Genomic DNA, 72,089 nt, shown 5'->3' on the forward strand with positions numbered 1-72,089 from the left:
TTTGAAGACGAGCAATTAAATTTTTAAAGAAAATTTTTCCAAAAAATGAATTTCAATCGAATAAAATATTTTATTTTATCAGATTATAGTATTTATAATGGATTTTATATATTTTTTGTAATATTACAGAGACTGACAAAAAATTGACAATACGATCAATTATGATCCAGGGGTGCTCGACGCGGGAGAGCATTGAAATTAAGTTTCATGTTTTTCAAGATATTATTTCTTACAGACTGGTTTCTCTACTCAGATCAAAAAGCTTTTTATTAGCTAACTGGGCCTAGCTGAGGGCAAGCATTCAAAAAGGTTTAATGAATTCTGACAAACTGTTTAAGGCTGAGAATATTCATTTTTCGAGTTCTTCCAAAAGACTATAACACTCAATTTTGAACGCTAAACAAAATCGTTAAACAAAACAGTATATATTTTTTTTAATTTTTAGTAGGACTAATAAAAAAATATTAGATTAAAGTGTGCCATTCGATTGTCGCTCTAGGATGACGCTTATATTCATGCACTATATTCACAAAAATGAAATGTAATGTGAAACTTGATAAGTAAGGGAACGTAATAAAAGCAAGTAATTGAATGAAAAAATTTGAAGACGAGCAATTAAATTTTTAAGGAAAATTTTTCCAAAAAATGAATTTCAATCGAATAAAATATTTTATTTTATCAGATTATAGTATTTATGATGGATTGTATACATTTTTTGTAATATTACAGAGACTGACAAAAAATTGACAATACGATCAATTATGATCCATGGGTGCTCGACGCGGGAGAGCATTGAAATTAAGTTTCTTGTTTTTCAAGATATAATTTCTTACAGACCGGTTTCTCTACTCAGATCAAAAAGCTTTTTATTAGCTAACTGGGCCTAACTGAGGGCAAGCATTCAAAAATGTTTAATGAATTCTGACAAACTGTTGTAGACTGAGAATATTCGTTTTCCGAGTTCTTCCAAAAGACTATAACACTCAATTTTGAACGCTTAACAAAATCGTTAAAAAAAACAAAAAATATTTTTTTAAATTTTTAGTAGGACTAATAAAAAAATATTAGATTAAAGTGTGCCCTTCGATTGTCGCTCTAGGATGACGCTTATATTCATGCACTATATTCACAAAAATGAAATGTAATGTGAAACTTAATAAGTAAGGGAACGTAATAAAAGCAAGTAATTGAATGAAAAAATTTGAAGAGGAGCAATTAAATTTTTAAGGAAAATTTTTCCAAAAAATGAATTTCAATCGAATAAAATATTTTATTTTATCAGATTATAGTATTTATAATGGATTGTATATATTTTTTGTAATATTACAGAGACTGACAAAAAATTGACAATACGATCAATTATGATCCATGAGTGCTCGACGCGGGAGAGCATTGAAATTAAGTTTCATGTTTTTCAAGATATAATTTCTTACAGACCGGTTTCTCTACTCAGATCAAAAAGCTTTTTATTAGCTAACTGGGCCTAACTGAAGACAAGCATTCAAAAAGGTTTAATGAATTCTGACAAAATGTTGTAGGCTGAGAATATTCATTTTCCGAGTTCTTCCAAAAGACTATAACACTCAATTTTGAACGCTAAACAAAATCGTTAAACAAAACAAAATTTATTTTTTTAATTTTTAGTAGGACTAATAAAAAATATTAGATTAAAGTGTGCAATTCGATTGTCGCTCTAGGATGACGCTTATAAAACCGTCATTGATTTAAAAAGCAGAAATACTTTCAATTATCCATACACGTTAAACTGCTTTTTTTTCCACAAAAGCAAACTAAGCGTACTGAGAAAATATCCGATTAAAAAACTGCAAGAAATAACGTTCAGTTTTTTTTATTTGTGTCTTAAGCTTAAAAAATATCACAATTGGAACTTAGAATAAAAAAATGTACAATTCATTTTCGAACAAACGCAAATTATTGTTCTCTGAAAGTGGCTGCAAGAAACTACAGCCAAAAAATTGTTTTCTTCTAAACTAAACGTTTTTCAAGATATTATTTCTTACAGACCGGTTTCTCTACTCAGATCAAAAAACTTTTTTTTAGTTAACTGGGCCTAACTGAGGACAAGCTTTCAAAAAGGTTTAATGAATTCTGACAAACTGTTGTAGGCTGAGAATATTCATTTTCCGAGTTCTTCCAAAAGACTATAACACTCAATTTTGAACGCTAAACAAAATCGTTAAACAAAACAAAATATATATTTTTTTTACTTTTTAGTAGAACTAATAAAAAAAGTGATTAAAGTGTGCAACTCGATTGTCGCTCTATGATGACGCTTATAAAACCGCCATTGATTTAAAAAGCAGAAATACTTTCAATTATCCATACACGTTAAACTGCTTTTTTTCCACAAAAGCAAACTAAGCGTACTGAGCGTCACAATTTTATCTTTTGAAAAAATCTTCATCAAAAACCGTTCAGAAAAAAATATCAGATTAACAAACTGCAAGAAAAAACTGCATGAAGTATAGTTTGGTCTCAGAACAAAACGAAAAAAAAACAGAACTTGAGATAACATACTGAGAAAACTCGGATAATTTTTTCATGATGTTCAGTTTTTTTTATTTGTGTCTTAAGCTTAAAAAATATCACAATTATAACTTAGAATAAAAAAATGTACAATTCATTTTCGAACAAACGCAAATTATTGTTCTCTGAAAGTGGCTGCAAAAAACTACAGCCAAAAATTGTTTTCTTCTCAACTAAACGTAATCTGACGTCATTATAAAAAAACATTTTCAAGCTATCTTACTTTTTGAATAACTTTTGAAAACAAACTTTTGAAAAAAACAGTATAATGGAAGTCAAATGCTTGACAAAAAGTACTATGGTTCACTTTGCATGCATGCAGGCTCTTACAAGCATTATTTCATATTTTTTCAAAACCAAGTAATAAACACCCATTAGTCACAATTACATTAGAAGTTTCATTAAAACTGCAAAATGAGATCATTTCATGATGTTTTAGTTTGTTGTATCTTATCAAAAATATCTCTCAAAAATATCTCTGAACAATTCAATTGTTTTTTTTTCCATTTGTAAGCTTTGATTAATTCCTCACCAACCGAAAAGTTGGTACTGATAGAAATCTAGAATTTCACTGAAAAAATAAAAGGAAAACTGGTTATAATATCTTTTGGATTTTTGAGCAAAACTATGATGTACGTTGCTTTTTTTTAGCGGATACTCGCTATAGAAAACACAAAATACAGAAACTCATATGTGGTAGCAAACCAACAAATGATTCATTGATACATAACTTAATAATTTATAAAGTTTGTCACAGAGTGACCTCATAAATTGAGATAAGAACTTGGACTCCAAACTCAGTTATAATGAAATTCTTATCTTCTTGTTTCAGCCAGTAGGGGATTTAGGGGTGGCAGAAGGGCAGATGTCATCCTTAGGGCTACGCAAAGGTACCCCTTTGGGTACTATTTCAAAGCATCCTTTTTTTACTAACTGGCACTAAAACATTTCTAGAGGCGCAATCAGCGCCAAGATAACTTAATCTTAAATGAGCTTCGAAACAAACGCAGTTTCCTAGTCAAAACATTTCCAAAGGTGCCTAAAAACGTTTTTTGACTGTTTCATGTATTTGTGTATGCAACTCAGAAACTTGTAAAAAAAAAACAGGTTCGTTGTGGCTAAAAACAGGTTCGTTTTTTGGTAAAAAAAAACAGGTTCGTTGTGGCTCAGAAGAACTCAGAAAACAAATTTGTTCAACTTACAAAAAAGTTGTCGAATTTTCAATTTTTCTTTTGAAAATCAGATAGCGCATGCCTCCCCCTTGCCCCCTCGAGAAATGTTCAATTGTGCTCCTGATATATCCACTGGAATTTGTATTTAGACACTGACTATTTTAATATTGCAGTTCAAGTTGAAAGGATTGGAGTCTCAATAGCAGATGGATTAAGAATTTTTAAGTGATAAATAACTTCAAGAAGCATAGTCTGGCTTCAGAAAAAAACTAAGAAAATCAGAATTTTAGATAACAAATTGAAAAAACTCGGATTGTTCTTTTCATGATATCACAACTAGAGCTTAGAATAATTATTTTGAACAAATGTGACTGCAATGAACCACAGAAAAGAAAGTGTTTCCTCAAAAAATGGATGCCTCAGTTAAACCTAATATAATATGATGTTATGTTAAAAACTTTCAATTTTGGTCGATTATTTTTTTTTGACTTTATGACCTGTTGCATCAACGAAGATGAAAAAAAAAACTGATTTAAAAGCTTCGTTTGTTTTCAAAATTTGTAAGCAAGGACAACTGTAGTCGGAATTCGGAACCAAGTTTAATGCTTCAAGGAAACCAGCTACTCTGGTATCACTTAGAACTTGATTTTGCATTCAGTTTTGCAAACAATATCATGAGACACAATACTGGCTACGGCATCGCCTTGAAAAGCGCTATATTCTGTGTTCCTGATTAACATACAAGATTTAACTAGAATAAGGTAATAATTTTTTTTTATTAAGTTTTGGTTAAATTACAAAAAGCTTAAATTTTGGATTTAGGATTTCTTTTTTGCGGTTGTTAATTCTTTAAGTTTTCAGAGCTATTTTACTTTTTGGATAATTGCAACAAATTTTCTTGAAAAATAAACAGTACAACAAAACTCAAATGTTTGATAATAGCAGTATGGTTCACTTCGCATGCAAGTAGGCTCTTACAAGTGATGTCTGTTGTTCATTGTTATTGTTATTGTTATAATGAGATCATATCTGATTTTCTGATGCAATGCCCGGATGATAAAAAATGGTAGTCATACAATTCTCATACATGGCCCATCTTTACAATTGCTTGAAAGTTTTGAATAGCTTTCTCCCAATTCATTAAGGCAAAGCATTAAGCGTTATGTCATATATGAAAATTCTATGACAAATTTTCTTTCTTAAGCTTTCAAAATCAAATAACAAATATCCATTGGGCACAACTACATTTTTAATTTTGTAAAAATTTGAATTATGAGATCAATACAAGATGTTGTAGTTTTGTGGTATCTCAATTAAAACTGATGATATATGGCAATCGCTGAAAATGTTATACGAATAAATCACTTGATTTCTTACAATCAGGCGCAAAAAAAATCAGCTACTTTTTTTCGAATTGAAAGTTTTGAGTAATTTTTCAATAACCAAAAACTTTAGCACTGATGAAAACTTTTTTCATTAATTTCACTATAAAAATAAAACGTTTGAGTGGAACTATGATATACAAGTAAGCAAGTAAGTATCTATATAAAACAAAAACGGACAAGGTCACATGTGACATCACACAACTAAATTTCAAAAAGTTGGTTCTGAGTGTCCTGGAAAAACTGAGATAAAAATTCTTGTTTCAGCTAGTAGGGGGCTTAGGGGTGTTAGGTGTACTTCCGTAAGACTACACGAAGGACCCATTTCGGTACTATTTTAAAGCATATTTTTGTGCTAACTGGCATTAGAACGTCCATTTTGACCGTTTTTGTAACTTTGCATGCGGCGCAAAAATTGTGGTCAAATTATGTTCTTTTTCTGGCTAAGAAAAACTCAGAAACTTAAATTGGTCAACCTAAAAAAGGTCAATAAAATATTCAATACGCCGCTACGCCCCTTACCCCCCGGAGAAATTTTAAATTTTGCTCGTGATATATTATCAATATTATACTTTGAAGTATACAGTTCAAAATTTCAAAATTTATGATTTCGATTCAATTTATTCACAAAATCATAGCAGAACTTCGCACAACTTCTGATGCAAAACAAACATAGCATGACAAACATGCAGATTGAAATTGAGATGTCTTGAAAAAAATTGACTGAAAAAGATGATAAAAAATGAAACGAATTGTTATCAATGCCGACAATAGTTTGGGCAGAGAAACCAATTCAGCCAAAAAATAATGTTTCAATATTTCTCCAAAAAAAGCAAAAAAAAACTTTAAGGCCGAATAATAAAAAACTAAGAATCATAATAAAAAACGAAATTATACAATATGGGAGCTAATAAATTTGAAATCAACAAAAACACTGAGGCGAAGCTCAGCTTAATACATTTTGCGGTACAAAATTGAAGTCAAATCGATAAAAACTGAAATTGAAAAAAAATTTATAAAATTTTTTGTAAAAATTCATAACAAATGCAAGAAAACAGCCCAAAAGACCGGAACAAAGTTACCTGCGCCATTAACAATTTTACAAAAAGCTTTCGGATTGCTACAATGAATGGGGGAACTAACCTGGCAAACATAAGCAGACAGACGAAAATTCAAAATTGCCAAAAACGTTCAATTTATAAAACTTCCAAAAACTTTCAATTTCCAAAATATAAAATTGCCGAAATTTTCAGTTTACATAAAAATTTTCTAAGTTTTTTGGTCCCAAATGCATTTAAGCCTTCGCGCTTTGTCGTCTCAAGCATGGGTGTTACAATAACTTGAAATAAAATTTAACTTCAAAAAAATCCGGCTACCGAAATTAGGTCGACAAAAAGAAACAGATGGACGATAGCCCAAAAAGGCGCAAAAATACTAATTTGCTTTAAAAACAAAAACAAGCTCCAACCAGATTCGAACCAAAAACCTTTGCCGTTTCCAGCTGACGCTTTGCGCCTCAGTCAAATTGAATTTGAATTTATAATAATAAAACAGGTAGAGTAATTAAACAAGGAATCGAGTCCAGTAAACAAAGATATTTACGGGAAATAGACTAATACCGATTGCAATACCCTGATTTATCACAAGGGTTAGAAAGTATAAAATATAACAGTTATTTAGAAAGCAATTATGCCCATGATAAATCTGTTGGCTGACAAAAGTGCAAATTTAGGAAAATGATTCGATCAGAAAGTTGAGAAAAGTATTCAATTTGTTGGAGAAATTTTGTACAAGAATAAGTCACTGTTCCGATTGATAGCGCTTGCTAACCGCAAGCACCGTAATTGCATACCTATTAATTTTGTGCACCTTGTTCATGGGAGCAAAAAAAACTTAAAAAATTTTCATTTTTTTTATTGTTATTAAAAAAAACTAAATTCAAGTTCCACATATGATTTTGTGATTCTTTCAGCTCCACCAATGGGGATTCAGAAAATTGGAAAAAAGTTGAACCTTTGAAAAGAGTCCATGCTACGGGAACCAAACCAACAAAAAACAGACAGACGATAAACCAAAGAAGCAAAAATTCTAGTTTCAATAAAAGTCCTTTATTGTCTCAAGCAAATTTGAACTTAATCTGAAGCAAGATGAAACATCGGCAAAATCTTGCGATGAAAATTATTTACGGGGAAAAGTATTCAATTAAAAATAAAAATCTTTGCAAAGTTTATTGACTTTTATTAGGATATACTAATAAGCTGTGAAGTGATGCTTTAATGAATTTTTTTCAATTTTTTGCGAATAAAAAAAGCAAAATCATGCCCAAACTGTTCTTTTTTGTTGTTCAGCAATCGGATATGCTGGTTCCAGTTATACGTGGAAGTTCATCAGATCTTTGCTGTCTACTTATAAAATAAGTACAGAAAATGTTTTTAAACCAGTCACGTCACAGAACGTTACTAAAGAGAAAACTAAAACTTAAATGACCATTAAAATCTGGCTTACAAGGGTTAGTCACTTTTAAAAAGCAACTTACAATTTTTTTTGTATGTTCCGCATATATGTTCAAGTATCAAAGATTAGGACAAAAAACTGAACTTTCAGAAAATTCCAGCCCGTCTAAGCATAGTCCAAATTTCATATTTCCCAACATTCAAAAATGAGTTATTTTGTTGTAAGTTCATAGATCTTCTGCGAGTCGCAGAAACAACAATTAATTGTATGATGTTCTTTGCGACTCATGGCCGTTTCTTTGCGTCCAAAATTTTCACGTGGTAACACTATTGCAGCTGAAATTGGTCAGGCTGTGGTAGACCTGCAGCTAGAGGTTAAGTGAAAGCTCGTCTCACAAACTATCATTTTCATGGCAGTGGAGCGAATACACGATCTGACGCGTTCAAAGCCAACGCCTTACCACCATGCTAAGTGCTGACGTTTCTTTAAAGGTACAGCTTAATAAAAATAAACGTATTAATAGATACTTTTTATTATAAATTGTGATACAAAACGATTGTTGAAATTGATTAAGAAATATGCAAAAATAGCTGAAGAGACTATTGCGTATGTATTGAAACAGTAGATGATTTCATGAGTTTGAAATAATATAGTTTGGTTTTTCGCCGGCTTGTTGAAATGTCACTTTAATGGCACATGTATTAACCTATAGCGTTGGTCCACGTTTCAATACATAACGTTTCCAAGTCTTCTGGCAGGAGTTTTACATCGCCTTCGACATTCTTTCTTCTGGTGACGAAGTTCTGCAGCCTCTCAGTGTCTAGTCTGCTCAGGGGGTTCCCAGGGTCCAAGTGGGAGTTGTAGTCGCCCCTGGATTGCACCCAGGTGTGGTTCTTGCACAGTTCCAGGGGCAGTCGTTTGTTGGAGGGTGCTCGCAGCAGATTCTGGATGAAGTCTTGCGCCTCGAAAGAGATGTTAGAGAAATGTTCCTGGGAAATCGAAAAAAGATAAGAAAACTTATCGTACAAAGGAAAGGAACAACATAAGAGCTGCTCGGCGTTTTACGAAGAAACGCTGCTGCGACCCTGCTTAAGCCTTGTACATACATTTTTCGGCTATTTTTTGGTTTGGGTCATGTTGCCTCAACCTCAAGCATTGATCCGACCATGGTGAGCCTCGATCTTTTGACCTTTCGATATATAACCACTTCACCACCGCTCACTTAATATTTGATGGATCTCTGTTACTCGCCCTCTTATCGCACTCAATAGTTCCTAGGAAATAATTGCAACCTCTAAGAAGAACTTAATCAATGGTTAAGCATATGTGATTATTGCTCCTAGTAACGAATCTCCCATTTTGATATGGGGAGGCAATAATTCAAGAGATCCATAAAAATGACTCGATTTGAAAGTTTAAAAAAACCATCTTACTAACCCGCTCTACTGTTATTTGGAAATTGACAGTGAGTATGAGCTGTTTTTTCTAAGGTGGTGTGGTAGCAGAATCTATCAACTTTGACAGCATAGTTTAAGTACTCTCGTAATTTGGATACTCATCCAAATTTTTCAAACCAGAAAGATTTCATGTATACTCAGCCAAAAAATAGACGAAATAAAACTATTATTTAAACGTTTGCAAGAACATTCTTTATTTTTTTGCAAAAGTTTGAATAATAGTTTTATTTCATCTATTTTTGGCTGAGTTTATATGAAATCTTTCTGGGTTGAAAAATTTGGTCGAGTATTCAAACTGACAATTAAGCTGATTTGTTAAAATTTAGCGAAAGAATTTTAAATCCCCCCTTAAATCATTATTGTTGCCGTTTCAGACTTTAGAGACCCATTTAATTTTTTTTCTTCATTTTTTTGTGAAATATATCAAGGATTTTGTGGCTCGAAATCTTGTCGCGATCATTCCGTGAGAGCGAAATACAGCTCAACTTGTATCATTTGGACATGCGTCAGGAATCTGGAGGGTCCGGTGCAAACATCCGATATGTCAAACATCCGAACTTATTTAATAATTATGTAATTTTATGACGTTAGAATTTCAAAAACAAGCCGTAGTTCAATTATTCGATTCCAATTTAGCCGACTCTCAATTTAAGGTCCGGTGGCGATAACCGGCTCTAATTTTCATATAGAGTCCTACCCTCTGTTGGCAAGCTCGCAACATGCAGGCGCGACCGCGGCGATCCGCCTTCAATCGACCACTATAGCATCTGTTGAACGAAAGGTATAAATCGGATCTTTGCCCTACTTTTTGAAAAATGTCGGGTGTTTGCCCTAGTGAAGCTGTTTTTCGGATGTTTGCATCACTTTTTGGTTTTTCGGATGTTTGACACATCGGATAGTTGCGCGGCATCCGATCTGGACCCGTGCTTGAATAGTGAGATGTTGACTTGCCTTGCTGAAGGTGACATCGGCAGTGACGATGTTGAGAGCCGTCTGGTGTGAGTCATCCTGGTCTAAGAAGGGGGAGAGGCCACTGAGGAGGACATAGCCCACACAGCCCAGACACCACACATCACTCGCACAAGACACCACTACAGGGGGGGCAAAGAGAAAAGAAGAATAAGAAGAGACAGTGAGAGTATTGCATGATGAAAATATGAGAAACTGGTTTACTTTCTCCAGTTCTGATGACATGCTCAGTTCTTTTAACATTTCTCGACCATCGATAATCCTTGCATAAAACGGTCAATCTCGTAGTCGAATTGTTATGAAAAGTTCTGATACTTGCATGAACTAATGAAACTTATTTGCGTTTTACATTATACATAACCATGTAAAATAAATGTCTGCTGTGAGGCTGACTTAGATCAACCGCACGATCACCCCCCCCCCCCCCCCCCACCCCCGAACCCCACTAAGTGATTTACCGTAGAACGTCCTCACCAAGCATGTTTTAATTCTGAAAAAAAAAAGAATTTCAAAGAAACGCGCAAAATATTTTTATTTTGAAACTTTTCTTTCAATTTGCTTTTATTAACAAAATGCCGGCTAGCATTTTCGATGTATGTAAGTCAACCCTGGTACTAAACAAATATCACTTTGAGTTTGCAATTGCTAATTTATTTTATGCACTTATCCCATATTAGAAACCAAAAAATACAAGACTGCTCGTATCAGGGCGAAGCCCTGAATGTTCCGACTGCCTTTTAAGGTTTATGGAGCAGCAGTAATAACATAAAAAATTTAAATGAAATAAAATAAAATGAAACTTTTTTTTCTAAAATTTGAAGTTTTTAATGAAAATCATCCCCCCACACGCCATTTAAAGTACAAAAAGATAGATTACGTTCCTTGTAACAAATCAATTATGGCAAATAAACTTCGTTCAACCAATTTGGAACGATTTATAAGACGGATTAAATCTCCGCTTAAGCGTTAATAACGCGAGTTATATCGCGCGTTAATTGTCCCAAATTGGTCAAAATGGCCAAAATGGCAATCTTTTAACCCTCATAACTTTACAAAAAATGACCACAGGTGAAATATTTTTTCAAATTTAAGCTCAGGACAACAATACCTTTTGAATGATATAAAAAAATTCCGTCAAAAATTGCTAGTTAAAAAGTCGAAATTTGTCTGAAGAAAAAAAAACCCACCCGAGCACAAATATTCCGTTACTTTCGTATCGAAAGTCGGAACAACTAGATGCAAATTATTTAGTACAAAACTGATCCAAAATAGCCATGTTTTTTGCAGTAATTGAAGCATAAGATATGAGCAAAATAAAAATCTCAAGCACCGTTTTGCAATTTTGCATTTAACAATCGATATGCTCCAATTTTTATAGACACAGGAACTTTCAGATTTGCAAAAAATAATCACAGAAGAAGGAACTGTTCTTTAGGTCTTGAAATTTTTTGAAGATCATGAATATTTGCCAACTTATAGTTTTGCCGACTTGACGTTTTGCCAACATCAGAATTTTTCTGAAACGCAATGATTGGATTGCAGAATATCTTCCTATATATCGCAATTTTTGATTAATTGCTTTCAAGACTTCTATGCAGTTTATTATTTAGAACTGATATAGTTTATTGAATCAATTTTTAAGTGTACTGTAACTATTGTAGTCTAAAATTTTTATAAAACAAAAAAATCAGGTGGCCAAAAAATCTATTTCAATTGATTTTAAATGGACTACAATTAATTCTAAATTCGATAAAAACAACAGATTATAATCAATTTTTTTTCATTTTGTTCTCTAGGTACAATATGGGAATCTACTACATTGATAACATTTTAGGCCACAAAAAGCCATTATAAATTATTTCTTTTCCTTTTATTAGATGCGAGTTACTCTGGACCAAATTAAAATCCCCCGAAACAGTTTGAGGGAAGGCAGATAATTTGGTATTAAGTTGGAACTTTCAGCCAATCAGAATTGAAAAGGTCTTAGCAATTTTAATCTGAATTAAATTCTGTGGTGGAATATCTTAACTTGGGTCTAAGTAGAAGTTTTCAGACAATCTAAATCGAGTGTTCTACATGATTAGTTTAGCAACACAAATCCAATTTAGACATGGGATTGAAAAAACCCAATTGATCTATATAAAGAGGCATACAAAACTGCTCGTATCGGAAAAAAGCTTTCCGACTGCCCTTTAACTGGTCTCGAAAAGTTTTTGGTGAATTAAATATCGGCGAAACTACGAATTTTAGGCTGAGTCGTGTATGGAATTAATAATACCAATTAGCTTGTTACCTCAATTCAATTTGGAACAATTTTGTAGTGTGTGTTAAGTCACCACGTGTAAAAAATAAAACTTGCAGTTTCGAACGCTTCATGTGCCTGAAAAAATAGTGAAGAATTTTGATCAAAAATTCTCAAAATTTGATGAGAAATTCCTCAGTCAAACATTATCTTGTAGCTTGTACTGTTTGTAATTTATTGTGACGTACGAACCCGTCTCCTTTCTCCTTATACATTATGTCATTCAATTTTTTTTTTACATATCCTAAATTTTTGATACTATCAAATAAGTATTTGAGATTCTTTTCCACTTTTCTAATTTAGAATAAAATGAAAATTGGCATAAGATGCAAACTACCAATTATGATCAGGTTTGTATTTCTTACTCTACATCGTAACCCATCGTAACATAGCATTCACTGATAACAAGACTGCTCCTATCATGGTAAAGCTTCTAATGTTCCGGCTGCATTTTAATTTCTCTTATTAGTTTAAATTAAAACAAATTATGAAATTTTCGAAAAAAAAGAAAAAATTTTAAATGAAACTTGTTTGAGTTTTTTTGGAAATAATCATTCCACGCGCTTTGAATAGTACAAAATTATATAATTTGCATATAGCAAAGCATTAATTAGACCAAAGCGCATGCCTCAATCCATTTGGAACGATTTCTAAGACGGATTAAATCTCCGCTTACATGGTAATAGCACGAAATTTATCGCGCAATAATTGACGCAAACTGACCATATTGGCAGTCTTTAAACCCCCTTATTTTAAAAAAAAAATAACTAAAGGTGCAATAGTTTTTCAAATTGGAGCTCAGTACAACAAAAATCAGTGTCAAAAATTGCTAGTCAACAAGTCGAAATTTGTCAGGAGAAAAAAACATCCCGAGCACAAATGTTCCGTCATTTTCTTTCCTCTAAACAGCCAGAGCAATAACACACCGCAACTATAAATTAGAAATATTGAAAAGTGGGTTTTGTGGGTTTCGATCCTGTTTTGAACCTGCCTTTTTTGCAGAGTATCTCGGGTGGTTTGAACTCGAAGTTGCCATAGACTGGTGCCACGTAGTACCCATCATAGATGCTCACAGACTCCCCAAAGTCACAGATCACAAGACTGAAACAGAACAGAACCAATGACTAACCTCATTTTAGATCTTGCTAAGAAGTTCTTTCCACATGTAACGCCTCCTTCCTGGTAAAAAAAAACTTTCTACCCTTGAAAAGATCTAATTTAGCGCTTAAGTCATACATTTTAAGTGTTGTATGAAGACCTTACCTGATGCCCCAAATTGTAATAGGGACAAGTAGTGAATAAGATTTCTATTTTTCGGGGGCTATTATCTTAGCAAAATTACCGAATAGCAGAAAATTACCAACAAAAAAACCATAATTTTTTCAAAACTCTCATTCCATTTGTTGTGAAAATTTTTTGACTGACTGAATACTGCTTAGTTGAATACTCATTTTGATTGATTTTTGCAAATTTCTGTTCTGCGAACCTTCTGCCTTTAGGAATGCCCCAAACTTTAATTTAGAAACCCGTATGAAGGTAAGTTCTTCTGGATGAAGTTAAGCACCGTCGTCCCAATTACTCGCATTGGATATTATATAAAAAAAACCATTTACTCGTCCCGTCGTCCCAATTACTCGCATTGGATATTATAAAAAAAAACAAATCAAACGTATTATGTTTGTTAAACATCAGATTGGAAACTAGTAAGAAAATTGGATCTGACATTACTCACTGTTGGCCCAATTTTTCATTTTGTCAGATACGCTTTCCTCAATTCTGCTTTTTAAACTAAGCTAGAAACTATTTGAAGTTGTCACGCGGAAGAAGAGGTTGAGTTTTTAATCAATGGGGGAGCAGGTTTCAGTTGGTACAAATTTCCGCTAAAGCCCAAAAAACTAGCTAAACTGATCGTTTGCGATAATTTTCACTCAAAATTATGGGGATCTATCAGTTTTCTCGTTTTTCGTTTTTCGTTTTTTTTTAAAATCAACTTCATGAGAGGAAAAATTTCAAAGAAAAAAGCTAATTTCTTTAGGCAGGCTTATTTGGGTGTAATAACACTCACCGAGTCTCTTGTGAAATGATTATATTTTCAGGCTTCAAGTCCAGGTGAATGATACCCGCCCCGTGAATGAACAAAAGACCCGCAATCAACTGCTGCATGAAGTTACACACCACAGCTTCGGTGTATTTGTCCCCCACAGAATTAATTATATAGGGTATTAGCTGATAGTTTGAGTAAGTAGGCATTACTAAAATATAATTTGTGTCATTTTCAAACGCCTGCAATAGTTTGCAGGTGTATGGACATCGTTGCAATAACTGCATCACTTGACATTCCATTTCTGCAGCGTTTCGGCTCAAAAGATGTTTCGGTATAAATTTTGCCGTGAAATAATTTCGACTTGTCTTGTGCTGAACTGATCTGACCTTTGAAAACCGTCCTCGTGCTATTTCGGCCTCAATGTTGTAGAAAATGTCAAAATGGTCGATGAACTTGAGTGAACTTTGACCCGGCGATGAAGGTTGAATGAAACTTGCCGGAGGACTTTTGGATGAAATTGGCGATGATAAAACGGGTTGGGTTTGGTTGACTAAGTCGTTTATACTGGTTGATAGGGTAGAAACTAGGCTCCACTTTTTGTCTTCTTTCGGGCTCAGTTTTTTCTTCCTTGCACCCGGGGTATTCATAGGAATAGTGTAGGGGTCAGACTCGGGTCCGATTGAAAATAAGCCCATCGAGTTGTGTGAAATGATTCGGAAAATGCAAGTCGCACCCGGCCGAAGTTTGGTGACTTCGAGTTCGGTTTTGCGGATGTTTGCTTCGCCTGCAAAATCGAACTCGCCAGTGTCTTTGTTGAATATTTCGACAGTGTAGCGAGTTATCGGATGAGCTCCCCTAAACACAGTAGCGTGAAAAGTTTTTGAAGCTTTTAGTCGTTTTTTTACTTTTCTTTTAGTCTGATCTTTAGCCTTCTCAGTTACAAGGAAAAAAAATTGCGTTCGGATTCGAATTTTTTTTCTACAACTTGAAAATTTTCATCTGCTAATTAAATTGCTCTTGAAAAAAATGGCGGGGGATTTTTGTCAAAATTAAATTCATAACCGAAAATTTCATCCATCCAGCTATGAAAAACTTCATCATTCATAGTGCTGATATATGCAGCCTCATTTTGGGTTTTTATTTTCTAATATATGTTACGAATATTCGTGCTCGGTTTGACTTTGATATATATATTTTTTAATTTCGCTTTTAAACCAGCGCCTTTTGACAAAATTTTGTACCGTCTCATTTTGAGCTAAAATTATAGAATGTATTTATGCAATTTGAAGAATTAAAACTTTTTGGAGGTTACAAATTGCCCATTTTTGATTATGAACGCGAGGTTAAATTTTTTCTAAGGCGCAAGCGGTCAATATTGTTTTCTTATTTTTTTTATCCGTCAAAAATTCGTGCAGTTTCAGTTCATGCCGTCAATAAATTTTAAAGTTCATGTTAAACGGCTATCGTTGACCATAGTTTCATTAATTTCAATCTCAAAACAAAATTTTCCTTGATTTAGACGAAATGCTGCCCTGTGACTTAATTTTCCAAAAGATGGGAACCTTAATTTCCCAATGGTCTTTTGTGTTGTATTTTGCACAGGTTGATTGAAGAATCATGAGTTTTGTCAAACAAAATTTGCATATTCAATTTAGTCAATTAATGAGCAAACTTTTATTATGTAGAAATTTCGTCTAGGTTGAACGGAGTTTTAATTTCCCAAATGCAACCTTAACTTTTCTTTCGCAATTTTTTAATCTCAAAAGTAAATATCTTTTAAAATGTCAACATTTTAAAATGTCCTGAGTTTTATTGAAATTATCTTCAATTTATTATCATTTTGGGCCTTGGGAGATAAAAACAAATTTTGCCTTATTTAATCTCTTTTTTGGCATCTTCAAATCTATTTAAATCCTTTTGGTATTTGCCATTTATGGGTTGACTATACCAGTTTTGTCATAATAATTTTGAGGAATTGATACATTAGGTGAACGTTCGATGCCAATTATTTGAAGGAAAAAAGTATTACAAATTTTGTTTCTTCTGCTTTCTTATCCAATCATTACCAGTCGACTTAGAATCAATCTATCCTAGCACAAACGGCAATCATTTGAGAAACTTTCATTCAAATAGAATTTAAAAACAGCGACTGTCATTTTATCAAAGATTTTGCAGAAAGAATAATGGACGTTATAAATTTGGTAATTTGGTTTTTGTGCTTTTGAAATGAAGGCTCATTTTAGTTTCTTTTTTCAATGGAGCCTTAAAATTTTTACATCTGCTCAAAAGTAAAAAAAAGAGTCAAATTTGGTCAGATTAAAAAGAGCTTATAAATTAGTCAATTTTGTCAATTTGCTATATTGAATCGGCGCTAAACTTTTGAACTTGACAAATAAATGCGACTCAGAAACTGTTCCAAAACGAATAAAAACAAGACTACTCGTATCAGGGCGAAGCCCTGAATGTTCCGACTGCCTTTTAAGGTCTATGGAGCAGTAATAACTTTACAAAAATAAATGTAATAAAACAAAATGAAAAGAAAAATTAGAATTTTTTTGTGAAAATCATCTCCCCACGCGCCATAAAAAGTACAAAGGGATAGATTTCGCTCCTTGTAACAAATCAATTATGGCAAATAAGCTTCTTTAAACCAATTTAGAACGATTTCTAAGACGGATTAACTCTCCGCTAACGCGTTAATAGCGCGAAAATCATCGCGCGTTAATTGTCCCAAATTGGCCAAAATGTCAATCTTCAAACCACCATAACTTTACGAAAAACGATCACAGCTAAAATATCTTTTCAAATTTGAGCTCAAAACAACAATACGTTTCGAATGATATAAAAAAATTTCGTCAAAAATGGCTAGTTAAAAAGTCAAACTTGTCCGAAGAAAAAAAAACCCACCCCGAGCACAAATATTTCGTTACTTTCGTATCGAAAGTCGGAACAACAAGCTAAATGATCCATTTGTTTCGTTACTAGACGCACAAATGGTCATTTTTTAAATCCGAGTTGCGTGTGAGAAGAGATTGTCAAAAATAAAAATATAACCAAACCTTCGAAAATTGCTACTTTCAGATGGCATAGAAAACCATTTCTCCAATATTGTTGAATGGATAAGTCGAAATTGGCCTGAGGCAAAAAAAAACTACCCAGAGCAACTAAAAATCGTTATTTTTTCCAGAAGTTTATGAACTGAACTTTTTTGTGCCATTTCACGGCTGATCATCCATTTAGCAGGGGAGAGAATATTCTCAGGACTGTTCCCCCATTATGCAGGGCTGTTCACAAGTGAACATGAGTATTTTTCTACAGACGTGGTCGTACCTGGATCTTACATGATCAGACCTGAGTGAAACATGTTCATGCCTGTCGCAGACATGATAACGACTGATGGAAAACTTGACAAATTCATATTTGTTTATACATTACTTCGTATCTTGACTAATTGGTCTTTGTTGTTAAAAATTCACTTTTTCAGATTTTGTTTGAAATGAGCTTATCCAAATTTACCTCCTCGAGTCAAATATCTTCAAATGAAGAAAATTATGTCGCATCTACATCCCAAAAAGGAGGACGTCAGGTTAGTTTCAGGGGGTCAACGAGGATAGTCGAAAAAACTAAGAATCCCCGGTTTGAACTATAAAGCATTGAATTGAAGCAATTCGTCACAAAATTTTTTGGCCAATAATCCTTCAATTTTCGCGAACCAGTAGCCGCAATAATTGCGAATAAATTAAAAAGATTTGATTGGTTGATACTGATGATCTCATTGAATAAATTAATAACAAATGTGAGACTACTTTTTAACGCATGATTTTTGCAAAAATTGATTGGAACATAAAAATCTTTAAATTTTCGCAAACCAGTAGCCACAATAATTGCGAACAAATTAAAAAGATTTGATTGGTTGATACTATTAATCTCATTGAATAAATTAACAACAAATATGCGACTACTTTTCAACGCATGATTTTTGTCTAATTTTATTTGTTAAGCATTTATTTAAAGTGATGAAGTTTTGACTAACAATTAGTTTTATGTTGACAGGAAACAGAGAAAACTATCCACACGCCCCGCTACCAACGACTCCCTGCTGGCAATTAAAGAAAGATGCATCTAACCACTACAGTAAATTTTCAACAAAAAACTTCACCGATGTCAGAAAAAATCTGAAAAAAAAACTAAAAATTTGAAGTAAAGTGTCACATTATCAAGCTGAGTTTATGATGTTGTTACAATTTAACCATTTCTTTAATTATCTTATAATACTGAAGATACCGATTTGAGCATATTCGGTTCAGACATGGTCATGTATCCTGCAGATGTGAGCATGTTTAGTTCAGGTATGATAATGTATCCTGCAGGTGTGAGCATGTTTACTTCAGGTATGATCATGTATCCTGCAGGTGTGAGCATGTTTAGTTCAGGTATGATCATGTATTCTGCAGGTGTGAGCATGCTCAGTTCAGGCATGATCATGCATGCTGCAGGTGTGAGCATATCTTCAGTTAGCACACCTGATGCAGGTCTGATGCAGGTATGTGCATGCCGAATATAGACATGCTGCACATCTGTTACAGACATGAATTTTGCATGATTTTACAATGATCAGATATGATTATGGCCAAAAAGTTCGGTACGGGAAGAGATTGTCAAAAATAAAAATATAACCAAACCTTCGAAAACTGCTCCTTTCAGATGGCATAGAAAATCATTTCTCCAATATTGTTGAATGGATAAGTCGAAATTGGCCTGAGGCAAAAAAAAACTACCCAGAGCAACTAAAAATCGTTATTTTTTCCAGAAGTTTAATTAGCAAATTTTTTAGACATCTGTCAACAACTACAATGCGGAGAGAGAAAATGACCAATCTTGGAAGCTACTTTACCCGAAAACAGCCCACACTGTTTTCATGCTGGAAATTTTCAATGTGATTTTGTCTAATCTGGGCTGCATCGGGAACGTTTTTGTGATGGTTATCATATCAAAATGGAAAAATATCTCATCTGGTGCTGCGTTCATGTTCAGTTTAGCTCTCTGCGATTTTCAGAGCTCGTTCTTTGATGGAATCATCGACCAGCTTCTGCCTCTTGCAGGATTTAGGGATCTCTTTAACTATATGCCCCCTTTTGAAAGAGAGGGGAGATTCGTTAGGTTTAAAATTACCATCTGCTTAATCGTTGATATATTTCTTAATAGGGGGATACTCGTTACTAGATATCCGAGGGGGGATATAGCTAAAGAGATTCGGATTTAGTTTGAAACTGGTAAATGGGACAATGTGCGCCGCTTACACTTTCGTATCAAACCTTACAAGTGTTGTGTCATTTTTCATGACCGCCTTGTTCAGTCTCGACAAATGTTTGGCCACTGTGTTTCCTTTCAAATATCGAGAAATCGGAAAACCCAAAAGTTGCTTCATTGCCACGATAACTGTGTATGTTTTCATCGCTCTGGTAAATATTCCTGTTCTGCTGGTATTTGATTTGGATGAAGAAAAAAGCCAATGCCGAGTATCGAATTTTCGAATCATCAGTCAATCTTTCTTCGAAATTCAAATGCCGATCACGATCATTGTTGTATCATTAATGCCAATATTTATAGTACTATTATGCACGCTTGCTACAGCAGTCAAACTCCATATTGAGCAGCGCAAAAGAGCCACTCGCGGGCATAGCGGCCCGGAAAACAGTTCACCGAGAGACCGACTTGACGCCGAGATAACAAAACAAACGATGGCTGTTTGTATTGTGTTCTGTGTTTTGAGCATCACGACTTTAGTTATGTTTAAAATCAACTTCGATTCCGAGATAAATTCCGCCAATGATGAAGCTATATTCAACCTACGCGACAGAATCAATTCAATCTTTTTGTCAATGGTTTATGCGAGCAATTTTTATTTATATCTAATATTTGGTAAGAAATTCAGAGCGGATTTCAAACTTCTATTCATGAAATGCGAAAACCAATAACGTCGACAGCGAGCGAAAAAATAAGAGACCAAATTAAGACATAAGAAAAATGCAAAATGCAGTCACTATTTCAGACGTGGATTGAAGATAGCGTTGTGAAATGAGATCTCGAACGTTATATAAAATCCTAATTAGTTTATAGCAAAATCATCCATAAAAATATCAATAAATGTTGCAATCTCGTTTTTGGTTGAGCTGACAATAGTCAAGTTTTGTTTTTTACATCAATTTCTTGCTCTAACTACTGGTTTTATAAGGCACAAAGTTTCAAACTTTCCAAAAGATTCTCAAAAATAGCATTTTTGTTAGCACCAGGGGCGGATTTAGGGGGGGAGGGGGGCGGGGGGGATTTCGGACGCTCGGTGAACTGTTTTCCGGGCCGCTATGCCCGCGAGTGGCTCTTTTGCGCTGCTTTGATACTTTTTCAGAAACCCATTTTTGGCCGACCGACCCTAAAATTTTTCTTTCCAAAGGCGCCTTGGGCGCCAATATATACTAACTTTGAGGGGGAGCGCGCGCCAAAAAAAGCGCGATTTTTTTGTCAAAGTTTTTCAAAAAGTGCCCAAAAACGGCTTTTTTTACTGTTTTTTCAAAAATTTGCCTGCGGCACAGAAAATTTTGCCAAAATAGGGGCGAAACAGTGCTTTGGGAGAACTCGAAAAATCAATTTGGTCGACCTAAAAAAAAAAGGTCGTCAAAATTTTCGTTTTTTTTTTTGAAAATCCGCCCCCCCCTCAAGAAAATCCTAGATCCGCCCCTGGTTAGCACTATTACAAAAAGTTAGCCTGCAGCTCAGAAATCTTCGGTGCGATTGGGTCTTTATCAGGGGCGAATCTAGGACTTTCTCGGGGGGGGGATTTTTTTTGGTCGACCAAATTGATTTTCCGATCTCTCCCAAAGCACTACAAAAACCCTGAAAAATGGATATCAAAATGGGATATCTCAAAATAGTACAAAGGGGGACCCTTTGGGTCGGCAGGGGGTCGAATCCCTGAAAAAAAACGTCCAAATCAGCCGTGAAAAAAAAACGGACAAAAGTTGAGAGTCGACAAAAAAAGACCGAGTTTTTGAAAAATGATAAACTTACGAAAAGTTTGCCAACCTGAAGTTGGGTTGTTTCCAGGAGACGATGACGGACGCCTTCGTTTTCAACCTCACTTCCGCCTTGCCAGGAGGTCCTGGGTAGTTCCGGTCCACATGGCCATAATGACCCCCCAAACTTGGGTCCCGGCTGCGGGTCAAAGTATTCCATTGGGGCTTTTTCTCAACCTAGAAAAAATGCATAGTTAAGAATTAAATAATTAGATCTGATATACAATTTCAATTATCAAAATTCAAAACCAGGAAGTTTAAGTTAGCAATCAAAGAAATTAAGAGGCTAAACTGTGCACTGGATAGGCGCACACTTTTGTGTCTGTATGTTCCTGGATTCCAGAGACAAATCTTTAAACCTGTTCCAAAATGTAAGTGAATTTCGTAAATTTTGTCGGCATTTCTTTTTTGGATTCCGCAATAAGCAAATATAGCTAGTGGTTCTAGATTCCGCAACTGTGAGTGGATTCCGCAAAATGTAAGTGGAATCCAAAAAATGTAACGGGAATCCGCAAAACTTGTAAGCGGAATCCGCAAACTGTAAGTGGATTCCGCAATTTCGTTTATTGAAACTTTCCTAGTAAATTTTACCGATTCCCGATAATTTTTTTAAAAAAAAGATTTCAGAAATCGTCCTTTTTGATAACGAGACGTGAACAATAAACGATAATGAGATCCCTGTAAATCTCAAGAGAACTAAAATAAAATATTAAAAGTAGTCACGCAAAAATAGTGGCTCAAAACTCTCCTTGAAACCAAAACGAAATCAAGCTCAACTTGACTGCCTCAAATGATTAATTCAAAAGGGTATCGGATAGAAGCTGATAACCAAACGTGCAAAAAAACTCCTGAAAAAATTTGCAGTTTTTAATTTTTATGGACATTTAAATTTGCGTTTTACCCTTTTGCTAAATTCACAGATCATTTAAAATATTTAATGTTGTCTAGAATACATGGTCAAAATTTTGGATAGCCTTTTGAAAATCTGCCAATCCGCCCTCGAGAAAATCTTAGATCCGCCCCTTCATACATCTAAGAAGCTCATAGGTTCCTATTTTTATGATTTCTCTGTGTTTTTTATACTTCTAAAACATTGTATTCTAGATAAAAATTAATTTTGTTGTATGATCTGTAAGTCGAGCAAAAGGATACAACGCTAATTCAAAAGCCCATATTTTTTCAAACTGAGAAAAATGTTTGGTTAGTTTTTGCAAGTTTGGCTATGAATTTTTATCCGACAGCTTTCTGAGTTAGGACCGAGTTGGTTAACTCATAGAGTAATTTCGGATAGGGTACACCGTCTGCTCGTCACGCTATCTTATTTTCGGCCGGATAGATTCGTGCAACTTCTTAGTCTAATACCGATCCTAATCTTACTCTTATACTATCTAGTCTCAGGTTGTTTAACTAGTCTCTGCTAGGCTCAATAGATCTAGGGTATACTGGTTTATTGCGGTTGCTGAAGTGCTCGGGAGAGTCCAACTAATTTCTAAGTTAAATTCAAATCTCTCTGGTGCTGAAATTACAAGTAACTTCAGCACTTACAAATAAGTGGGTTGTTAGTTAGATGGATCATGATTGGTTAATATTAAATACTTTACATTGGTAAAATATCTAAATTATCCAATCATAAAATGTAGTTTAGATCAGGTTCCACCCATCCGGGTTTTACAGAGTTTTTTAGAATAGTTCTTCTGCAATTCGAAGGATGGATGATGGACGTTGGTGTTTGGCGAACATCTTATTTCTTCTGTTTCCTTTTTGTTAAAGAAGTTCCAGGAAGCTGGAGTTAGAGACATAAGACGTTGTGTCTTCTAGTGACAACGACTAAGTCTTCGCAACAAACTCAAATCTGATTTCAGAATGGTTGGCTATGTCAGGTTTTTCTGTTCTGCGTGGAGAACTTCTTTTGTGTCTGATCTAGTTTGGGAATGGCGTGGAGATTGTGCGTGGAGGGGATGCCTGGTTACTCGGATCTGTACGTATACTTGAACATCGAGGTGGTCATTGGTCTAGTTCAATGAAGTCCTTTTCTGCGAAGTCAAGTCGTACTCTAAATCCTTTGAGTTGTGATTGTGAGTGGCATATCGATTGTGGTTGGTCATTCTCTCTCGAGTGTAGTGGGGTCGTTTTGTCTTTAGATGTTCGTCCTTGGTGTTGTATTCTGATCTATGTATTGCATAATGTAATTTACATTTTATAAAACATTTATTAGTTTAATATTTTTTAATTATGATTTTAGTTAGTTGTTTTCACAAAAGCTTTTTGTTTTAGTTCGGTTATTTTGAAGAGTTACTCACACTTGAGTAGCTCTTATTAAAAATAGAGGTGTGGTCACAAAGCGTGGATGTAGCACGGTGGGTTAGGCCGGCTATAGAGCATGCTCAGGACGTCCTTCCTGGTGGGTTAGGCCAGGAGTGGGAGTATGATTTCATGCGGTTTTTGTGAGGGGTCCTGTTATGTGACAACGTTTTATGTTGGGTTTGTTGTGGTTTTTCTTATGTCTTGTTGGTTATGTCCTTTTTCCAAAAAGCAAATTGTTTGTGGTATGGGTTTGTCTTTCGACTTTTTTGTGTTTTATTATTTCTTTCTTAGACTTTATAATAGTCTTCAAAAGAATAAATTATCCAGTTTTAAACTGGGTTAATCCGGTTTGGGTACCGTTGGTTTCCTTTTCTTAGTCATGCTGTTATTCTATGATTTGTGGTATTTAGTAAGCTGCGTTGGTTAGTTTTGTTTAGTATATGATTCCTTTCCAACCGGGTTAAAGGAAAGTTTGAAACATGTTATTATATGTTAGAGTTGTTGAGTGTGAAAACTTGAAACTGAAATTCATTATTTTAAACAATTCTTCGTGGGCGAGCTGTGCGAGTGTGGATAGAATTTCTGTGCGAATAAATGAGAATATCAAAAGGTTAGTACTGCATTTGTATTTTATTAATTTACTGCATAGAATTTGGAAATTTACTGCTAGTTATGGGGGAATTTTAAGTTACAAATTTTCATCATAATTAGATTTACTGCTTGTGGGGAAAATTTTAGAAATGAATTTATTGCATTGGTATTAAATTTATAAATTTATAAGTGTAAGAGATTAATAGAATTTTTGAAATCTGTTTGATGAAATTTGCGATCTTTATTTGTTTTTTGTGGTTTTTGTAGGTGATCGTCGGATGAAGGCTAAAAATCTAAGGAAAACATGGATAAAGTATGGTGAGTTTTTTAATATTTCAATTAGTTAGTTATATTCATTTAATTCATACTTACCTGTTAGTCGTCGGGGAAAAAACCGTGGGGGAAGATGTCGTGAATTAGTTCTGAAGTTGTTAGTAGTTTAGCTAAGATGCGGATGATATTTTTAGTTTGAAGCAGTGGCCAAAGCAATTGAAGTGCCTTAATAGTGGTTAGTTCTTCAGTGCCAACTGCAAACTCATAAGGTGTGTTTTGGATTAGATTATATAATTTGTGATTGAATTTAGTGTTGTGGATGAATTCTAAAATTGGGATTTCTATGGGTTGTACAAACTCGTGCGGGATAAGGAAGGGTCGGGATTCTTCGGCGTTGAAGGTCTTGGTGATGGGACAGAAGATGTACATTTGGGTTATGGGGTCATAATTACGAAGAATACCATGAAGGTTAGTATCTTTAATGCAATATGTGAAATTTAGGAAAAATGGTGAAGTGTATTTGGAATTAATGAATTGAAAACGATGGTGTGGTTGTCTAGAGGGTGTGTGTAGGTCAAAGTGATTTTGGATGAAGCGATAATAACTATATGTGTGGGTTTGTTTAGTGCGCAACATAATATCGTGTGAGCAGTGTAAATCTCTTTCGTGTGGTGCAAGGAAATGAAAGGTTAGTGAAAATATTTGGAAGCGTTCTTTGAAACTTTCGTATGCTTGTGTGTCTATTAGTGCTTCTGAAATAATGTGATCAAACTTTCGGTCGAAGATGTTTAGTGTAAATATATATGGTGTCTTGATGAAAAATTTCTCAGTAATTTGTGGATTAGCGAAGCGATCGTCGTCTAAGAATTGATCTTGGTTAGCTCTGATGATGTTGTGATCATAGTATTCGAGTGTATATTCGTTAGCTCTAGGTGCAGTGTGTGTTTTTAGTGATTTTTTATATCCAACGTAAGTAAATTGTCTAGCGGTTAGTGGTGTAGTGAGTCGATATAGCATGTCCGTATTTCGCTCTATATCGATGTGAGTGTTAGATAAAGGTAAGCAAAGAGGGTTAGTAAAATGATAATATGAGGTCCAAGAGAGAGTGGGCATTAAAACGTATTCATCTACAAAGTTGCGTGTTTCGTTAGTGTCGTGGGGGGTGTTTAAGGTGTATTGTGGGAATGAGGGTAAGGTGATGGCTAAAAATTCTTTTGTGTTAGTATGCTTGGGGTGGTTGATGTATTCACGGGCTGTTCCTGGTTTTGTTGGGAAAGGATGGTTGGGGAACTTTCTTTTAAAAGTGCGGTAAGCTCTATTAGTGTTGAGTGAAGATTCAGTTGATGTGGATGATGGTGCTAATGATTCAGTATAATTTGAAGAGGGTGTAGGGGTAGGGGGGTTGGATGAATTTATAGTGGAGGAGATTTGGTTTATGGTTGGGGTATGGAGGTGGTAGGGTTGTTGTTGAAGGGTAATAAAATTATCTAGCTCTGGGGAGATTCGGGGGGTGGCTGGAGAATGAGATGATTGGTCAGAATGGTATGAGGAGTAGGTTGGGGTAACTTGGGAAGCATAAGAGGGTGTGGGAGTGATTGGTTCAGGGTTATTGGATAATATGGGTTGAAAAGGGGGTTGAGAAAAATTTGGAGAGTTATGAAAATTATTGGATGGGGATGGTTCTGAGTCGGCAAATTCATCGGGGGTTTCAATATTCGGATTATTGAGTTGTGAGATGGAATATAAAACTGAGATGTGTGAATTAGTGTCGGAATTCATGCCTGATGTTACATTACTAGATGGAAAATCGGGTGGCGGAAAAGCAAAAAGTGGTATTATTGGGATTGGAGAGGTAAGATTGGTTGGATGGGAATTTGATCGGTGTAGTGATCCAAGTTGGCGGCTCATCGTGGGCTAAAAAAATGATTATTTTGAGACTGAAAAGCGGTGGTATGGGGTTGTTCAATAATTTGTTCATAAGTATTATCATCTTGTGACTGGTGTGTCATTATATGTTGGATGGGACTTTGTGATGTGGTGAGTCGAAAATTTGGATTATGTGTGATGGCTAAATTTCGAAAATTTCGTGGGACTAGGGATAGTGGATGGTTATTTGGTAGGGGTGGTAATTGTGGTGCCGTTGGCGTTATGTCTACATTGTTATGTTCTTCGTCGTATGTATTTTGTCGTGTTGCTATTTTTGTGTTATATTCTTTTATTTGTGCGTCTAAAAGAATTTTGTTTATAGATGTAGAAAAGATTCCAAAAAATCCTGCAAAGAGTATGCGTGCTACACTTGCTTGTCGATTGACTTGTGTGTGTATAGCACATGTGTTGTAGATTCCTTTTAAAAGTGAGAAAAGAAATCCAATAAAGTTAAACATTGCGTATAAAATAGTCAATTTTTCTAAGATGTAGTAGGGCCATCCTAGAAAATCGAGGATCTCATTTTTGAGTGTAACAAAGCTAAAAATGTTAATTGGTGATATATCTTGGGGACGGTATTTTTCACCGTTTAGATATATATAATCTTTAATGTCTTTAAAATATCCGCTATAGTCTTGCGTGTAGATATCGGCAAATCCTGCGGTTTCTGCAAGTTTGCGTAAATTTTGGTCTATTGATTGTCTTTGTATAGTGTCCATTTGTGTTAATAATTCTTGGAATTGTTGTGTTCTAATGTGATGTTGAATATCTGATTTGGAATAGATTCCTATTGATTGTAAGTCTATATTTGGGTTTCGAGCAATAGCGCGAATGCTTTCTGGTGAAAATTTTTTGAGTGATTGCATTAATGTGGGATATGGAGTGAGAAGATAATATTTATTTTCATCAGGGTTTAGTTGTACTACATTGTGGCTGTTTTCTGATCCACATGGGACTGCGGTATCCCAGAAATAGGTTCTTCGTGAAAGTGTATCCACGAAATGTACATTATTCTTATAAAAGATAGGGATTCTTTTATAACATCGTTTATCTTCAAAAACGTATAGTGGTGATACTTTTTTAGTACAAGTATAAAACCATAAGATGTTTCCTTCATAGTCTAAAAAATTTGATCTATTTCCAGATAATAAGTATCCTGCATAGGGTATTTTTAATACTGCTAGTGCAAGTGATTGTAATATTTGTGTTCGTTCTAATTCGCATAGTTGGTGTAGTGTTTCTAATTCGGAGAGTGACATTTCTTGAAAAATTCGGCTAATTGTATAATCTAGTTTCATATCTAAATGAATATCATAGTGGATATTACCGAAATATGTAGTATTCATTAGTGATAATTCTTGTAAGCGTGTGCTTCTGGTGTCATGGGGTTTTAGATGTCCACCAGGTTGTCCGTTGCTTTTTTCAAAATTAACTGGTATATAGGATGTTCCTTCGTTTAGAGGATGACCTGTGGCATATGGGTCGGTTTTTACTTTTCCAGTGGTCATGTCGAATCCTTTTTCGTATTCAACTAATATTTCAGAGTATTGTGTTCTGTGAAGTGGATTCCTGTATTTACATGCAAGTTCTGTTTCTTGATATATTTGAAAACGTGTCAATTTATTTTCTATATTGTCTATGTTTCTAAAATTAGAACTTAGTTTTCGTGATGGATGGACTTGTTCATATGGAATTGATTGTATAAAATATTTTTCGTGAAATTTTATCATACGAGCGTGTATTTTTGCTACTTGAAATGTTGTACATGTATCTTCGGGGAACCAAACAATTGTTGCTTGTGTTCTCGTTGTAGGGTCGCAATAACCTTGATCATTTTTACAAGGTAATCGGATTCCTTGATAGATCATTGTATTATCTGATAAATCTCGTGTTAGTTGTATTTTTTCGAGTTGTATTTTCCAATCAAAAAACATTATTTCTTGGTATCCTTTATTTTTTGTGTCTGCTTTGCAGTTTGATGGGTCATTTATACCAATGTGTGGTATCCAATGTTTATCGTGTAGGTCATAGGTTAATCGTCCGTGTGCGCCTTTATACGGGTATTTTTCGTCTAGTTTTATATGTCCTTGGTGTCTTTCAAGTTGTGATTGATGTACAGAGTCTGAAAAAACTTGAAAATTAACTAATTTTCTTTGGGAGTTTTTATTTTGTGTGATGTTTAGTCTAAGTAATTCATTTTTACAATCGTCGGGATTGAGATGTAAAAGACGTTCTATATTACTTTGATAGAATGATTCATGGTCAAGTCGGTTTTTGTTTCCGTTCGAGACTTGTGAACAATGTACCTTCTTTTCGGAAAATGTTGCTGTGAATTTATAACCTGTAACTGTTGTTGCTCGGGCTTTTGAATAGAGTGTTGCTATTACATCTGTGGTTTCTATAGCTTGTGGTTCTGTTTCACATTGTGATACTTGATTTATTGCATATTTATGTAGTGTTTTTTGTTCATTTTCTTCACAATCGTAATGTGTTACTAATAAATCTTGTGGTCCTGTACGAGGGGAAGGGTTTATGTTTTGATTTGAGATTACTAGAAAAAGGAGTTGGAGAAAAATTAATAATTTTAGAATATACATGTGTATGATAATCCTGAGTATGGATTATAAAATGTAATGTAGCCAATTGTGTTTTTGGTATATCTGTCGTATTTGTATATTACTTCAGTAGTTATAAACGGTGGTGGTAGTGATTGAGCTGTTATGTTAGGTGGATTTAATGGGTAGGGATGTTGGGTAATATTATTTAACTTAACTGTGATTTCAAACTTTAATTGTAAACTGTTTTGTTGGAGTATTTGAATATTGTGATCACGGATATCGTTGTGAATATCTTGGCGATATTGTAATCTATTAAGTGCCCAGTTATGAAGGCGGTTACTTTCTTGATGTTGTCCAAATAATGGTGGAGGTGCTGTAAATGTATTCCAATCTAGTCTTAAAGGAATATTTATTGATGATTGTTCTCGATATCTGGCGTCGAGATTATTTGGAAAATTTAAGTTAAAAGGTGGTGGTGAAATCTGGCTTATTGATGGTGTTGATGGTAGTGATAATGTTTCTGGTAGTGATGAGGATGTTGTTGTATCCGTAGAAATATCTATGGGGTCATTGACTAAATTTGGTTCACCTTGTGTAAATGAATGTGTAGTCCAATATGGAAATCGTGATGTTTGGTTTGTGGGGTTGAAAGGATTTTCACGTATTTGCTCAGATGTTGGTGTTGAACCTAAGTAATCTGATGGTAGGCTTGAGGTGCTACGTTGTGAAAGAAGCGTAGGGGTTTCTGGTAATATACCAATGGGGTTTTCTGGAGTGTTTTGTGATGGGGATTGAGGTATATCAAAGTGAACTCGGGGAGTTTGAAAATTTCTGTTTCGTCGAGGATGTATAATTTGTCTATTTATTTCGACTGTATTTTGGTTTTGACTAGAATTTCTTATTCTACTTAGTTCTTGTGGTAGTGTTGGGTATAGGTTATATGTTGGTTCGCTTAAAGGTGCTTGTCGTTGAACTGGTTCTAGTGGTTCTGATAAACGAGCATGTCGTTCTTCAAAAGTGTATGGATTGTCTTGAAAAGAAATTCGTGTAGATGTTTGAGGATTTTGAGTAATTGAAGGTGGTGTTTGGTTATCTTGGGATGATGTCGGTGAAGACTGACTTTGTGACTGTTGGGTAGCAATTTTTGATAGTTTTTTGAATTATTACTTTAGTGAGAAATTTTGTGTTTATTATAATATTCTTCCAAAAAAAGAATTAGAAGGATTGTTGCTAGGGCAAATGTGAGGATTGCTTTCTTTATACATTTACATATTGTCAAAATGAGGGATGATAAAAATGCTATGAAAATTACAAACAATAAAAAAATATCAGTTCTACTGAAAATTGTTCGTATCATTTAGACAAGTTATATGAATCGTACCTGTGGATGTAATCAAGGGTTTTGGAAAGTTGGAGGAATAGTTCGAGTATAGTGTAGAAAATTAAAAAAATGTTACAAAAAATGATTAGGATTATTAGAAAAGATTCAAGTATATCAAAAAGAAATATTATAAAGGTTTCAAGTATTGTAAAAAAATGTTTAAGATTTATGAGTATTTGAGTAACTGATTGAGAGAAGAGCATTTAAGAAATGATCTCTTGGTCGAATATTTTTTGCTGTTTGAGGCGATTTTCAAGTGTGGTCGGATTATTTATTAGTTTTTTGACAAGTGGGTTGAGTTTTGTAAAAAATTGTTGGGGGCAATTTTCATGATGATCGGGAGGTCGTCTTTTTCTTTATTTTTGTTTGTCAAATGATCCGGGGTATGGTGAGATTTTTATACTTTAGGCTAATTAAAATGTTCATTTTGTTACTTTAGGCTAAGTTAACAAATTTGTTTTGGGGGTATTCGTGGTCTGAGTTGGGGAAATATTGTTGATCTTTGGGTTATTAGATAAGGGAGGGGTATGGTATTATGGTGATATTTATTTTAGTAGTCAAGTTGGAGTGGTTTGCTTATTTTTGACCTGGAGGTCGTAAAGTTATAGTTATAGATGTGCCTGGAGTTCTATATGATTCGTCTAATTGGTCTTAGTTTGAATTAGAGAAAGTGACGGATTGGATGAATCCTATTGGTCTATTTTGAACTAGAATTATTGCGTACTTTTCAGCATGTTATTTTGAAAAATGTAAATGAAAAATGTTTCGGAGGTTTCAAGATTGTGAAGTATAATGTTAAAATTACTTTTGAAATTCCACTTTCTTTAAAATTTTAGATTGGGGGATGAATATTTTATAGTTTTTACGTGGTTGATTTCGGAGTCTTGTTGTTTTTCGATTTTCTGATTTGTCGATTTGTTCTTGGGGTATTATTTGTTCGGTCATTTTTCTATTTTTTCTTTGTTTTGGGGATTCTTTATGGTTTTGTGTATTGTTTTTGGTGGCGGTTGGTTTTGTGTTTTGATTTTCGGTGGGGTTATCATTTTGTTCTGTGTTTTTCAGATGTGGTTCATTTTGAATGATTTTTAATCCTGTGAAAGAATATAATTGAGTTAATTCGCGGAGTGCGTATTCTTTTGGGTAATAAGGTAATAGGTTGTTTCGATGTTGAACGATTTCTTTTTTGTTTGAGTCGGTAATTTTATATGTGACATCAGTGGGTTTTGCAATTATTTGGTATGGTCCTTTTCGAAGGGGTTGTAATTTTTTAGAAATTCCTTTTTGTGTATTAAAATTAGGTATTAAAACAAATGTTCCAATTTTTAATTCGGAGGCTGGTGTAAAACGTGAATTGATTTGTTCATTAATGTTTTGTCTTTGTAATAACTTTTTTGTTATTTTTTGATAAATTTCATTGTGTTTTTTATCTCTATTTAGAATCCATTCGGTGTGTGTACCGGAGGCTAGTTTAAGAATTTGTGGGTGATGAAAATGATCTTCATCGTGTGTATGTAAAGGTAGGTTATAACAAATTGAGTCTTTATTTGGTTGACAATAACCTTGTGCGTTTTTATGAGAATTTGCTGTAAACATTATTGGTTTGCGTGGCTTTTGGTTAAAAACCATTTCGTATGGTGACATTCCTAAAGTTGTCGTAATTTGTGAATTATACGCTAAGGGAAATAATTTTACATCTGCTGACCATTCGGTATATTTTGTATCATTTCCGTTGATGATACATCTAAGATATTCTTGTAATGAACGGTTCATACCTTCGACTAAGCCGTTTGTCCAAGGTGCATGAGATGTACGTGGTTTGTGTTTAATGTTATATAAATGACATAGTGTGATAATTTCATTATTTATGAATTCTGTACCGTTGTCTGTAACTAAAATTTCTGGTAGTCCGAATTTTGCTATCCAGTGTTCATAGAGTGTTGTGTAAGCGTAATAAGCGTTACAATGTGGTACTGGGTTAAGTGCTACATAATGTGTAAATGCGTCAACAATTACCATAATGTAGGAGTTTCCTTCGGATGAGGGTGAAATTGGTCCTTTAGTATCAAATGAGATACGATGATTAAAGTACAAACTTTGTCCTTTAAAATCTTGTTTTTGTGCTATTTGTTTTTGATTTGGGTAAGGTTTATTTAGTTGACATACTATACAGTCATTGCATAGTACTTTTATCCAAATTGGTGCATTTGGGAAATAAAAGTTTTGTATAAAATTTGAATATGTTTTCTCTGATCCAGAGTGTCCTTTAATATTTTGTGTATGTGAAATATTAAAAGCTATAAGAATCATACTTAAAGGGAGACATGGAACTGTAGATTCATTCAGGTTATACTCTAAAAGGTCTGTATTTTCGTTAATTGTTGTGTTGTTAAATTTGCGAAAGTATCGGAGGAGTGTTTTGTTTCCTAGAATGGTTGAATCTGCCTTGACAGGTTTAGTTTTATATTTGTGCCATGATTTTAGTTGTCTAATTATCGGGTCAAGATTTTGATATTGTTTCAGTGTTGAAATTGTAATTGTTTCTGTTGGAGGGAGAAAAATGTTTTCAATTTCGAATTTAGATAAGGGTATTGTATCAAGTGGGTCGTGAAGGTCAAAAACTTGATTTATTGTGTATTTTGAATCATTTTTTTGTGGTCCTGATAAATTTATTTTATCAGTTAAATCTTCTTTTTCAATTAGTGGAAAATGGTCTTTCTTAGGCAGGTGTTGTTTTGTTCGTTTTTGTTGGGTGTTATTTTTTATCCATTGAGAATATGGGATTGGTTTGAAAGTTGATGTTCCAAGTAGATCAACTTCATAATGATTATTTTGACAATCTAAATAAAGTGGGAAATGTTGTAAATTATTTATTTGTGATTGTTCAATATCAGTTTTTACTGCATATTTGCATTCCAATCGGGGTGATGTTTCATTTTCTGCAAGGTAGAATTTTATGTTTTTGGGTATTTCAACTGTTGTTTTTCGTGTAAGTAATTCAGGTGGTGTATTTCGACTTAAGGTGTCTGGTAATGCAAGATTTTTTCCTGCAGTCCAAACTATATGTAAGTTTGGAAATTTCATTAGAATTAGTTGAAATCTGTAAACTCGGTGGTTTGGGTTAGATTTTTGTGTAAAGAGAAAGATGATTGGTTTATGGTCTGTGAATAGAACTGTTGGATGTTTTGATCCAAGTATCAGAAATTCATATTCTGTCAGTGTATATATTATGGCTGTACATTCTCTCATTAGAGTTGAGAGTCGTAGCTCTGCTTGAGTGAATAATCGAGAATTTGCTGATATGAGGTTCATTTTATTTGTACCATTATGTGATTGTAATAGTGCTGCACCGATGCCAAAGTTCGAAGCATCGCACATTGCATAAAATGGTTGATTTGAATCTGGAATTGTGTTTGAAATTTGTTCAGTTAAAAGTTTCTTTATTTCTTCAAATCGTGTTTGATGTTCTGTGTTCCATTCAAAATTATTTTGTTGTCTAAGGATGTTATAAAGTGGTCGTAGATATAATTGCATTTTATAAACATATTTACTTAAAAAGTTTAACATTCCAAGAAATTCTTGGATTTTCTTTTTATTTGTTGGTGGTTGAAGTTTTTGAATAGCGTCAATGCGTGATTTCAATGGAGTGATTGTTTTTCTTTCTATATTATGTCCTAAGAATTTAACTCTTGTCAAAAAGAAGTGTGATTTATCGGGGGCGGCCTTCAGATTTTCGTTCTGAAGTATTTGGTGATATTTTTCTAAAACATTGAACATCTCGTCTTTTGTTTGTGATTGCATAAAAACATCGTCTAAATAGGTGATTGCGTTTTTCTTGAGTATTAGTGGTCTAAAAATTTTGCTCATAAAAGCTGAAAATGCTGCTGGTCCTATGGATATTCCATAGAATAAGCGGTTGAATTCATATTGTTGGTTTTCGATAACAAATTGTGTTAAACGTCGTGATTGTTCATCTAGTGGCATTTGATTGTATGCACTATTCATATCGGCGGTTGTAAAGTATTTGCCGTTTATTTTTGTTAAAATAACTTGTATTGGTTCAATGGGCCAATTACATTTTGATTCATCTATAAGTGAATTGAGGTATCTAGCATCGAGAACGATTTTCAATGATTCTCCTTTAGCTAGAATGATAACAGGGTTGATAAATGTGTTGCCTTTTGGTTGTTCTTCTTTGTTTACTGGTGATATAATGTTGTATTGTTCTAAAATGTCGAGTAATCTGTTCACTTTATCATGTAAGTGAATTGGTACTTTAATTGCTTTCTGTTTTTTGAAAACTGCGTCTGGTTTCAACGGGAGATGTAAAGATGAACTGATTTTTCCAACATCGAATTTTGATGTTGCATAGACTGATGAATATTTAATTAGCTGTTTGGCTAATTTTTCGAATTCGTCTTGTGTTATTTGTGAATGTTGGAAATTAAACATTGTTAAAAATTTTTGTTGGTCCTCTGTGTAGTTACTTATGTTGAATGTAGGTTTGAAATATGGAGTTTTTGTGAAATAATCCGTATTTCTGTTTTCGTTACTTATTATATTATTTATAGATAATTCTTCATTAAGAATTGTAGATTGGCAAATATCTAGTAATTGGAGTATATTATTTACGCGATAGGCTTTTTCGTGTATTGGTGATATTGTAGCGTTGGTTTCGCAATATCCTAAAAGTCCTAAAGGTAATGTTACTTGGTAAGGTGTGTTGTTATAGACATGTAAGGAAATGATATCTGAATTCGAATTTTTCAAATATTTTATGGATGATATTGTGATTTTGAAAAATTTGTGAATAGGTTTGAATTCAAATTCTGACATATAAAATTTTTGTTTGTTTTGTTCTTTATCATATTGGTGAACTTGTTTGATTGAAAAATTATAGATATTTCCTGATAGTGGTTTTAGGTGTTTTCTTTGTTGGTTAAATATCGGGTAGAATTTTGAAAAGAATGGTGGTTGTTTATTTAATCTTTGAAAAAATGTTAAGGATGTTTCTTTTGTTTTTGTATATTTATCTTTGATTAATATTTTACTATTTAGTATGTTAATTGTTGGTATATACTTCGAAATAAATGGTATTCCAATGATATTATATTTAATGTCAGTGATATGGAATATTTGTTTAAATGGCTTATTTAAAATTTTGCTTTGTTCCATTGTTCTGGTGGGGAGGAGAAATAATTGGATTTTTCCGTAGTTTATCAATGTTGATCCTTGTGCTGTTGCTAACTTACTGGAGGTTTCAAGAGGTGTTAGCTTTGGGTGTAAAGTTTTTATTTCATTCCATGTGGGGATGTTTATTATGTTTGATTCTGCTCCTGAATCAATTAAAAAATCTATTTCAAGGTCTGGTGGTTGAAATTCTTTATTTCTTGGGCTTTCTAAGAGAAATGGTATTGTCCAAATTTTTTCTTTGGGTTGTTCTTTTTGTATAAATGTGGTTTGTATTCAAGCATTTTGTTTTGGTATTTTTATTGGTTTGATTTGTAGTGTTAATCTCATTTGTTTCTTGTGTCGTTGGTGTGGAATTTATGGGTGTAGTGTAATAATTTTGAAGAAATTCTGATTGATTTTCATATATGTGTGATGAAAAAGGTTGTTCATATATGACAGATTCATAGTCATTTTCGACTTTTATCATATTGATAGAAAGAGTGTTTTCAGTATCACTTTCTGAATCTGATGATGTACAGTTTATTTGATTGAGTTGTAACGTATCAGTTACTGTGTCATCAATACCTGGAGGGTCTGATGTTGTTTCTGGGTTAGATTGTACTTGATTGATTTGTCTTTGATGTTTAGGTGTACTACTTCTGTGGCGATTATTAGAATTATTATAGTTATTATTATTCCGATGTGGTGATTGGTTTTAATTTCTATAACGATTATTATAACTTGAGTGTCGATTTTGTGAATTATTTCGCGATCTGTTTTGGTAATTATTGTTTGGTCTGTTATAGTTCGATCTATTATATGAGTTATTCCTTGATTGATTGTTCGGGTAATTCTGGTTTCGGTTGTTTGAATAACTTCTATTTCGATTATAGGAGTAGTTTCTATTCCTATTGTATGATGAATTTCGTGATTGGTTGTTTGGATAGTAGTTATTTCTTGATTGGGAATTAGATCTAGAAACAAATCGTTGTGTATTTGAATTTGATCTGGAGTAGTTATTTCGACTATTTGGTCTATTGTAGTGATTTTGTGATGAATTATTCGTGTTTCTTCGTTCTGGTGATCTTCCTCTATAACTTGAGTTATATGGCGATTGATTTCTTGTATAATTTGTATTGTTCGGGAGTGGTTTTCCTGAACTGTTGTTGCTGTAGACTGTTTTGTTCGGTAGATTTTGATCTTTTTTCATGTATTGATAGAATGATTTATTTGGTTCTTTATATTTTTGAGGTTTATTTTGATTGTCTAGCTGTTTTTGTCTACATTCGGAAATACTATGTCCGTATCGTCGGCAATAATTACACCATTTTTTGAAAGATGGTTTGCCTTTAAAGTTCGGGTTCTTTTCGTAAATATTGAGTATTTCAGTGATTTTTTCAACGAGGTCTGTCTCTGATTCCTGTATATTATTAATATTAGTGGGAGTCGTTTCAATTCTATTAACGTATTGTAATTTCAGATTTTCCTTTTCTTCTAGTTTCATCGTGATTTCTGCTTGTTCTAATTTGTCTACTAGTTTTCGAAAATCTAAATCGGGTTCTCGAATTGAAGAAGGATGGGATGCTCTCTTTTTTATTGCTATTTTCCTTAATTGTGGTGTTAAGGTCATCATTAAGATTTCTGTCATCTTTGTGTTTTTATAGTCATGTGTATTTAATGAATATGCTTTTCGAACTAGTGTTTCGATTCGTACTGCTATTTGCTTGATGGTTTCGTTTGGTAATCTGCGAATTTCATTACATAAAACTCTTTGTTGTTGTTTGTTTCTTTCGGAGTCAAACATTTTTGAAAATTCTTGTGTAAACCTTTTCCAGTTTGATTTTATTTCTAGAGGTAGTACTGAAAACCATTTTTGGGCTGCGCCATCTAAGGTTGTTTGTATTAACGCTGTGCGTCGATGTATCCAGTTTTGATGTAGTCGCGTATTAATTGGTTCAGGTCCAATATTTAAAATCAGGTTTGCTGTTACTGCATTTAAATAATCTTCTACAGAGTATTCAGGGTCTGTTCCTGTGAAAACCATTAAAGGTTTGTTTGATGTTATTGATGATCCACCCATAAGGTATGGATTCATTGTCATTTGTAATGATTCTGCTGCGTTTGGCATTTGAGAAAAATTTGAAAGTTGGTTTCTTGTTATTTCATGTTGTTGGAGATAATATGGGAGTGGTATTTCATTTTGCATTTGTGATGCTTGATACGAGTGTGCAGTCATTGGATTTTGTTGTTGAATTGGTTGAAAGGATTGTGTATTAATTAGATTTTGTTGTTGAATTGGTTGTTGATGTTGTGCATCTATTGGTTGTGGAGAAAAATTTCTATGATTTGTACGTGTTTTCTGTATTCCTTGTCTACGATATTCTTGAGTATTTGGTGCAAATATATCTGGTTGTAAGAAATCATCATCTGAGGATAAATAATCCATTTGATAAGATATCTGTTTTTTATTTTTATTTTGTTGAAAAAATGGGTAATTTTCACTGTGATCCTGTGGAGGATTTGTTTGGAAATTTATTGAATTAGGTTGGGTCATTGGGTTATCCCAATTTCGAGATCTTGTATATTGGTTAAAATTTCTTTGTGGTTGGTTATATGTTTGTGATGGATGTGTATAATTATAATTATGGTCTGTAAAGTTGTTTCTAGTGAATGTTTTGCGTGTTTTTGATGGTATTGTCATGGGTCTGTATGTTTGGTAATCCATATGTGAATATTTAGGGGCAACCGAAGGTTTAACGGTTGATTGTAAGGTTACCTGTGTTTGTGAAGGATTTGTATTTCTTGGTGTTGTTAAATTTGGGCGTATTGGTGAAATACTTTGTTGTGTAGTTGTTGTGTGTACAATTTCTTCATTTATGAAGTGTGATGGTGTCTGGATATCTTGTTGAGTAAGATTCCTAGTTCCATTGAGGTTTTCATTGTGTATAACTGTAGAGTTTAAACTATTATTTTGTGTATCGGGCAAAAATGTATTATAGTTTAATGGTGTTGCATCAATGGTTAATGGTATTACTTTTACATAATCTCTTATGTAAGATATCGTACTTATTGCTTGACTTGAGATTGATTGTGGGAAGCTTATAAATGCGGGATGAGACCATTCGGGGTCCCAAACATAATCTGATTGTTCTGTGATAGCGGTATCATCGTTCGAGTTTTGGGGTCTAAAATTTTTTCTTGCTTGTGCAATTAAATCAATATTGTGTGTGAAATAATCTATTATGAACCATGCCAAAATTTTTTGTAGATCGTGTTTTGTATGTTGTGAAACGTCGTTTTTCGTGAAATTTTCTTTAATGATGTTTAAATAACTAGAGAGTAGTGTGATTTCATGTCGTACTCTTAAATGTTTAGATGTTTCTGTCGGTGAGACATTTGTTATTGGGATTTCGTTTTCTAATATCGAAATATAACTATATATTATTGCGAAAACTTCATTGGTGAATATGGAGTTTGCTCTTTGTGAGTTATGATATTGGATGCTTTTTATATATTCTGAAAAAACTTTTGAAAATTCTAAATCAAGATCGTCTGTTTGAATTGTATATTTTCTATTATTATGGTTTGGTGAGGTGAATTCTATGGAGTAGATTCCATACTGTTGTGTTATGTTGCATATATCTTTTAAGTAGTGGTCTATGATTTGTCTTTTGATTTTTACATCTGGGAACTCTGTTTTACATGGACTAATTCCGGGTTCAAATAAATTTAATAATAAATTTTTGCAAAATATATGCTGTCCTCTATCAGTGGTTGCATCTACGATAAAAGGAAAGATTTCATCATCATCTGGACTTTCTTCACCTGGGGTGTGCGTTGAGCTCATTTTTTCGTTCGATGACTGTTAATATGTAATTATCAATGTGTCTAATTGGTTGATTCCAATTGTATAAATGTACTGGTTTGTGTTTATACTGCTTTTTTATTCTTCTTTTTCCTCTTTTTGAAGAATTTGAAGTTGTTTCTGAGTCAGAAAAATATAATTGATCGTGAAGTGGGCAATTTTTATCTATTGATTCTTTTAGTTTGTAAAGTTCGTCTAAACTGTTGGTTTCTGATTCTGAAAATGCGTTTCGGTTTTTTGAAAATCTTTTTCGTGTTATTTGTCTTTGTTTCGTTATTATTTTTCTTTTTAGTGTTTGTCGTTTTGTTCGAATGTATCCAACTGTTTGTGTATGAGGTGTGATTACAAGGTCGTATTTTTTGTTATCTATTTCACAATTGTGTAAAACGATTGTTTGTTTATTTCCTAGGTTTTTAAATGACATAAGGTTTAGGATGACGGATGCAAAAGGTTGTTAAATGATTTCTATTTTCTTAAACTGTTAGTTCTTACGATTTTTTGGTTAGCTTAACCTGGGTCTGTTTGTTCAGGGTTGGAGAGAAAAGTATATCGATTCCGAAGAATGATTTTTTACTTTCTCGTGGCTAGTATAAGTTAAGGTGTTAACTTACTTAATCTTACTTAGGGGTAGTGATTGTGTTCAAGGGTTGGAGAATAGTAAATCGATCCACAAGGTTCAGGTATAATTAGAACGCGAGTAGTTCGTTAGATACTATTTTAAACTTACTAAGTCTAAGATTTATCCTGGGTCTGGTAAGAGGGGGGGTCAAGTGAAGGATGAATAACCGAAGTTCTTCACTATTTATCCTAATTTGAATGATTAGTTTTGTTTAAAAATTTCTATTAGTCTTAGGTCTTTAGAAAGGGTTGGGTAGTGAATCGACGTTTGAGGTCGTTAGACACTAATTAAGTGGGTGGGGGAGAACAAAGTTGTTCTGTTTGATCCAAGGATAAGCCTTGATGATCAAATTTGAAATTTAATTAAGTAGAAAATGATTTAAGATCCAAGGATAAGCCTTGATGATCTGGTTTTAAAATTAAGTGAATTTAAGTTTTAATAAAATTTTAAATGTGTGTAAAGGAAAGATTTAGTGTTTTGATGATATTAGTGGGTTTATGATTGCTGTTATGTTTTAGATGATGGAGCTGGAACAACAGGATGATTTATGATTACTAACCATTTATTGTCATGCTACTAATTTTTATTTTTTATTTTTCAATAAATATTTTTCAAACATATTTTGTATATTACTGCAGAGTTTTAGGAAAACGATCTTAGATCTTTTTATCAATCGTTATTGTATATTAATAATTTTGTTTAGCGCCTGAAATGATTTTGAAGATTAACTTCAAGGTTTTATGTTTGCAAATGAAAATCTAAATTCATTGCCAGTAGTATTCTAAATATAAAAGTTTGTTCTGGTTTTTGCCTAACTATCATATAGCTATATGGCAAGTTTCTACTTTGCCGTATGTCGTCTCTGGTTCGAGGTCTTCTTCCAATTCCGGGTAGTTCTGTTATGGTTCGGAATATTGGCTCTGATCTATTGAGTCGTAGAGACATTTCGATTAAATTATTGTCGTATAACATTTTGTAAATGTTTTTGTCTAATTTCTAATCTATTTTGGTTAATTCTAAGCTATTAAGGTCTTGTTCGAGACTTATGGTCGCACCAGATGAGTTAGGACCGAGTTGGTTAACTCATAGAGTAATTTCGGATAGGGTACACCGTCTGCTCGTCACGCTATCTTATTTTCGGCCGGATAGATTCGTGCAACTTCTTAGTCTAATACCGATCCTAATCTTACTCTTATACTATCTAGTCTCAGGTTGTTTAACTAGTCTCTGCTAGGCTCAATAGATCTAGGGTATACTGGTTTATTGCGGTTGCTGAAGTGCTCGGGAGAGTCCAACTAATTTCTAAGTTAAATTCAAATCTCTCTGGTGCTGAAATTACAAGTAACTTCAGCACTTACAAATAAGTGGGTTGTTAGTTAGATGGATCATGATTGGTTAATATTAAATACTTTACATTGGTAAAATATCTAAATTATCCAATCATAAAATGTAGTTTAGATCAGGTTCCATTTCTTGTTAATTTTTTAAAGCAGCCAGGCGCATTTAGAAAATTATATGGTCAATCAACCAAAGTGGAAGTTTGAAAATAGTACACAAGAGGAACCGCCCCTCCCCTCCCTTAAACCGCTTTTGGATGTATGCATGTGTTGCTTAAATTTTGCTTCCTTCATATATATGGCTATCTATTCGCGCGTCTCCAGGAAAATTTAAATCTATATTTTTAGCAAAATATATGCTTATATATTTTAGCAAAAATTAATGATTATCTTGACAATGTATGTTGGCGTTTTGTCAAGAATTTTGCAACATCAATGTTTCATCTTGCAAGCCGTAGGCTATCAGCTAGGGGTCTTTATTTGCATACATGGTGAAGAAATGTATTCTAATTTTAATTTCAGAAAAGAGCTGGCCAAGCATTGGTTGGTAGGTGAGGGAAATTCTGATGAGTTGACTCGATGATTAAATAATAGCAAATACCATGGATTTTTTTTTCTTTTTTTTACGCTTGCAATTAGGAAGCGTTATCAAATCGGAATATAGACCTTTTTGGGTTGACAACTAGTTTTGAAAAATCACTGAATTATTTGTGCAGCATTCAAATTTGCAGCAAACATGCTAAATTTTTTGATAAATTAAATTTAATTACTGGCTGCGAAAACTAGTACTCGACCTATTGTTTTTCTGCTGATGTTTTGTCGGCCTAGTTGCCACCTTTTTGTACATTTTTAAGGTGTAAACTAATTTTATTGAAACACTTAGTGTTCCTCACATAATTTCATTTTTGTTTTCTTTTGGCTTAAAAACTTTATTCGACCTAAATAGCCTCGGCGTATTTTTATCGGCTTATGGGCTCAAACATGAAACGTATGAAACAGAAGTTAGATTTTCATAATTTTGCGTGTTTTCGAAAAAAGAGCGCCGAAAAATTTAGAGTTTCAGAAGTTATAGCTCAGAACTTTAAATATATAACTTCTTTTTTTCATGTTTCTGCGCAATTGGTGCGCAAAGTGTTTTCGGATTACTTGCTGCTCGGTTAATTTTTGTAAATACTTTTTTGCCGGTGGTTGTGTCGGACGTGCTCTCCTCCTCAAATTGCACATCATTCGAGACAAAAACTTGGAAACTTTTGCAGATGTAATTATTTTGATTTTTCTTTTAATTTTCCCTATGTTTGGTATTGCAAGTGGCGAGAAATTCCGCTTCGCCTCTGTGTGTAATTATGTAACCACATAAAGTTATGCAATCTTACAATATTACAATTCAATACTGTTAGCGCTGAGACGGCAAAAGACTGACAGAGCTGCTGGTTTCAACAGTCATGTCATTTTCTTGCAATGTTTTTCAGGCATCTGATTTTACAAGTTTGCATCTTTTTTTTTTTTACTTTTTCAGGAGATTTGCCAAGTAAAATGCGCAATTTATTAAGTAAAAATGCGTGATTTTTTTGAGTGTTTAATTGTAAAGATGTGACCTCGGGTGATGGTCCCGGTGACATCTGCAGTTGTGCAAATGAAGATGAGAGAGAAGAACTGTCCCCACCGCCAATGCCAATGCCTCCTCTGATTGGATCATTCAAGTGGCCAATGAGATTGCTGTGATTGTGATTGTGAGATGACGTCACAGAGAGGTGCCTGGCTAGCGGGAGAGGAGGAGGCCGAGGTTTCTGGTAGTTTCTCCGGTTCAGTGTACTTCTGAAATGGAAAATGTAAAAACTTCGAAGAAAAAATGTATATTTCTGCAAACATTATTGTTGCTTTTTTTGATAAGTTAAAAGACATATTGCCTTATTCGAACCCGTATTACTCAAAATTAAAGGCTGTACAAAGTTTACCAAGCATATTTCATTCTAAATATGTTGGCGTCCTTTTACCCTGAAACGCTCAGTATCTCTAATAATTTTCCTTTTTTTAAAAAATAGATATAAAATCAATAATAACAAAAATTACAAGAAAAAACAACTCACATGACGTAGTCGTGATGTGTAGGCGTAGGCGGCAAAAGAGGCATCACCGAAAGAGGATTGTTCCCCCCATTTCCCATTGAGCAGAAACTGGATATAGAGTGGGAGGAGAGGTGGGGGTTGTTGTAGTGAGAAGAGGACCCCCCAGCTGGATTGGGGTGGTGCAGGGATACGTAGCTGTCGTTCCGGTTGACATACATCATATCCAGACACTTTTTCGGCACCCACCCTTCTTGTGCTGGCAACTCGTCTAGACGGAAATTGAGAAACTAACGAAATAAGGAAGCTTGAGAAACCAGCTTAATTATTAAGAGAAACCAGCAAAATTGAGAAGCCAACGGAATTAAGAAACTTACTTATTAAGAGAAATCAACGAAATTGAGAAACCAACGAAATTGAGAAACTTAATTGTTAAAAACTAACTTAATTTTCAAAATCGGCATCTAAATGTAAATCTTTGGAAAAAGCTCAGAATTTCTTAGATGAATTCTGAAAAGAAAACAGAATATTGTTACATTTTTTGTTTTATCTGTTTTTTTCTTGCTGAACGCTATCAGCTTGCTCAATATACTCATACTCGCCAATTATTATAGATTTAAAATGAAAAATTATAGATTTTATAGATTTTTTTGAGAGCCATGTCATTTGCCATTTTTTAATGAGCCGATTTTAATCATATACACGAAAAATACATGCCTTTGAACAAAGTTTTCGACGAAGTTTTCGATTTTTTTTGAAAATTCGCCCCCTCCTTGAGAAAATCTTAGACCCGCCCCTGGTTACACATATTAAACTAGGTGCGACTCCTCGGCCGATTCAACTATTTGGTTCCAGCAGTCACCATCTGGGCATTCTTGACCTTTTATTGCTGGCAGTTACTGACCGGAGCTGGGTTTGTAGACGAGGTAGTTTTCGTTCTTGCTGCAGTCCAGTACTATGACCCCATCCCCCGCACTCACACTGATCTCGTCCTCACTCCTAGCTGTGTAGCCCCTCACGATCATCATCTTAGCCGGCAACTTCAGTCTACAAATAACAACAAAAGAGAGGTCAAATTATTAAATCACACTTGAATTTAAATGAACTATCCCATAACAAATGAATGGACTTGAACAAAAATTATTTATCCCATAACGCATGAATAGAGCTATAGTGATTGTTTCTACTCTGAGGAAACGGAACCGAACCTGTTGGTTTCGACGTTAACCGACACTCGTGAGCAGTTGAATTCGGAAGCGAGCGAGTCGGCCGACTTCAAACGATTCCTGTTCGTGTCAGCCAGTGCCAGGTAGTTCTGACTGCCTCCTAGTCTGCTGGAACCGGCCGAATATCCAGGAGCGGCCGAGAGTAGTGAAGCGTAGCCTCCGTTCGTATTTCCACCGAGGGAACTCTGAGAAACTGTGGTACTTCTTTGTCGGTCTAAAACATTCGTAAAAAAATTTTATGCATACGTTCGGGCAAAAACATTAAAAAAACATTGTCCGAAGATTTCAAATGGGCTCTCAAACATTAATTCCTAGTAGATCAAGTAGGAAGAAATAAGATAAAAATTGAATAACTACAAAACGCCACTTTTAGAGTACAGCTTAAGAGAACGGGGTCCCCAGCAATCATATGATCGCGGGTTCAAATCACCGGTGCGCTTCAATCTGCAAGGCGAGCTCTGTTATGATAGCCATATCTTAACAGATCCATGATTAAGTGAGGTAGCTCTAGATCAACCCTGAAATGATTACTGCCCCGGGTTAGGCATCTGGATGACTGGAAAAAAGAGAAGAAAAAAGTTTTGGGCAATAATTTTAAATCAATTTATTTCCTTTCTCGTTATTTCAAAACTCCAACTTTTTATTAAAAATACTACGTGAATTCACCTGGGCCTCAAAGTTTTCAATTTCTACCTCAAAAGTCGGCTTGTCTTCTACTCTGAATAAAATCACTAAATCAAAATTCGTTCAAAATCAATAAAGAAATGTTTCAATGTGTCTAGAAACAATAAATCTAAAGCTCCACTATGTCAAGAAGAAAAGGAAAATTAAATTTGGCCTCATTTCAGGAGAAAATTTATCATATTTGAGCGCTTCAGACAACCTCGGCTCTCAAACAAACAAGCTATTTTCACCGACCTGATTTGCGGCGAGACTATTTGTGTTGAAAGAAAACTACACGGCGTGTAGGAACTAGACTGAACTAATAAATATAATTTTTCGTTAGGTTAAATTTGGTTTAGCTTTCTGTCAATCATTGACAAGACAATATTTTTCGCAATAATGTTTTCGTAGATAATCGTCAAAAACAAGGATTGGCTGTTGAGTTTTCAAACATTCAGAACTTGGATTTGACTGCGAAAAATTCAAATTTTTTTGAAAAATTTTCTGACTGTATTATAATCACCGAGCAGAAGCAAAAAAAGTTTGAAACGGATTTTTAAACTTAAAACATTATCGAAACTCTCACGAGTTTTTCCTTTTTATTCTTACCTGTCTATCAGGCACTTTTTCTTTTACTGGGAAAACTTTTTCGAAGCTCCAGCTTGGAATACTAATTAAGTAGGGGCGGAATATCGGGGGCTGAATTGGGCGGGGGACGACGCAAAAGTCCAGCTTTGGTAATTTCACCTTTGGTATTATTTTATGACAGCCAGACGACGAACTAAAACTTTTCTAAAAGCTCCTTTGGCTCCAACAAATAATATTTTTGAAGGGTCGACATCTAAAAAAAAGTGGACAAGGTTTTCGAAGTAATGTTTTTCAAAATCGACCAAAAGTTTAGATAATCTAGTTCAGAATCCGTCCAGCTCGTCTAAAAAGGGTGTTCTACAAATAAACACAATGCACCTAATTTTCTAGTATATTTGAACGTTTATTTCAATTGAAACTTGTCGTGTAATATTTTCTGGTTGTTTTGCACTTCGTTTGCTGTTATTATTCTCTGGAAAATGAAAATTTTGAGTTTAAATAATAAACGGATCTGCAATTCATGCCAAAAGAACTAAAAAATGAAAACGTTTTCAACTTTTCAAATTTTTGAAATTTACGTTTTTGTCTTTTGGCTTACTGTTTTTCTTACCTGTCATGTAATTTTAGTTGCCGTGCCTCCAAGAAATTCAAAATAAAATGTTGCAACGAAAATTTTTAAACTACCACTGTGAACAGTGTTATATAATACTGCGGACATAATAGTGATAACATAATCTCAAAAAGATTTGTTATTCAACTAATGTATAAGAGTTCATTTGCTAATGTATAAAAAGTACATGAACCTCATTGCTCTGGATTTTTTCTCCAGGTAAATCAATCGAAATGAAAAAAGGCTGAAAAATTTTAAAAAGTTGTTTTGCTTACTGAGATTGAATTTCCTCGGAACTGTTTTTTAATGATACACAAAAGAATTACAATGAAGTTTCTTCTAGCCTAACAACTGATGAAATTAATGGAATGTAGCGCTGAAAAAATTTTGCGGAACAATTTTTTAAAATATACAACTTTCGTCCCTTTCTCCTTAGTTGGATTGTTTCTGGAGAAAAATGGAAGTAGAAAAAGTAATGAAAATGTCATGTCCCTTCTTTCGTATAGAAATCAGAACGTACTTTCACTATAACTTGGGTTCATTATCGGCTCGAATTGATCATCGAAAATAAATTATAATTTTCATCGACAAAGTTTAAAAGTTTGTGAATTCCTTTTGTCTGGCTCCCAAGAATTTATGTAGATTAAGACAGGGGTGGATTTAATTTTTTTTGAGGGGATATTTTCAAAAAAAAATTCAAAAATATCAATGAGCTTTTGTTTGGGTTAACCAAAATGATGAGTTCTCCAAAAACACGATGAAGATATTATTTCGACAAATTTATCCTTTAAAAACTGGTCAAAATGGTCGTCTTTGGGCAGTTTTCAGACGTTTTGGCAAACAATCACGTTTTCCGGCGCCCGCTGCTCCTCAAATTTAGTTTATATTGGTGCCAAAGGCGCATTTATAAACAACTTAGGGTCAGTTGGTCTTAAAATAGTACCCTTGGGTGATAAAGAGGTCGAATTGCGAAAGAGCGTTGGATGATGGGTCAAGTTTTGCGCATATGAGAAAAAGACTCTTCATTGTATCTAGGAGATATTTTTAGCATCCGCAACAATTTTTCCAAAAAAAAACGATAATTAAAAGCAACTGAATTTAAACAGTTCAGAAACAACCTCTAATTTTTATTCTAGCAGAAGCTCGTAGGCAATATAAACTTGACTGAGGGTTGTCTGAGAATTTTTCTATGAAACATTACGAGGCCAAACTGTGCACTGGATAAGCGCAAAATTTTGTGTCTGCATGTTCCTGGATTCCAAAGTCAAGTTTTTAAACATGTTGAAATTTTATCGGGGCAAAATCAACAATGGCAGACCAAATTTGCACACTTAAATGGGCAGAAACATTTCAACTCAATGATATATGGCGATAAAAGTAAGGGTGAATATTACAAAACAAAGTCTATAAAGTGAAAAGACAAAAGAAAAACAAATGGAGCGTCCTTGTTGCGGAATCCGATTATATTCCCCAAAAAGCACAATTTGGCCTCGTAATGTATACATCATCTCCGACATTTTAATTAACTGTTTTTTGCATAAACTGACAAGATACCATCTGAAAAATTTTAGTGTACTGAGCTCGAATTAAATTTTTTTACCTGGAACTACTTTTTGTAAAATTAGGAGAATGGTTCAAACATTGTCAATATGGAATTATTGCGACATTTTCACTAGTTTTTTAACTACGCCTAGTGAATGCGGCTAATTGAGTGTTTCCAAATTGATTAAATGCAGTTTATTTTATTCAAGTTACTTGCTACTAGATGAAAAAAAAATCACATTATATTGAAAATTGCGAGGAAGATAGAAAAACTAGAAAAAACTAGAAAACTTCTAAATTGTTTTCGAAAGTTTGATGAATAAGCGTAGAAAACTATCGATGATACTGAAAAGAAAGTTTAAATAATCACGTATTTGCGAGCAGATACGAGCGGCTATAACTACATGAAATTCCAAAAAAATGCAACACAATTTTTTAAGTAAGGGTTGATATATCTAAAAAAGGGTTAATATATCTACTAAACATTTCTAACAAGTTCTGGCTCAAAAAATCTGGAACTAATTATCAAATAACGAAACTCCTTCTCCTAATATGGATTGTTTCCCAACGTACCATAGCTGCTTAACTTCGTTTATCAAATCAAATCTAAAGGGCTTTAACAAACAAGAACATAGCCAAATACAAAAATTCCTTACTAGTTGGGAACAAAAACAACAATCATAAGAAAGAAAAAACTCTATTTCAGAATAAGTTAACAACATCTGAGAAGATGAGCTTAAAAATGTTGAAATTGAAATTGTTGAAATTGTTGAATTTTTCAATTTGCCTCAAACTGCACTAGTGCTTATTTTACTAACTTGTAATAGGTGGCTTTGATTTCATTTTCTGCTTAACAGTCGTCAGTGTTGCATAATGGTGACTGGGATCATATGGATTACTCCGAATGTCAACTCCGAAAGCCAAGTTGGAGGATGCCAGGGCGGCAGTCGAGACGCCGGCTGCATAGTTCTGGGAGTAAAGTCCCTGCATAGGAATACCAGGATCCGTGGATCCATTTTGCATGTAGTTCCTCTGATGTTCAATAGCTGCAGTCTTCCGAGAACTCCGCAACGTCGTCAGGGATCCAAGTATTCCTCCGAAGTTCTTCCTCGAGGGTTTCGGTGTTGAGGCACTGCCGTCAATATCTCGTTGCTCGGCACAATAACAACTTGGCAAACTACCGACGTTGCATTCTTTGCTATGTTTTGAGCGGGATTTACTTCGTTTTGATAGTGTCATTCTGGTTAAGATTACTATTTTATTACACTCCTTTTAGATGCTAGTTTAACATGTAAAAATGGGCAAAATCAACAATGGCAGACCAAACTTGCACACTTAAATGGGCAGAAACATTTCAACTCAATGATATATGGCGATAAAAGTAAGGGTGAATATTACAAAACAAAGTCTATAAACTACATGAAGATATCTATTATACGATAAATCTTGCCAATTACACGAGCCAAGTTCGGCAAGTGACTTTGAAGGTAAATTTGATCAGAGCCCGAAAAGATGCCACAATCCGTTAACAGTAAACTTTCCCGAGGCTTGGAAAGTCGTAGAATTGTAACTTTGTTTAGAAAAGAAATAAAACTAATTCTTACGAAAATGCAAGCGTACCTCCAATATCGAAGCAGCTTCGGGCATTAAGTAAACATGTAAACAAACAACAAGAGCTGAGTTTATCCAGAAGCTTTTTTCGTTTTGAAAAAGCCCACAATTTGCCCAACCTCAGACAATTTTGACGCAAAATTGGTTTCCAACTTGAAGACTCGCGACGCTAAACGAACTGACATTTGGGTACCGTGGTTATAAATGAAAAGTTTATATAAATTAAAACTTATTTCGCTTTTCTAAAATCACTATAGTGTAATTGACTTTCTCAAAACTTAGTTTACAATTAAAGACGCGCATTTTCCGCCGGAAAAGTTGAGATCGTTGTCCGTGTCAAGCTGTTTTGAAACTCACAGGGCGTTCTTACAATGACAGAGCATTGGTAATAAGAAGCCAACGAGATAGCAAAAACAAAGACAGATTTATTTAGCCTCGGGCTGAGGATATTAACGTTGCCTTACACATAGATTAAACAATTCACTCGTTTGTAGAAATTTCTCTGGCCGGTTAATCGAGTTCAAAAATTTCAATTTGTCGAGCAATGATCCCGCGTGATCAAAAAGCTGAACATGTTGTTTTGAAGGCCGATTTCTTTTTCGTGCGGGATTATGTTTTGCGCGGGACCAACAACTGGTTGATTTTCAAATATTGATAGGGCAAACGTTTTTCAAATATTGATATTGATTCATCTGCTAGTTAACAAAAAAACACATCTGAGTTAGAACGAAGGTGTCGACTGCCCTTAAATAGTTTTGATGTAGTTTTTGACAAAAACTGGGGAAAAAAATCCAGTGCAAAACAGACAAAGTACTGTGTCTGTTAAATCAACTTTTAAACCAACTAGCATGCCTCAGAATAAATTGTTAAAATGTTCGAAGCTTGATCAATTCAGCGCATACTTAGCGTGATGCAAGACAACTGCAAATTCTGCGCACACGTAATTATCCCAAATTGACCATTTCAAACTTCTTTCATTTCTCAAAAACGGTCGTGAGTGAAATAATTTTTCAAGTTTTGAGCTCGAAATTTTTTCTTTAAGGTTCCAGTCGAGATCGAACGGACTTGAAAATGATACCTGCTTAGTCACCATCTAATCTTCAATTTATTCATTTGACTTTGCTCTCTTTATTCAACTTAAAACTCATGTTCATTCAGGATAAACTTCCTATTCAGAGTATTTATTCGAAACCAAGCAATAAAGTGATTCAAGCAACTAATTATTCAATTCTAAAACAATTTAATTATTGTTCAAACAACCAAGTTTTCATTCTAAACCCTCAGCAAATCTCACCATCTAATCTTCAATTTATTCATTTGACTTTGCTCTCAGTTGAAGCAAGAAGTATCTAATGTAGTTGAGTAGGTAGCAGTGAATCTTCGACCAACGATGCTTTAAAACTTGTTTTCAAAATTTTCAGAAATATATTTTGCCCTACTGTAGGGCAAAATGAAAGGGCAAAATGTATGTCTGAAAATTTTGAAAACAAGTTTTAAAGCATCGTTGGTCGAAGATTCACTGCTACCTGCTAAACTACATTAGATACTTCTTGCTTCAACTGAGAGCAAAGTCAAATGAATAAACTGAAGATTAGATGGTGAGATTTGCCGGGGGTTTAGAATGAAAACTTGGTTGTTTGACAATAATTAAATTGTTTTAGAATTGAATAATTAGTTGCTTGAATCACTTTATTGCTTGGTTTCGATTAAATACTCTGAATAGAAAGTTTATCCTGATTGAACATGAGTTTTAAGTTGAATAAAGTTTATCTAGCAAACAGTATAGATATCGGAAGAGAATGAACACGCTCTGCGTGGTATTAAGTATAGTTTAGCACAATGACCTCGGTTAGTGTAATTAACATCAATCTGCAGTGAGACTGCAAAAGAACAAGTAAATAACGAGGTACCGAAGGTCGCCTCACGACATTCCCCGCGGGAGAAAATTTTGAGAGACAACCCAAAATTAGAGAGATAATAAAAACTGCACCAAAACGAGCAAATGATTGATAGCCCCCCTATCCCACTCAAATGCTGAACAGTTAACCAGAAAAAATCATGATAACATGAAAGAATTTGAATGAGTTTAGAAGAGTTTTAGAAGAGTTTTAAGCTTGACACAAAGTCAATCCTTTCCAGTAGTATCTTTTGCATGATGGAGAGGGGGAAAAGTCGTCGTTGAAGGTCCAGGTGGAAAACGATTCCGAATAAGGGGTTTTCGTGGTGAAGACGAGGATACTATCATCGTTTCGGAGGGCAAAGTTGGGTCCTCCTCAAGTGACTTGACAGAATGCCGCAACGGAGCGCCAAAAAACTGAGTGAGCTTCTTGCTACGATGTGACGTCCGGACTGACTCGGCGTCGTCAACCACTGGTTGAGCAGGTAGAGAAAGCGACGGGTAGGAGGAGGGCAGTTCTGATGACTCCGAGTGAGAGGGAAGAACCAGACCCTGTGGCGACATCATGTCCGGTGAATAGATAGTAATTCCAGATAGAGTAGGATTAACACCAGGAAAATCAGCAAGTTGAGCGGTCGAAGAAGAGGCAGCACAATGTGAAGTCCGCGGTTGAGGCGAAGTTAACGAACTGTCAAGGTGTGCGGTAGATTCGGTTGGTAACGAGCATGTAGCTGTCGTTGAAGTGTGGGGCTGCGATGTAGAGTTAGACTGAGGAGCAAATCTGACCGGAGGTGAGTCACACTGAAGCCTCTGACGTTTTACGATAGGAGAAGAATCATTAACCACTTGAAGACCACCGTTGGATCCAACTGAGCTTTCGCTGTAAGAGTTAACTGTGAGGTCCACCATCGGAGAAGAGAGGGTTGGGTTGTTTGGCCGCTGATCTAGTAGCACCGGCTGAGACCGTGTAGCGGGCCTTTTAGCAGCATCCCGAGAGGCAGAAGTAGCATTCCAAGCTTGAAGTCGATCACCTAGAGTGTTGGGAGCAACTGAAACGGTAGACCGATAATTAGGTTTGAGGCAGATGTGATTTTTCCGGTAAACTTTCCCAGTGTCGGTAACATAAGTATGATCCGTAACACGAACAATCTTAAATTTAGTCAGTTTATAAAGAGGTTTCCCTGATTGACGATCGATAATTTCCCTAAAGACCTTAACTCGACTAGGATCAGACATCAGAAGGTTTTCTAATTTACTTGTTGTCGAGAGACGACGAGGTTACACAGCTGGTGCACAGCTGGTTACACAGTGGAGCTAAATTGTGCCCCGGAGGTGTAACTATCGCCGGGAAGCGTACAGTGTTGTGATTGAGTCCTGACTTAAGGGAATGAGGGAGGTCCGAATGCCGGGTTGCTAACTCCTTGAGGACCTTTTTCCCCCCATCCGGTGGAAGTTTGCGTTTGAATTGCAATCAATTATTCGCCGCCCGAGCGAGTTCCGCCAACGGCTTGTAGGGTTCACTATCTGCCACATTTCCGTCCAGCGAGAACAAAGGTTTGAAGCGGGAAGGAACTGTTGGACTAGTGCTGCCGCGAGGAACAACTTTTGCCCTGTCCCTGCTGTAATCTTGACTGACATTCTAGTCTGGCGTAAGGAGGTTGCGCTCCAGTCCTTGGGCTGAAGTATCAGATTTAACAACATTATTACGCGCCTCAGACCATTCAGTATTAGATTTACGACCAAAATGCAATTCAAAAGGTGATTTCTTAAGCACCGAATGATTACTCTTGCGAATGTCCTCAAGTATTTGTTGGATCGAGAGGACATAATCAATACCTCTGCTAGAGCAAAACTCTTGCACCAAGTTGTTTTTAAAACCTGAGCCGTGATCCGTTCTGATAGAGTGAGGTAGACCATGGATACGAATGTAAGAATCAAGGAATTTAGTAACCTTCTTAGCCCCAGTAGTTTTAGAAATAAGAACTGAAGGAAACTTAGAGAACCGATCGATTGCTACCAGAAGAAAGATCTTAGCCCCTTTATTATCAAGTATAGGATCAGCAAAATCTAGTTATAATTCCTGATTTGGTTCAGACAAAACAAGCAAAGGTTGCGCAGTGTTCAAAATTGACGCGGGTTTAAGATTCTTACCAAACAAGGTGCATTCGCGGCATTTGTGGCACGTATCAATGATCTGACGGTTCATGAATGGCCACCAGAGGTATTCAGAGGCCGCTATCATGGCCTCTTGTCCCGGGTGAGATCGGTGAAGACGAGTGAGCACTGCTTGTCGAAGAGGTTCTGGTATGGCCAACTTATTGTCGATAACTACAGTTATTAACCACAGCTGCTTTAGGCCAGAATTGGGCCATATACGAACCAAGCTTGTTGAATGATATGATGTCCTTATTTATGATAGCTCGTTTCATAGGGCCAAGAAAACGATCCTTCTCCGTCAACTCCGCCAGAAGGTCTGCATCGAAGAGGCCAGGCAGTCCCACGATTTCCTTCTTTGACGAGGAAAGAAGAGGTTTGCCCCCATTGACAACGAGTACTCCAATCTTTGCAGCTGTATTGATTTTTCCTGGCTTAGTTAGGCGGCACCGTCGCATCGCCTCCAGTAGCTGGGTGTGACCATCTTTTCGAACTGTAGTCCTGGTGGCAGCATAACGGGTTTTAGCAGCCCGTTCACGGGTTCCGTTTCCTTGGCGTATTTCATCCAACTGAGAGATACGGTTCAGTTGACGAGATCGTATTAGTGGCCTTGGACTGGGTCGGCAAAAATTCGGAGAACTTATCGGAAAAGACTCCACAAATGTCAGTAAATCAGCCTGCTCGGCAGTTGAGTTAAGTATTGTCTGATGGTCAGGTTGAGTGATAGTAGCGTTCTAGTCGATAGTATTGAGTCCGGTAGTAGTTTGTTTAGCGCCAGGCGGTTGTGTCATGATGAAGAAATTTTGATTTAAGAATAAAGAAGATGAGATTAGATGACTGTTTTGTAGAGATTCAGGTCGGATACAGTGAATTTTTGAGACACCAACTGGTCTGCGATAATCAATTTGATACCAGTTTCTCATTGGTTGAATTCGTGGCAAAAAACGCAAACAATCCATTTGCATACTACGATATGATTGGTTGAAACATTGAGTAACACTATCATCGCCTCTTTTTGCAAAAAACGCAAACAATCCATTTGCATACTACGATATGATTGGTTGAAACATTGAGTAACACTATCATCGCCCCCAACCGGCGAGTGACGTAAATAACTAGTACCATTATACCGTGACACAAGTTGAACACCCTCTTGCGGCGGCAAACCGTTTTGATCCCACACCAGAGAGACATTATAAGAGTTAATAAAAGAGAGGGCCTTATGGAAAGCCTCAATAGATTTACCTACGAAAAGTTCATCATATTTAGAGGGCTCAGGAGCTGGAAACGTAGGATAACGTGATAAATAATCGACTATCCCCAGCGTGACCCCTGGGACGTGAATAACCTCAAAATCAAAAGGTAACAAGCAATCTGCCCAACGAGCAAGAGGAGACTGATACGATTTATTATTATAATTTTCATTCAATGCTGATATGATAGCTTTATGATCGGTCAACACTTGAAAACTTGTACCTAACAGATAAGTACGGAAATGTTCACAGGCCCAAACGATTGCCAATAACTCCAATTCAATTATACTATATTTAACCTCCGCATTGTTAAGGAAACGCAAGGCAAAAGCAGTTGGGGCCCAAACTCCAGGTGGTTCAACTTCTTGTTCGAGGCAAGCTCCTAAACCATTTTGACTAGCATCGCATTTGACCATCGAACCTTTTGATGAATCAAAGTGATAAAGACTCGGGATTTTCGCAATCATAATGATTATGTCGTTAAAGGCCGTATTCTTTTCCTCTCCCCACAAGAACGACTGTTTTTTACAGGCTTTTAAGGATGCCCGGAAATGAACAGTATGGGTATACAAATCAGGAATAAACCTTTGCAAATGGTTTAACGTGCCCATAAAAGAACGAAGTTGCTTTAATGTTCTCGGTGGTTTGAGTGCTTGTATGGGGCTTCGATCTTTGAAAATTTAGGAGAATAGCCGTCCTCACTAATGTCATATCCAAGCCAACTAGTTGGTTAACAGAGAATTCCCACTTACTCAGTTTGAGAGCCCATTCTTCCTCATCAAGTCTATGCATGGCCTTTTCGACCAGTTCGTTATGGTCTTGGACATCTCATTTAGTGACTATCAGAATGTCGTCAAGGTAACAAATAACACCTTCTAGTCCTTGTAAGGTACAATCCATTGTCTTCTGGAATTCGGTAGGCATATCAGTCAGCCCATAAAATCCGGTCTTGAATCGGTACGTTCCCGTCGCCTCGCCACACAATTGAATTTACAGTGACTGCTAGTGAGCGATGACAATGGCAATTGACTAAACGCATACTTCGAATCCAAGGACGTGAACCAAACCTTTCCAGGAACGTTTCTAGTTTTGATTTGTGCCGCGGAATCAATGAGTTCATGAATGTTCGGCATCTGGTACTTGTTTTTCCAGATCTGAGCATTCATCGGCTTAGCATTAGGGGCCAGTTTAATAGAGCCATCTTTCTTTGCAGTTAGCACAATCGGTGCTATGAAGAAATCAGTCGTACACTTGTCCAACTTTTCAATATGTCCTTGCTCCACCAGAAGTTTTAATTCGTTCGCGACCCTATCCTGAATATGAATCGGAACTTTACGTCCTTTAATTTGACGTGGCACCAATGGGAACTTGAAGTTAGTATATACTTTATGATGTTTAGATCGGCCCAAACGACTGAACACATGGGCATATTTCTTTGCAAAGAAGGAACTCCAGTATTCTGATATCGGATCCGACGAATTATACTCCAGCGACTGAACTGATTCAGCTTTCAACTGTGTAGGAACAACACCCAGTTGCTCCTGCAAGTCCAAACCAAGGAGATTACGAGCTCTGCTCTCCGAAATGAGGAACTGAGCGTTATCCACCCTCCAGCCACTAGAAGAAATTGGGATTTGGATCGACCCAAGTAGACCAATGGGCTGCTTATTATAGTCCACATACAAGGTATCAACAGGGTAACGTCCGATATCGCGAAACTCAATTGACGGATTTCGTTAAAGAAGTAAATCACAGGTGCGTTTCTTCAGAAACGATACTGCGCTTCCTGTGTCTACAGTCGAATAGAAAAAACTACGACCTGAACGCAACTGGATAGTGAGGCTCCTAGATTTCCCTCCGCCTGACTTGAGGGTTTCTATACTATTAATCATCACAGCGGATTCCAGCTGTAACACCCCATATTCTGGCTCACTATCTTGTTCGACATCTATAAAATTACAATCCATAGATCGGCCCGAAGCGTCCTCATTTTCCTGAACCAGATTTACACGTCGTTTCGACGAGTTGCAACATTTCGCGAAGTGACCACGTTTCCGACAATGATTACATGTTTTTTCCCGAGCTGGGAAAGATTTTCGGTGATCCGTACAAGAAGGATTACCACAAAAGTAACATGACTTATTTGTTTGATTGTTCTGTGACGTTTGTCGATTACTTTGGTTTTGAGGATAATTCCGTTTCCCTCTAGATGATTGAATGGAGAAAGTAGGTTCTTGTTTAACCTTGATACCATTTGAATGTTGATTATGAGGAAGTAGTTTTTGGAATTGAGCAAATGTTTTTGCCCCTTTTTCGAACTCAAGTGCGAGCTTGAAGGTGCCATCTAGATCGGCCTTAGCCTTGATAAGTTGTTGTTGAACATCTATATCTCGAATTCGTCCAATAAAGAGGTCTTTTAAAGTCTCCCTTTCTTGATCATGAGGCCAATTACACAGAGCCACTTGGGCGCTCAGACGAGCGTAAAATGACGAGAAAGTGTCATTTTCAAGCATGAAAACCGTGTTATACAGTTTGATACATTCCACCGTATATTCCCGTTCAATCTTGAATAACGTTTCACAGCCATTATGAAATTCACGAAAAGGGATATTACTGATGCCCGTGTGAAGAAATGAGTCAGCGAATCCTCTCCTGCCTTCGTTCCCCAGAGCGAAGAACAAGCGAGACTTCATACGGGCTTCAGCTTCGTGATAAAACCAATTCTGACTGATCCGAGGGCCTTTTCTCCTCCTCTCGATGTTTAACTCGTTAATTCTTCGAATCGCCGCTTGATCCCGATGTCTTCGGGCTTCCGCCGCTCCAGTGTTCTCGCCATCAGCAATTGACTCAGGTCTTGGCGGAGGTTTATCAACAACCTCAGAGGGTTCGGTTAAAAGATCGTGAGGATTGATATTATCCTTCAGACCAGCGGCCAAGAAAAATTGACCAATCCAAGATTCCCACAGGAATGGCGGGTTAATGGAGGCTTTCGCCCAGAAAGGGGGAATGCCTAACAGGTCAGTCCTGTCTTCGTTCACAGGAACTGCTGGCTGCGCCATGAGATTTGCCGAGGGTTTAGAATGAAAACTTGGTTGTTTGAACAATGAGTAAATTGTTTTAGAGTTGAATAATTAGTTGCTTAAATCACTTTTTTGCTTGGTTTCGAATAAATACTTGGTTTCGAATAAATACTCTGAAAATGAAGTTTATCCTGAATGAACATGAGTTTTAAGTTGAATAAAGTTTATCTAGCAAACAGTATAGATATAGGAAGAGAATGAACACGCTCTGCGTGGTATTCAGTATAGTTTAGCACAATGACCTCGGTTAGTATAATTAACTTCAATCTGCAGTGAGACTGCAAAAGAACAAGTAAATAACGTGGTACCGAAGGTCGCCTCACGACAGATGGTGACTAAGCAGGTATCATTTTCAAGTCCGTTGTAGAAAAAAACTTTTCATTAATCTTAAGATTCTTAAGATTCTTAAATTGAGCTATGATGCGTTGATATTCTGGAAAGAATTTTAAGCGCTGATGAGACAGCTAGATTCTCTTTTTCTTAATACAAAAGTTGATTGGTTGAACTTCATCATAATGCGTACTCGCTGCCAGAAGTTGAGGCAACAATTTTGAGCTCAGAAAAGGTCCAAAACTTTAACTTGTAGCTTAAGCTGAATCACAACAGCCATTTTCAACAAAAAAGCTAAATTGCTGGTCACGTCCATTGTATATACATGAAGCTTACATTAACCTAGCTTAGCTCTTAACTTGTTTCAGTAGTGCTCTGATTTCAAATATGTAATGTGCTATGGTAAAAAAAACGAGTTTTATTACCTAAAAATCCAACAAGTCTGCTCGTATTAGTGAAAAGCCCTTAAATTCTCCTTTTCACAATCAAAAAAAATTTATCGAAAATAATTAAACAAATGCTCGAGAAATAAATGAAGCGTTAATTTTTCTATTTTTCTTTCTTATTTTTTTTTTATTTTTCTTTCTTATTTCTCAATTTTCCATTTTTCTTTCTTATTTCTTATTATTTTTAACACCCCACACGCTATGTGAAGTACAAAGTGATTTTTTTCTATCTGATAACGACATACTCAGATCACAAAAACACTCATGCAATTTTGGATTGATCTAATTTGCTTCTTACGCTTCAAAGCAAAGACGAAATACATCCCACGTTAATTAGCCCAAATTTGCAACTTTCATACACTCATAACTTTGTAAACGTAATAGCAGATGAAGAATCTTTTTAGAATTGAACTCAGGTCACCAATGGTAAAAAGTTCATCGAATTGATTGGTTGCAAAAATTGAAATTTGCCTGAAGAAAAAAACCACGCGCAGCACAAATAATCTGTCGCTTTCTTCGATGTCGCATCAAAAAATCATACTTAACAAGACTGCTCGTATCAAGACAAAGTTCTGAATGTTCCGACTGCCTTTTAAGGTCTATGGAGCAGTAAAAACATGAAAAAATTAAACGTAATGAAATAAAATGAATAAATATATTGAAAATTTGAGAAATTTTGAGAAAATTATCCACACAAACGTCACATAAAGAACGAAGTGATAAATTTCGCGCCCATTAACAAATCAATTAAGGCAAATAAGCTTACTTCAACCAATTTGAAACAATTTCTAAGACGGATTAAATCTCCGCATACACGCTAATAGCGCAAAAAATATCGCTCGTGAATTGTCTCTAATTGGCTAAAATTGCCATCTTTAAACCCCCTTGGCTTCTCGAAAAATGCAGATGACGTTTTGTTTACAATTGAACTCAGTTTACAATTTAAAAAAAAGTTCATCGAAATGATTGGTTGCAAAAGTTGAAACTTGAAGAAAAAAACCACACAGAGCACAAATAATCTGTCGCTTTCTTTGAACGTCCGATCATAATAGCATACTTAACAAGATTGCTCGTATCAAGACAAAGTTCTGAATGTTCCGACTGCCTTTTAAGGTCTATGGAGCAGTAAAAACATGAAAAAATTAAACGTAATGAAATAAAATGAAGAAAGAAAAAATAAAAGTTTGAGATTTTTTGCGTAAAATATCCCCTCAAACTTTATATTAAGTACGAAGTGATAAATTTCGCTCCTAATAACAAATCCATTATGGAAAATAAGCTTCCTCCAATTAAAAAGAAACAATTTCTAAGATGGATCAAATTTCCGCATACGCGTTAATAGCGCGAAATATATCGCGCGTTAATTGTCCCAAATTGGCTAAAATTGCAACATTCTAGCCCCAAAAACTTCACAATAAAATGATCACAGGTGACAATTTTTTTATTTCAATTTTAAGCTCAAGACAACAATAAATTTCGAATGGTACGAAATTTCCGTCAAAAATAGCTAGTTAAAAAGCCGCATTTTGTCTGAAAAAAAAACAACCCCGAGCATATATATTCCGTTACTTTCGTTATGAACGTCGGAACAATTAAAAAAATTTGGTGTTTTCGAGCCTCATGGACCAAATTAAATTGGTCTGGCCCATGCAATTTCAATACGGATTGTTGTTGGAGCTGTGAAAAATCGTGAATCTTCAAAACTTTACAAAATGTAGAATTTGTTGACTTTGGTAACATTTGTAACAACTAAATTTAAAATCATAGATAATATATGCATCGAAAAAGCATATAGCAGATGAAATAATTTTTACATTTGAGCTCAAGTCATCACTGGTTTCAGATGATATATTAAAAAAATCATCGAAAAAATTAAACTTGTCTAAAGAAAAAAACCACGCAGAGCACAAAAATTCTAATTTGTCTAAAGAAAAAAACCACGCAGAGCACAAAAATTCTATGGCATTTTTCGATTGTAGGATCAAAAAAGCATGCTCAACAAGACTGATTTTTTTAGGGCGAAGTGAATGTTCCGATTGCCTTTTAAGGTCTATGGCGCAGAAATAACAAGAAAATTTGAAGTGATAAATTTCGCTTCTGTAACAAGTAATTACAGAAAATGAAAACAGGAGGAATAGTTTTTCAATTTATGGCAAATAAGATTCCTTCAACCAATTTGAAACTATTTCTAAGACGGATTAAATCTCCGCTTACTCGTTAAAAGCGCAAAATATATGCGCGTTAATTGTCCCAAATTGGCTCAAATTGCAATCTTTAAACCCCCATAGTTTCACGAAAATAGAAAACAGGTGGAATAGCTTTTCAATTAGAAGCTCAAAACAACATTGCTTTTGAATGATTTAAAATTTTTGTCGAAAATGGCTAGTTAAAAAGCCGAAGTTTGTCTGAAGAAAAAACCACCTTAAATTTTCCGTTCTTTTCGTTACGAAAGTCGGAACAATAAGAGTATTTGGTATTTTCAAGCCTCATGGACCAAATTAACTCGGTCTGGATCGTGCAGGCTCAAAACGGATTGTTGTGGGAGCTATGACAAAATCGTGAAACTTCAAAATTAAACAAAATGTAGAATTTGTTGACCTCTGTAACAATTGTAACTAAAATTAAAATCATTTAAAAAATTATGTATCAGAAAAATACTGAATTTGAAATTATTGATAAATTGTTAGAAGAAAACAAACAGGTATCTAACTAGCAAATAAATTATTTAAAGATTGAGATCATCATTAAAAGTTTCATTTTTTGAGCTCATCGCATCAAAGTCTGGTGTCTGTGTGTTTGTAAGTTCCGTAGTCATATAGTTACTATTTAACGCTTCAGTTGGATTTGGTGATACAGCATTTTTGATAGATTTCAGGCAGTGATATACCCACTTTCTCAGCATAGCGATTCCAATTATTCCGAGAAACAGAGTGCTTGTCATTACGACAATAACATAAACCCAGGTTCGATTTTTTTCGTCTGTCTCGGAATCAGCCGTTGCAGTGTTTGTCATAGTTGAAAAACTTAAAATTATGTTTCCGCCGATTACGTCATCGCATTATTTCAACTCCAGAAGTTTTCAATTTAGAACTTTCGAACTTTGCGAAGGATGAAAAAGACACGATGAGTATTATGATCGAGATTAACTTCAGCGATATTCAAGGCATCGGCAATAGACACGTCTCGCATACAAACAGAGTCATTTTGCCTACCTGAAATAATTCCAGATTAATGATAGGCTGCAAAATAAGCGTTTCCAGTGAACTCGGGTTTTAGCGTATACTTTTTAAAATTTTTGAATTTAACTTCTATCACTATTACAAAAACAAAAAAACAGCGCATTTTTTGAACTGAAGTATTGCAAATCGAATGTATCTTGAGAAACTTTAAAATAACAGATGAATACAAACATATCTGAATATTTCAGATGTAGATTTTTTGTCATATAGTCCCATAGCAAAAGTATTCTCACAATAAATTTTGAGCTCCGAAACATTCATTGCACTTAACTAGGAAAACTAAGTGATAACAAATTTGTAAAAAGATTAAAATATTGGCTGGCTAACAGCTGATTTTGACTTTTCAATGAAATCCGTTGAATGCCCTAGGTGAAATACGTTAAATCTGAAAGTTTTTTAATAAGCGCTACAGGCAATCAAAGTTGTGTAGTAGCAGGGGCGGATTTAGGGGGGGGGGGGGCGGGCGGGCGGACGCCCCCCTCTCAGAGATTCGACCCCCTGCCGACCCAAAGGGTCCCCCCTTTGATACTTTTTCAGAAATCCATTTTTGGCCGACCGACCCTAAAATTTTTCTAAAGGCGCCTTTGGCGCCAATATATACTAACTTTGAGGGGGAGCGCGCGCCAAAAAAACGCTATTTTTTTGTCAAATTTTTCAAAAATTGCCCGAAAACGGCTTTTCTGACTGTTTTTTCAAAAATTTGCCCAAAGTAGGGGCAAAACAGTGCTTTGGGAGAGCTCGAAAAATCAATTTGGTCGACCTAAAAAAAAAAAAGGTCGTCAAAATTTTGGAAAATTTTTTGAAAATCCGCCCCCCCCCTCGAGAAAATCCTAGATCCGCCCCTGTGTAGTAGGCTAATATTTTGCTGTTTGAGGCAGCAAAAAAATTAAATTATTGTCAAATCAGGGGTGGATGACGAATCTATGATTTACACGACCCTGCAAGCAAAATTTAAAGTTAAACAGGCCATAAAAGCATTTTGTGGCGGTTTTTGAAAAATTTCAACCAAAAATCGTGTTTCTTTAACCAAATATTGGCGCCGACGGTAATTTTTTTGCTCCCGATGTTTTTCCAGCATGAAGCCTGGTTTTGATCAAATAACTCAAATTTATATAACTTCACAATTCAAGAGTTTATTAACTTTAATTAACTTTAAGAGCCGTAAATTGGAAATTAAACAAATTGAATAATCCACCTATATTAATGCGCCAGATGTTTGTATGATAAAATCATATTCTGGAGTAATCAACTTGGTGTGCTAAAAAGAATATTCATGCGAATACACAGTAAAGTTCATAGAGAAAAAGCGTTTGGTTTGTGCAAGCAAGCTCACCATCTGTTTAGTTTCAGAATACGTTGAATACGTGCTGTTATTTTCATCTTGACCAGCCTCTTATCAGCAGATTTTAAACTAAGCAATTAAAACAAAAATAAAACCACAACATGTCTAGCGGACTAATATTCTCAACAAAAAAAATTAAGAAAACTTCTTGTAGAAAAAGCATTTTCACCAAAAATTGATAATTTTTTAATAAAGAATGGAAACAGGATAAGTGACCCAAAACATTTGAACCTTCAATGCTTCTTTAAGCACTCACGATATAACAAAAAACAGTTGTCAGACTTTTTCTATTGATTATTACTATGGGTGGAACCCACTATCTAATAACTATCTAATAACTCCGGCGGGAATGACGCGGAATTTGCAAACTTCTTGAAATTCATTGTTTGTATATAAGGAAACCTCGTATGGACTCCCCGCTAGTGGATTCCCAACTTTTCAAATTCTTGAGTTACTTTTATCGTTTATAATAGAAAATTTAAAAAATAATTTTTGAAGTTTTACGGTCAAGCATCAGCAACCAAACAGCTGTGACTTAGTGGGTGAGGGGCTCGGTAATTAGTTTCTTAGAAACAAGGCAGAATGATTACAGGATATAGTAGAAAAGAATAGAATATCTCGGAACCAGTCTACCACCTCAGCTCTTATGGCCTCTTATCTAATTCAACACCGAGAGATGAAGTACTTGCAGAAAACTCTAGTTTTGACCAAAAAAACTTTACTAAACGGCGATGAGCAGAAGACAGATCCCTATTGTTTCCAGAAGAAAAAAGTCAGAAGGGGGCGTTTTCAGGTTTAACTGAATTAGAATCAGTGTTGAATCTTTTTTAAAATGTAGTTTCCTTCCAATGTGACCATTAGTAGGTGTAGCTAAAACAGAAACAGTAAAATCTGCAGTACACTTCGAAGCAAGTAATCCCAGAATTGACCAAAGAAATATGGGATCTCTTTAATTATTTCCCCCCTCGGGTACCAAGTCACGAATCCCCCACTATAAAAAAATAAATCGATGATTAATTAAATGAGAATTTTGTACCTAGTAACGAATATCCCCCTTTGCAAAAGGGGGGAAACAGTTAGGGAGATCCGAACTATGAATCAGAAATCTTTGTTCACTGCTTTTTCCACCTATCCTCATTTACAAAATTTAAAAACTAAAACTCACGCTTTAAATTATGTTAAAACTGAAATGCTGAGCAAATAATCATTTCTAAGCAAATTACTTCTTCGTAGCTTAACACCATATGAATGCGCGTTTAGCAAGTCAGCATAGCAAACAAATGCATCATGAAAAAAAAATTGAAACAAGTATGAAAATTGAAAAGACACCATATTTTCAGCCTAACAAAATTTTAGGAGCACAGATCATCTAGGAGCACTATGATAAAAGAAATTTCAACAAATTGATCACCTTTGTCTAACTGCGGTGGTAACTTTGCTGAAGATACCAGTTAGTCGAAAAAACATTGGTCAGAAAAGATTTCGGTTATTTGCTGACCCAAACTTAAAAAAATTAGAAACATTTAGTATTATTTATTTACCATTAAATCATGTTCCACCTCAACTAGGATTAAAACGCACCAACCAGAAGGAGGCGCTTGACTCATGATTTGACCAAAATGATCAAACGATGTCCGTTTCCAACGCACTGAGTCGAACGAAATCTGATTTTTACCTTGTTGGCTCAAAAATGTCCAAGTTCGACTCAGTTCAAATTCCGGGCATAGTTTGACCTTGCTTGTTGACATCGTTAGACTTTTTCAATTTTACCAGACATCACCCTAATTTGCTCTAACTGTTTGAAAATAAGTTAATGAGTTAATCCAAATTTAAAACAGAGGCGAAGCTGCGCTTTGCAAACACTTGCGCGAACACGACCAAATAGCAGCTCTATCAAGTGAAGTAAGGAAAACCTCGAATTATCAAAAACTCGGCCGTGTGTAGGATTCGAATCCTCGACCCTGCACCTTTGAGTCTCACTCTTTGACTCTCACGGATGCTTAAATTACTTCAAAACTAGCCACAAATAAACAAACTACATCTGCTATTAAATTGCCAATGAAATTCGCCAAAGTACATATACAAACCACATATTGACTCAATTTTGCATGTAAAAATTTGAAATATAACAAACTGAAGATATCCACACTAACTTTGCACGTAAAAAATCGCTAAGAATGAAACCACATTATGTATAAATTTTGCATTTCCAAAAGTTGCGAGAGTGAGTTAGAAAATTTCTGAAATCGAGTTTCTGTTATTGTTATGTTGTTTGAAATAAATCACTTTTTTCGCACCAACTGTGAAATAAATCACTTTTTTCGCGCCATTAAAAACGCACCAACTGTGTTAACTTATTACTTTTCGAATGTCAAAGCACATGCTCTCAGAAAGCTGTTAAGGTGTCACCAATATTTGCAACTTAGGTTAGAAAAAAAGGTTTGTACTAATACACTCGCTTCGCAAGTGTAATTAAATCTTATGGTTTCCAGGGAATTATTTGTGACGCAATTTTAGATCATACCCAAAATTATAGATAGTGTCCTCAAAATGGGAAAAAAATGTAATGATAACATCTTTTTGTAACCCAAATTTTACATATTGCACGGAGGCTGCTTTTCTTATAACCAAATTGACAACCAAAACAGCAATTTTTATGACAAATTTTCAGAAAATCTGGTTATTTCTTAGCACTGGAACCCTTGAACTCCAAATTTTTTAAATAACAATCCCGATTGAATCTTTTTGGTAGACGAATTGTCTCTCTTTGTCATTTGTCTCCCTCCTGATTTGTGTCTATGTGTAGCACTTTGACGGAGGTATTTGATTAGGCAGTTGTTTTTATTAGTTCAGATTAAGCATTCTCATAAATAAAAAACTGAACCCTTTCGATCCAAAAGTTGACTTTCTTGTCTCCTCGTTTGTTTCATGATTTGAACATGTTGGACCCGCAATTTGACTTACGATCGAACGAAGATTTCCTTCGATCGTCTCATTGTGGGTAGAAAGACGGAAATGATTTGAATATTTCGGTCAAACCATGAATCAAGCACCTCAGTCAGGGCTTTCGACTTAAGATCAAATTCCCATATGATTAAAGATGTAAGAAGGCATAAATCTAAATGCATTAAAAGATATCACGAAACTCACACATCATTTTGAAATAAAATTCTAGATAAGAGTCATTTTGGTTACAAAAATTACCTATGAGTCTGAGGAAAACACTGTCAAGGGTAATCTATTTTTAGCTTAAGTTAACAGATGACTAGGGAAGTTAAAAGGCATAAAACTAAAAACACTAATAGATATCGCCGAACTCAAATATCATATATCAAAAGACGATCAAAAATAGTCTGGACTTTTGACCATTCAGATGATAGTTAAGCAAAAAAAGAATAATTTAACAAAAAAATTTCAGTTCTACATTGTAAAACATGCAATTGCGAATTCTTTAATACATCATTTAAACCATAAAACTTGAAAAAAAAATCTAACTATTTGAAATTATAACTGTTGCCGGAGAAATCTTTAGTAATTTTGAAGTTTTCGGCTCTCCTGTTGACAGGAAAACTTTTTTCGAAGCCAGAACAACAAATTCAAAAAGCCTTTTTTTAAAATTTGGCCAGCACACATTAAGTTGAACAGAGTCGAAGCAGCAGTTTGCGGGGCAAGACAAAAACTGCAAAAAGAAGTTCAAAAAAATAAATTGCAATAAAACGCGTGAAAAGCAAACAATCTGGGAAAAAAAGAAAGATGTTTGCGACTAAAAGATTAGCCCGACGTCTGCTCAGATTATGAATCGCTCGCCACAGCCGCTGGTCCGTCTGGCATTGCTGCTTGACGTAGTTAACACATCCTCTAATAACAAATACCAGACAGCAATGAATAAGCTTTGGACTGATGAAAGATATGCTACAAAATACAGATAGAAATGGAAAGCAAAAAGTTACCAAAATTTGCGAGATTTCAATTTAAAAAAGTGAATTCATATTATAAAACTGCTGTTTGCTGGTGTAAATATAGCTCCAGTAGAAACTATTTTTCAAATATTTCTTTTTCAATCACGTGAATATTTACCAAGAAACCCCCTCTGCGAACAATTTGAATTTTTTATGAAATCGTAATTCTATGCTCGCTAATCTCCAAAACTGATCCAAATTCGTTAAATTAATAAGAGATATTTCTCGGCAAATAACTCGGTCAATAAATTAATTTCGGCATTATTTCTATTGATCTGAACATCATATAACATTTTTAGCATCTGTGCGTTTTTTGTACAAAACGGCGCAAGCTAGCCACAAGAACCGGTCGGTAATGTCCTTGAGACAAATTGCTCTTTTTGGCGGTCAACCTTAATCAAGGCTGAACCGAATTAGAACCAAAAAACAGTTAAAATAGGATGTAACCCCCGTTTTTAGTATACTAATACATGGGCAGGTGGGGGACTCGAACCTACGTCAACTGTTAACCTGTATAATCGGCGTTAGCTTAGGCCACTCGGCCAACTGTGCTTATTGTTGTTACATTTTGGTTCAGTTTTATATGCATCTATACTCTACATTCTATACTCTACATTTGCATTGCAACATCCTCCCCCCCTGAAGAAGGAAGAACCGGAGCGAGCTTAACGGTCGGCCGCGTGACTTCACGGGTTGCGGTCCTGACAAGGGCGGATCGGGCGCAACCGTCCTGTCCGTAGTTTAGCTTGACGATTCGGGCGAGAGGGTAGTACCCACGCGGACTATCGGGCTCAATCACCCACACGAGATCGCCTGTTTTAAGAGTGAAGTCAGAATGAGTGTGCCACTTGACACGCTTATTCAGCGAGGGAACATATTCTCGAAGCCAACGAGACCAAATCGCGTTAGCATATGACTGCGCTCGCACGTACCTTTTCTTGTGATCGAAGTGCTCCCCGGGTAAAAGCGAAGGAAAGCTTGTGGCATGTTGTCCAAGCAAAAAATGGTTTGGGGTTAACGCTTCTAACTCACGTGAATCGGTACTAACGGGAGTGATTGGCCTCGAATTCAAAGCCTGTTCAACTAAGCAGAGTGTTGTTCCTAACACCTCTTCAGTGACTCGCCTACTGCCTAGGATATCGTACAGCACGCGCTTCACGCTTCGGACGAGGCGTTCCCAGGAGCCGCCATGATGGGGTGCGCCTGGCGGGTTAAATTTCCAAGTAACACCTTTGTGTGCAAAAATGGTCGGAGCCATGCCATTCCAGCTCTTGATGCAGGCAAGTAATTCCTTTTCCGCACCAACGAAGTTCGTGCCATTATCCGACCAGATTGTGCTTGGCGTACCACGGCGCGCAACGAACCGTTCAATGCCCATGACACACGAACTGGTGTCCAGAGACGGTACAATCTCAAGGTGTACAGCCCTGGTGGTGAGGCAAGTAAAAAGGAATCCCCATCTTTTTTCCGTGCTTCTGCGAACCGGAACGTAAAGCGGTCCAAAGTAATCCACACCCGTATGATTGAAGGGTGGTTGCTTGTATCCGAGACGTTCGACCGGTAAATCGGACATAATTGGCTGGATGGTACTTGCTTTGCGTTTACGGCATGTCACACATTGATTTTCGACAGACCGAAGTAGTCGACGCAACCCAAGTATTGCAAATTTCATATTTAAAACGGAGCGCATGTAATCTAATCCTTGATGAAAATGCTTATGGTGGAGGCTGCGGGCCAACAAACGAACTAAGGTATGTCGGGCATCGAGTATTATTGGGTGCTTAGTATCAAACTCGGTATCCACTAAGCGCACAATCCGTCCGGTGGAACGAATGATTCCAGCGGGACCAATAAATGGCGAGTATGTGGCAATTTTACTAGTATTCTTAATAGGTTTGCCAGCGGTGAGTGTTTTTAACTCAACGGGAAAGGATTCCATCTGAGCAAGATGAATCAGTTTGCTTTCTGCAATATCAAGTTCAGTGGGGTCGGTGATTCGTAAGTCTTTACCACGAAAATGCTTATGTGAAGGCAACACCCTCAACATAAAAGCGACTACTCGTTTATATCTTGTAAAGGTACTGAACCTTTCCCAATTGAACCCGTGTTCGGGATGTTTTATTGATGTGACATCGGTGACGAAGGAAGATGATGTCTCCAAGCAATTATCAACATCACAAGAAGGACCCTTCAAACGAATTTTATTGATTACACGTTCGTCGGGTAAAAACGGCCAATCAGTAGTCCTGAGAATGCTCGGACCAATAATCCAGCTGCTATCCTTGAGGGCTTCCGAAGAAATCCCCCGCGTACCGGTATCAGCTGGATTATCGCCGCTCAGAACATGGTGCCACTCATCAATAGTGGTCGACTCGAGGATTTCGCCGACACGATTAGCGACGAATACAGGTAATTTTTCAGTGGAGTTTAGCCACTGCAAAACTGTTGTACTATCTGTCCACATAAAGACATGATTAATAGAGACGGTAAGGGCGGTCAGTATATCATCTTTTAGTCGTGTGGCGAGCAGAGCAGCTTGAAGCTCTAGCTTCGGTATCGATAGCGCTTTCATGGGCGCAACGCGAGCTTTACCAAAGATGAAGGATATTTGAGTTTTATGCGAGCTCGCGAGTCGCGCACGCAAAAAACCAACAGCACAGAAAACGTCCTGCGAGCTATCACCGAACATGTGGAGCTCAATTTGATCAACAGGCTCTGTGAAGTAACAACGGGGAATAGTCAATTGCCCTAAGAGAGGGAGACCGGAGTGCCACTCGAGAAACTTATCTCTTATGTCTTCTGGCAATTCGTCGTCCCAACTTTGACCACTGATTTTCCAAATATCTTTCAGTAAAAGACGGGCCCTAACTGTGTATGGAGCTACTAACCCAACAGGGTCAAACACAGAAGAGACGAAACTCAAGACGGTTCGTTGAGTTATTGCTTTATCGAGAGGACGATCCACGCCTCTGCTAACAACCAATGTGTCTTTCACATGGTCCCACTTAAGACCTAAGACGTGTGATGATCGTTCGGCACCGTTACATATTTCCTTGATGGGTGAAGATGAGGTTTCGGATTCCTCGGGGTTCATTGCTGAAGTGATTTCATCAGCATTACTGACAAATTTAGTCAAATTAAATCCTCCCAATTTTAGTAAGGAAACCAAATCGCGACTAGTTTTAATTGCTTGGGTAACGTTCTCGAATGAATCCAAGTAATCGTCCATGTAAAACTTTTCATTTACGACTGAGGCGGCCTCAGGGTATGTGGACATATTATCAGTTGCTGTTTTTTGCAACGCGAAATTGGCGCACGTAGGTGAATCCCGTGCGCCGAATATATGGCGAGTGTACTGATGAACTACCACATCGGAAGTGGTATCCTCCCGCCACAAAAAACGGAGCGAAATTTGATCGCGGGCAAGGACTCCTACCTGGAGGAACATACCCTCTATATCCGCGGAGACGGCGTACTTATGTTGACGGAATCGCAAAAGCACAAAAATTAAATTTTGGAGTAGGTCAGGACCCACCAATAAGGACTTATTTAAGGATGTGCCGTGAAACTTAGAAGCCCCATTAAGGACTCGGCGCACCTTACCCGGCTTATTCGGATTTACGACGGGATGGTGCGGAAGATACCACTCGCGATCGGAACGCTTACGTGGATCATGCGGTTCGACGGTAACGACATAGCCTTTCCTAATGTCCTCTCTAATTGTTTCTGCGTATCTTTCGCGCAGCTCAGGGTCTTTACTTAACCTTCTCTCCAATGATTTAAATTGGGCGAGTGACGAGTAATAATTGTTTGGTAGACTGACATTACTATCAATCCAAAGCATAGGCACAATGTATCTTTCGCCATTGTGAACGGTTTCAGAATTGAGGATGGATAAAGCATGTTTATCCGCGGCGGAACGGGCATCGACTTGTTTGAAAGCACCATACGATTCCAACTCGTACCAGGATTTTATCTGGTCGGTCAGAGAAGAATCTTCAACAACACACTTGAAACACGAAGAAGTAGAATTACCGGACGGCGGCAACGGACCACTTAAGACCCAACCTATCGGTAGGCGAACGGAACACGGTGAGTTTTTATCATCTCCCAAGATGAACTCAATGGGTCTAACGGCGTGGTAGTAGTCTTGTCCGATAATAACTTCAACGTCCTCATAAGTATATTGAATGGGCTTAATAGGTGCTAATTGTGGATATTTATTCTGCAAATCAGCAATATTGATTAATTCGGAACCAATCCGAATATTGTCTTTAACATATGCACAGAGAGAAAATACGAAATCACTATTATTCGGCTCGGAGGAAACAGTAAACTTGACCCTCTGAGTCTCAACAACGGTGGTCGAATTGAAACCACTAATTGACAAGTTAACGGGCTCCCCTACTAAGCCGAGACGGTTTACGAGTGACGAAGACACCCAGGAGTGAGTCGATGCACTATCACAAAGAACCAACGTCAGGAGACTGGTTACATCCGAGGATACACCAAGTGTTGCAATTGGCAACAACCCTTTAGAAGATTCAATGTCAAGTACATCACTAACAGCGGCATGGGTGGAAGTGTTTGTATTCTCCTTGGATTTGTTTATTCCAGCCTTATTCGAGACATTTGAATTTTCCTTCCGAGGAAATATTCTTTCGGC

The 72,089-nt window shown here is 35.7% G+C and overlaps 1 protein-coding gene across 2 annotated transcripts; it reads right to left on the reverse strand.

The window, feature by feature from the left end:
- Nucleotides 1-8,109: 8,109 nt before the first annotated feature.
- On the reverse strand, nt 8,110-49,737 carry LOC134847979 (triple functional domain protein-like). 2 transcript variants are annotated; one of them, XM_063865294.1, is made up of 10 exons: nt 48,931-49,737; nt 44,692-44,923; nt 44,388-44,530; nt 43,508-43,754; nt 43,016-43,235; nt 21,408-21,574; nt 14,349-15,182; nt 13,275-13,384; nt 9,964-10,103; nt 8,110-8,544 (listed from the first exon to the last, which is right to left on the reverse strand). In XM_063865294.1, exons 1-10 carry the CDS (start codon nt 49,349-49,351, stop codon nt 8,257-8,259), a joined length of 2,802 nt encoding a protein of 933 aa, XP_063721364.1. In that variant the 5' UTR covers nt 49,352-49,737; the 3' UTR covers nt 8,110-8,256. The 2 variants fall into 2 exon arrangements, with proteins under 2 accessions (XP_063721364.1, XP_063721363.1); XM_063865293.1 differs by having other exon boundaries at nt 21,393-21,574.
- Nucleotides 49,738-72,089: the final 22,352 nt, after the last annotated feature.

Source organism: Symsagittifera roscoffensis, chromosome 6 (assembly GCF_963678635.1).
Source record: "Symsagittifera roscoffensis chromosome 6, txSymRosc1.1, whole genome shotgun sequence".
In the NCBI taxonomy this organism is placed as follows: domain Eukaryota; kingdom Metazoa; phylum Xenacoelomorpha; order Acoela; family Convolutidae; genus Symsagittifera; species Symsagittifera roscoffensis.

Bases quoted from the DNA above. Each gene is read 5' to 3' on its own strand.
- LOC134847979 (XM_063865293.1), bottom strand. From the start codon at position 49,351: ATGACACTATCAAAACGAAGTAAATCCCGCTCAAAACATAGCAAAGAA. The intron at 44,924-48,930 runs GTTAGTAAAATA...CGAATGTTTTAG, and splicing joins ATCAAAGCCACCTATTACAA to ACCGACAAAGAAGTACCACA. The intron at 13,385-14,348 runs GTGAGTGTTATT...GTTCTGTTTCAG, and splicing joins ATCATTTCACAAGAGACTCG to TCTTGTGATCTGTGACTTTG.